Raw genomic sequence first — 60,948 nt, forward strand, 5'->3', positions numbered from 1 at the left:
CATTAACAGAAATGGATTTTTCTCTCCACACAGATGGACAGTGAATATTTTTAAACACAGTCTCAACAAGATGTGCTAATTGGTACCTCTGTAACCCCACAATCCTTTCTTGTAAGGAAGTGAAAGAACAGATGGATAGTATTATGAAACTCCAGGGATATGGATGGCTGCGTAGTGAATTGGACACACTTGGCCCTTCTCCAGTTCTCAGACAGGACCCCAACAAGGCAGTTACTTTTTGAAGCCCAGCATGCAGTCACAAGTAACCCTGAGATATGCCCGCAATCCAGGTTCAAAAGCATCAACCATGGTTGCATCAGCAGCCTAAGGAGAGAAGGGATATGTAGAGAAGACAGTAAGATCAAGTTGTGTTAAATGCTAACTGCTGAAAACAACAAAAAGCACAGATGCTCCCTGGGAGGGAGAAACGCAAAGCAAGTGTCTAAAGAGACGTGAGAGAAATAGCAGGCAGCAAATTGGCCTTGGCTACACACGCCACGTATGTCAGCCAGAAAACCAAACACAAGCAGTTTGTCCTGAATCAGTTACTGTTAGAGCCTTGAAAGGCAATTACCTACTATTTAGGTGACTCTGGCCAGACATCTTTTGTAATAAGGAGCTTGAGTGTGGGAGCTTACCAGAAACATACTGGAGAATGGTGGGGTGTCCTGTGGCTCCTTTCTTGGAGTCCAGCTTAGATCACTCTCGTCTCCCACATGGTCACATCTCCCTCTATTCTCAGTCACACCCTGCCACAATCCACAGCAGGAATCTGTAAAGGGAGAAACCTGCTTTTTGCATCCCCATTTTGCCCTGTTTAGAGCAGGGACCGAGCCCAAACCACTGGAAGTGTGACCTGACCATCACATCCCTGATGGTTCAAGAGATGAGGACCCCACATTTTGCTGGGACTACTCCTCTTTGAAAGTGAGTATGACTGTAACACTCTCCCATGGACCCTGGAACACTTCTTCCCTTTGGTCTCTTGAGATAGCTGTTGTTGATACAATGATACCTCAACAAATCATGGAATTATGCAACTTAATGTGTGAGATACCCATAAAACATTTCCTGTAGATAGCAGATAAACTCCTTTGTGAAATGAGTAACTAAAACAAGAGCATCTGCTACCTAAAGGTTTTTCTACCCAAATTAAAGGCAGATGAAAGGCTTTTGCCTATTACTGTTCCTGTGAAAATCAGGCAGCAACATTTGGAAAAGGAAATGCATGGGAGGATGGCCCTGAAGAGAGCCTGGAGAAAGGCCTCTGTGTTGTATGCTCTTTAAAAGATTTTAGGGCCCAAGAGGAAAAATGCTGCATGGAAGCAGGATTTCATAGCTCCTTGGTAAACATACAAGACCATGTAAAAAAATCTCCAATGGCATCAACACTTTCTTTGCCTGATGAAATTTACCATTTTTCTGAAAGAGATAGCATCCGTAGATCCATCCCTCCATAGGTGGAAAGGCCTTTGCATGTGGGAGAAGCTTTAAACAGGGATATTAATAGAGGAGATAACCATAGTCCACAAACACCCCAAGGATGCAGACATCAAGGAAAAGAGTGAACTGTTTGGCAGTCTTTGAGGAGCAGAACATTCTGTTCGATGTTATGACAGTCCTTGAATGCTGGGATCTGACTGGTTTTGGATTAATCTCCAGGGAAAGTGTTGAAAACAGCTTTGCTTTTTGTTGCTTGTATAAAGCTTAACAGACTCAGATGCTGGGAAGTGCCCTGTAGGGAGCAGTCCTCTTCTGGCAGGGATGTACCATCTTGGATACTCTTCCATCTCTAGAACTCTGCAAGAACACACCATTGCAACCAACGCCGGCTTTTCTTACCCCTAAATAATCCAAGCGGATGTTTTTCATGAACAACCCCATTCTTCATGAACAATTCTGTGACAAGAATCCCAGGAGTCCTTCAGAGTAGGCTGCAGCACATCTCAGCCTTCAGACACAGCACTCCAGGGAACTCTCACAAACAGAAATCCAGGTCTAGTCTGCCATTATGAAGAGGGCTGGGAGGCAATGCAGATAAATAAAAAAGGAATACACAACTTAAAATGGGAAGCTGTCCATCTGACTGTCTCTTGGAATAATTTTTTTTGCTTCTAAAATCTGACCCTGGGCAGTTCCCTCCTTGCCATGAGGTCTGGAGCTATTCTTGATGGTGCCACTGGATTAATATTGCAGGAAACCAAGAGGTGATGTATGGTGCTGTCAGATGTGGACAAAAGGGAGCATGCCCTTCTCCCAGGGAAGGAGACAACAGCGTAATGAGTGTGGGAAGATGTCAATCAACATTTGCCTCCCTCCACAAGGCTGGACTCATGCTCTTGCAGCAGCAGGACTGTTAATCATCTGGGTGAGCTGGTTGTTCCACTACTTGAAGTCTGATTGATAGCAGTAATTAAAACTTCATTTCTTTATGGGGCAGCTTGGTGTACTTGCTGTGTCTAAGGGCCTCAAGCACTTTGGAGGCAGAGTTCAGAGTGGTCTTTGTCATCTGTGGGAGACTGTAAAGGCCACACTGGCAATGAAGTCAACACTCATGACCGTCTCACCATGTTAACTTGATTAGCATATATGTTGTGGTTTTTTGCTGTGTTTTGTGTTTTCTTGATGCAGATCAACTAATTTTCTTGGTCCAATTAGAGTTACAGCTGTTAAAGCCTAGGGCATGACTAGCTGATTGGGTTTTGAAGAATGTGACATTTTGCAGCTAAAAGCTTTATCAAGAGTAAGCAGCATTAACCTCTTTTCTTGCTTCCTTTTTTTTTCTTTAACATAAGCAATAGATGTTTGCTGTCTCTAGCCAGACCCACTGCTCATGCCAGAATCTGGACAGCTCATGATAAATAACTGTGTCCCCAGAGATTTGCAGCCCAGTCCTCCCAGCTCAGCCGATGAGTGCCCCAGCCTATTGCAAGGCAAGGTAGATCCCTCTCATTAAACCATACACCTGATGTGAAACAGTTCCTGTGCAAACACAGATGTGGCAGAAACTACACTAAATGCCCTGTCTTGGGTGGGCTGGTGCTCCCATTTGCTTTAGTAGCAGTGCCCTCTCCTGCCTGCTCATCTCACCTCCCCTGACTGAGTTAGTGCCACATATGGATAAAACCTTCTCTGCTTCTCCCCTCATGGTCTTGCCATGCTGCACTTACACACACATCTATCTGCACACTTACAGGAAACTCTCAGCACACTGGGAATTTAGGGGACATTACCTTACTAAACAGGCAGATTTAGCTGAAGCCAACAATGCTGCCAGAATGGCCCCAAGCCCAGCTTCGATTCTGCAAAGGCCACAAGCACATGGCTGAACGAGCTGCGTCCTCTCTGGCTTCTTGAAAGCAGAGTGCCATAGTGCAGAGAAACAGGCATCCTTGTCACAGAGCTAATCCAGGCTGGGCAAGTGACACCTTGTCCTAGACCTTCCTCTGTGTGATTTATCTGAGAAATATTGGCTTGCAAAGCTTTCGGTTATGAGTCTGCTTCCAAAATGGCAACATCCCTTCACACTCCACCGCCCACTGAAGGGATTTCCTCCTCTCATCCCGCCCGGGTGGATTTTCATTTTGCTAGCAAGCCACAGATAAATGTTTGATATCAGGCTGCTATCAGTTGCCCACTGGATATGCAATTCCTCATGAACTCATGGGCTCATGCCTTTTCCATTTTTTTGCCATAACGACCAACAAGAGAGAACCTTATTACAACCTGCTGGTAAGTGTCTTTCCTTAGATGGAAGTGAATCTGGTTTATGATTACAACTAGTCCTGGGTACATGGTGTCAGAGACTGAAATGGTTAATGATTTATGCATTCCAGGAGTTTGCAGGCTTTTGACTTTTACCTTACATCTCTGATGGGCAGTTGGGCCCATCCCCCCCTACCAATCTTGAAAGGCGGGAACCAGGCCAGACTCAGAAGCTCTGCGCAGGCTCAGAGAGAGGTTGGAGGCTCGAGACATGGCCTGTGACACTGACCATGGGTAACTTCTTGGAGTGTGGGGGCTTCCCTCCTTCAGCCCCAGCAAATCAAGGCCACCACTTCAGTTGACGGACATGGAAGCGGCAACTGCCAGGTGTCATCGCTAGACCCCGTGGGCGGTGACTATATGCATTTCTCCCCTTCATATTTTCTTTCCCTTACTCTCCCTTATCCTTACCCTGTCTTTCCTTTCTCTCCCTTATGTGTTCCCCCCCCAAAGGTTATCTTTATGTTGCATCGTTATATGACAACACCCAAAACGCTGGCTTACCTGATGATGCAAAATTGTTAAAATAAATTTTGGCAATATATGTTTTCAGACACCGATTATCTAGTGTCATTTCGCTTTAATCCACCCCAAGGGAAGTATTGATAAAAACCTGAGTTACCCCCCTCCCCTTCTCCCGGGGCGGGTCGTAACACATGGGATGATAAAATTGCCCACCAAGCTCCTCCAAGTTTTCCCCACTCTTTATGAGGGTGTTGAAACAGAGGCTGCTCCTTACCTTAGCTGGTCTGGGTCATGGTAGTCCCTAAGCCAAAGGAAGAGCTAGTGGGTCCCCCCAAACAGTATCATTCTGTAGATACAGGCTCACAGAAACAGCTTGTCTTTTAGAAGGGAAAGAAAATCAAATCCTTCAAAATGTGTCTGATTTGAAGATTAAATCATATTCATTTCAGCCTATTTGTATATTTAGCTCATTTTTTTGGCACAGATATAGATGCAATTCTCATTTCGTTTACACAGCTGCAAATCCCCATCTGAGTTAAAAGAAGAGAGTAGAGTCAGAGCCTGTTAATGCACTCTGGAAGAGATATTCAATCTTGTAAATCACAGTTTACACTAGACCTTATCCACAAGAGACTAAGAGGTTGTATTTCTACTGTTAGAGTCAGGATGTAGGACTTATAGACAGACTAATGCAGTTTACCTATAGAAGTAATTTTTGCCCTCATCTGTAACTGCAAAGCATCTCTACATTGTGGGTAAGTAGCTGCTCAGTGGTGAAAGGATGTAGTGATTTCTGCTGGAATAAACCACATACACAGTGTAACCATTAAATGTCAGTCTGGCATCACTGTCAGAGTCTCACGAGTGGTCTATGCATTGGTACACTCAGCAATCCAGAAAAAATACAATTCCTATTCTTCTAAAGAGAGGTTTTAAGCAAAAAACTTGTGTGAAGAGGCATATAATGGATAAATGGAATAATCTGAGACTTTGGTTGGAGTCAATTTTGGAGAGTGCCTTTTCCACTTGCTCAGGGAGAATTTGGAGATGGTTCATACCTGCCACAAAGAGTCCAGTGCTAAATAAGCCATGGGGTTCAGCCAGTTCTCTCCAGTTTCCATCTCTTCCTTACTGATAAAGCCAATTTGGTGCAATTTCCCCTCTCTGTATTCATTGCTGGTAGACCAGATTATTCTTTCAATACTTTTTTTTAACTGAAATATGGCATTTTATTGATGCCATATTTTTACAGCAGGTCCAAAATATGGCATTTCCATATGGTTGCAAAACATATTAGCCAGCTTGAACATGAACATGGGTATAGAGTTGAACATTAAAGATACAGTAAAAATCTGCTATATAACTGATAATCCTGACTTTCTTCAAATATGTTCTGCATGCACAAAACCATACATGTTAGTATAAATATCTGTGACTTTTACTCCTATTTGAAACCTCGACCTGGACTCCAGGATCTTCCTGCAAGCCTTCAGGCTCAGATTTGGTTTTTGGCAGATGAAAATAAATACAAGAAGCTGATGAATGGAGTATCTCTGTTCAGTGCTGGCGTAGTTCAGAAAGATGTGTATGCGTACGGGGGAAGATGGGACTCGACATCTCCCAAACACTGTGCAACACGTCAGCTTTGTGCAGAGGATGCTTTAGCACACAGCTTACCTGGGAGAAGAACACAGTGGGGAAATAATGGGCTAGGGCAACGTTATGTTGCAGTTACCACTTAATGGTGGAATGATGCTTGCCCATCCAGTCTGCACTGGTATAAGTGCTAATAGCCATCCTGTGCTGGGAACAGACTGAGGCCCCTCCCTAACAGCACCAAAGGCAGCATAGGGCCATCAGGGGAGAAAAAAAAGTCAGTTTTTAATATTAGGAGGCAATTCAAGAGACTCTAGTATCTGAAGAGGGAAATAGTCTGCTGTTTTGGCCATGAACTCTGTGTGTCCTACACGCCGGCAGTAGGACAGGGCTGGTGTGATTCTGAGTCAGGTCCCTCACTGGAGAGCATGTCTGTACTGGAAATAATTTAGGTCCCAGCTTTTCTCAAGTCCTGGTCATGGGATCATCCACGCTACATGTATGTTAGCTCACTCCTAGCCTCTGTTGAAATGGATAACCCAGCTGCTACTGAGGCTGTGTATTCTTCTATGGACATTTAGCTTTGCCCTTCAGGCAGCATGAGTTGGAGTCCTCATCAGTCTTGGCTTCCTCAGCCCTATACAGCCCTTCAGTATTGTGCCCCCAGCCACTGACTGCTTACGTATCTTCTGCCAAGGGCGCTTTTCTCTCTCTTTCTCTGGCCCAGAGCACTGTCTGCCGTGAGCCTTGGGGCAATCCCTGGGCATCCTCCCCAGCAACCACAGGAGTTTTATGCACCTTCCAAATCTGTGGGAACTGCTTTTGAGATGATTTCCTCAGCAACTGCTAATCAGTGCTCCCCCAGGATCTGAGACTTGGTGGTGAGATGATATGTTACTTCCATCCAAGATTTTACAGAGCAAATTTCATAGATGGGGAGTTTCCAAGTCTAACTTGCTCCTTTAGGAGTCTAATAATACCTATAAAGGCATGAAACAGCCTTTGATTATGAACTCCTAACTACTACTTATTTCCCTGGAGAATTTCCCTGAAGAATTTGGCTGTTTACAGCTTTGCTCATTCTTCTGTATTCTCACTCCCAACCAAGTGGATGGGGCTGCATTCAAATACACCCATATGGGAAGAACATAAGCTGCTTTCAGAACAAAAATAAGTCATGGTTACGTACATGCTTCAAAAGGCAGTCAGTCCCTTGCAGTGGTATTCAAGCACCTTGATCTTTTGCAGTATTTACACCCAGCAACTCAGTCATCAAAGCATCTGAGAAGGATGGGACGCAGCCATAACTCTCCTTTCAGATGTGTATTGGCTAGTTTAGGCACTGTCTTACTCTACAAGGAAACCAGTTGCAAACCCTAATTCTCCCAGTGAATTGTTTAGGCATCTAACTCAGGGTGGGCCACCTGGGCAGCTATCTCCTCCTCTTCTATAACATCTGCCTGTAGCATCTTCTGCCTCTTTCACCTTCCCTCTCCCTGTGTAAGCAGTGCCAGCTATACCTAGCTGTACTCTAACCAAGCCAGATGCCTTCGCAGCCTCGGGGGGAACACAGATAGGCCGGGCTGCAGAGGCTGCAGTTAGCCTTAAGGATCTGGACAGTTTCCTCTGGGGGGTAAGAAAAGTGAAGGACCGAGGTTTAAAAATAACAGTTGTCAGGAGAGATGAACTGCTATAAATTTTAAAAACTGGCTGAACTGGCTAATTGCCAGGAGTAAAAGTTTACTGAACCAGTGGATCGTTTTGACAAGTGAGATCCCTTTTGCAGCTGAACAACATTTTCTCTGCTTTTGTTTCCAGTTTACATCAGTCCAACATTTAACCCAGTCAAAGCTGAGAAGCAGAATAGACAACAAAAAAGGGAAGACTGTTTTTCTCTTCAAAGCGTGGACTTACAATTAGGCTGAGATCTACTAGTTTGACAGACCTGGTGAACTCTAAGAGGAAAATAATTTCCATTAGCATGTTTTCTTTGGAGAACAAGCCATACATTTTAATGTAAAATGTTTTCATAAGTGAGTTCTCTCTGGCATGTGTAATGTGGTTTGACTTAGCTAACAATATCAGTCTAAATGCTAGTTTTCTGGATTCTCAGCTTTGTCCAAAATTATATTTACGTAGACTAGGAATTTTAGAAATGTAACTATTTAGAAAATTGTGAATGGTTGTTCTGCTATACTAAGGTGTTTAAGCATGTGCACAGGTTATTCTCTTGATCAGCAAAAAAAATACCTTATTTATTCTTCAGGTTGTAACTAGTTGCAAATCTGACTGTCGATTAGCTGGGGGAGGGGGATGGTGGGTGGGAGGGAAGCCACTTCTCTTTTTCCAGAAAAGTGATTTAAAAGCAAAAATGCAAAAAACCCACAACCCCATGAATAACAATAATAAATTAAACTTTCCCGTTTGCTAGCTTTAGTCACAGCTAAATGCAGTGATTTTGAAAACACATTCCTTTCAGTCAGCTGCCCTTGCAATGATGACCTGACATTTCTGAGGGGGGCAATCGAATATGATCCTGTTATTTGTTTGTCCACCTGTTACAAAGCACGGATAGACAGGTCCCTGTGCTGAAGTGAGATTGAGTTCCCATGTCCTCTGGCTCAGCTATTTCTAACCTTGCCTGCACCACGCTGTCTTTGTGCTCTGTGAGATTGTGTTCTTGCCAGAGACATTTAGATGTGCTTCATTTGCCTGGATCCTGGGGTCTGATTAAAGGAGGGGAAGAGCTGTATAGCTCATGTGCGTGATCTTTATGTGTGGTCCTTTCTTGCTATGCTGAGGAGTTAGTTGTCTCTGTAAGAATCAATCAATAACCTACCATCCAGCCTCGCTCAGTATGCTCCGGTTCAGTACACTGTGGACTTGAAATACCTTTCCAAGTACAGCAACCTTATGATGCAGTGCTTAATGTTCCTTGATCATGTAGCCAAGTAAGTTAGAAAGATTGATTGCCTTGTCTTTTCATGTTGCTGTAGCTCTGGGCTGAATGATGGGCAATTCCTGGCTCTCTTGGGCTAGCTTCACTCTTACAGCTTCTCCTTGCCAACCTCTCTGCCAGCCCCTTGATGCCTCCTCCAGCTTTTGACATTGATGGGTCTGCCTCCACGGTCAGTTCACAAGCTCCTAAAAAGGCTCTGACTACAAGTCCCTAGGTCTGTCCAGGATGTGGATCTTTTTCAATCTGGGAAAGTCACTGCTGAGTTGACTTCTGCTGTCCCTGAGGGCTTTGTAACCACGGCTCCTCATCTTGGATGTGAGCAGTGTTTTCTTCTAGCTCCCAGCAAATGTGTCTCAGCAGCAGTGCAGATATGGGGACCTCATGTCTCCTAGGTAAGGATGCTTCCTTAGAGCTACCTTGTGGATGAACACAGTGCCCTGAACTGGAATTACACTGGGGCACTGAAAAGGGGAATTTGAAGGGGAGCATTTACACCTACTCAAGAACTCTCTACTCCTCCCCTCCTACATACACTGCAGGAAAAAAGGAGGGTGCCTATTTTTTAACTAAGAATCAGATTCAGTTACGTCAAACTATTGTTTTAGGACATACAGTGAAAGCATACATCTGGGTGATGCTGTACCAGAGACACCAGATCTCCATCACCACAGATGCAGTTTTCCTGGGACATGTCCTTCACTTCAGCCCAGTCAGATGACACCAGGTCTTTGCTGCCCTTGAGAGACCCAGGAAAAGGGTTGGTATCATCGTGGCAAGCAGTGGCCAGAAGCCCTTGGGAGGCAGGTGTGGAAGGGGGAGGTCATCACGTTCCTATCTTGGAGGAGCACTAGGAGCAAAATGCCCAGCTGGTGTGAAGCCTTCAGATCCCGCAGGAAGGAGAGCTGCAGAAATTCCTCAAGAAGATGGATAAGTACTCTCCCAAATTTGTCAGCATCTAAATATAGTGGCTCAACCCTTGCTGAATGACATGTAATCAGAGATCTACCTTAATGCTGTGTTATATTGTTATGCTGCATTACCAAGAATTATCTTCATATATGTGTGATTAATATACCAATACCAACGCAATGTATTATAATTTTTTTTCCCACAGAGGCAACAGATATGGGTGTATGTGGTAGTGAAGAAATCCTTTAAAGGCAGGCTTCAAACTTTCTCAAAAATTAATCATCTTGGGTGGGGGGGGGAGGGTCAAAAGATTGCTATAAATATGTTTGTTACAAACTCCAGGATAACTGCAGTTCATGGATTTGCTTTTCAGGTGGGGAGAGTTTCTCTTTCAGTTTCCTGCATTTTGGGGGAACTTTTGGGATTTTTTTGGTCAACAGGATTCAGGTTTTAGAAGTATAATTTTTAAAAATGTGAAATGTCCAGCCGAAGAATAATAAAGACTAAATTACTCAATGATCACAAGAAACTCTTCAAGAAGCTATCAGATATCCCCATATTTATAAAATATTTCATGGTGTTACAATAGGAAAGAGACTTTACAAGATTTCTGTGGAACAAGGAGCTTTGTAAAAAATCCACTACTTTTTTTTTCTAGAAAAGTATCTTTTGAAGAACAGCAGTATCTTCTTAGAACAAAGGCCTTGGAGGACCAATTAACTCTATTCCTTTTTCCATAACAAAGCACATTGCAACAGCCAGTTCACAAACTCCACTGTAAAAGCAACACTAGTTTTTGCCTCACTAGTCCTATCAGCAGGGGTTGCTCTAAGGTTAAATGCATCTGTGGAAAACTTTTGCTCATTTGCCACTTTTTAACGTCATCCTATAACTTGAACAGCTGTTCTCCCAACCTGATATTTTCCTCCTGCTGAGCTTAGCTGAAGCCAGACTCAAGAGATAGGCTCTTCTGGTCTCTCCTCATATGACAGCATCTCTTTAATCTCCCCAAGAAACTCCTTTCTCTATCTGTTAGATTCACCTTTCCTGAACACAGCTCGACTAGGGTTGAGTGCAACCTGCCAGCCTGACTTTCACTGTTCTTCAGATGTCTGAGCATCTGTAGAACAATTTTTTAATTCCCTGAAAAGTGCCCACGTATCCTAGGAAGACCTGGACATAATTGGTGTTCCCTTAGGAAGGTCTCTTTCCAAAGGCTTCATTCCAAAGGCTTTTCAATTCAGAGGTGAAGGCAGAACAGGTGATTAACACGTTGGATTTACCTTATCACAGCTGCTGTCATTTGCCTCTGCATTGCCACAAGGATAAAGTTTCATTGAGATTGAGATTCCTTTAAAGTAAAATGAATTCTGCAGGAAGACAGCTTTAGCGGTGCTTGGCTGAAGTAAGTAGCAGACTAGGACCCCATATTGTATTTTTGGCTGTGATGCTGATATGATATTAAACATTTGACAGGTCATTTCTTCTCTGTATCCCCTGCAACCAATTTCTGTTTTGTATGTTTACACTTCTATGGTCCTTGGGGCAATGGCAATGTATTATAATGCATGGAATAAAGTCTAGCACAGTGTGGCTCGGAGTCAGCGACTCTAATTGCTGCTGTTTTAAATACTAATAATCGCAATTCAACAAAAAAAATTGTTTTTCAAGTAGGAATTCTACTCTCATCCCAGAGGCTGATTGCTCTGACGTTAACAGTGCACAGTTCTAGTTTAGCTTTACCATTTTGGTCCAAAGCTGAAATACTGCATCATGGGAGCTCAGGGCTTTAAGAATAGCATCTTTCCTATTCACATCAGATCATTCAGCATGTAATCTTTTTATCTCCTGCTGCAATTGCTTCTTGTGGTGAGAGCAATCTTCTATTGCAGCATTATTTGAAGTGATTAGCTCTGACAGATTCTTAAATTCTGACTCCTAAACTTGATTTTTGGAGGTATCAAGCCACGATGCTTCATGATACATTTCCCCCTAGATTACGATCAAAAATGGAGCAGTGATTGTTGTTTGTTTGAAGTTGAATCTTATTTCCCTTTAGGCATCTGAATAAGGCAGTTTTCTGGAGCTTGATACTCACAGAGGAAACACAAGATTAAGAGCTTAATCAAAGTAAGAAACAATGCCTGGCAGGAGCCAAATACCTCCCAGTCTCCTTCTCAGTAGCAGGTTGTGCTTAGAACTGTCTGTAAGAAAATTCCCAGTCAGAAACTTTCTAAAGGAGCTTTTTTTAATGATGTCATGCCCATCCACTGAAAGTGGGGATTTTTTTCGGGGATATACCATCTGGGATGAAACTTGTCCTTGGGGGATGTTGGTCATCATTCAGCACTTCGCTGTGTACTTTTTGCCAATGTTGAAACTGAAAAGAGAAGCCCCCCAGTAGATTCATATCGATTAAGGAATAGAGGAATATTTGTAATTCCAAAATCTTCTAAGGATGTAAAAATACATTTAGCATACATATTTCTCTGAAATATATCTCCCATTGCACACAGCAGGATGATTTCCATCCTAAATGAATCACAGACTCTTCTACTGGCCTGCAGTGATATTCTGCATCTATGTGGTATTCTTATCCCAAAGAACTTGCAAATATCTCTACACCTCATAGATATATGATCCAGAATCGATGGCAGGTTTTGTTATTTACTTCAAAGGCTTTATGTTAGTCCTCTCTATGTACAGCAAGAATTATTTTAGGAAATTCACATCTGGTATGAAATGTGGCATCTGTTTAACAGTCTGGGGAGAGCTTTAGGCTGAGAGTCAATAAAAATATTCCAGCCCAAACTTCAATTAAAGTTTGCCAAACTGGGATATGACCAGGATGTGAGCAATCTGACCACTGCTCTTCGAGAAGGTACTTGCAAATGAACACTAGTGATGGATAGCCTGGGTTTTTGTCTAATCCAAATTTAGAGGGTCTTTTGATACCTGAATGTCAGCCTCCTATTAAAGACATTATTACATTTCTGAGGAAAGAAAATGGTACAGTTATGCTAAGTAGCAGGAAAAGAAATGTCTATCCTATGAGTGAGAGCTGGTCACTAGCTTGCACTAACACTAAAAGGGGAGATCCAGGAAAAAGCCAAAACCCTAAAACAAAGTGCCAGTGGTCATACAAAAAAGGCAAGCTGATTCTTTAAATGGGAAACAAGAATTGTGGTAAATCAATACATATTTCCAACATTTTGAAAGTTATTCTGTTCCATATTTTGGACTTTAGGAGGTAGGAGAAGTCTTTATTCTCCTCTGGAATGACTGATAGTTCCTTTTGTAAAGCGCAGGACAAAAGGCTGCACTTAATGATCTCTCTGGCTCTAGCTGGTAGTGAAAGCCACCTAATTGGCAGCCCATAAGAGTGAAATCTTCCACTTACCCACAAAAAAACTACAGCTGTGATAGCAGTAAGGCAAGCTACTCACCACTAGGAGAGGACTGTGGAGGAAAATACTTAGGCCATGCGAAAAATGTGCTGTTCATAATCCATTTGAACCATTCAATTCCATTGAAAATTATATTGGGGGGCTGTGATGCTGGCATCTGGCCATTGTGTTAAGGAGCCTCTCCATTTCACCTCTATTTGTGTAGCTCAATGAAAATTCCAGCAGGCAGGAAATACTTCCAGTTACTAATGACCTAGGCTGTGTTTGAACGAGTGGCTGGCAGCAGAAAGTATTAGCACTCCTTAATTTCAGTCCTTTTTGTAAGGACTCTCTTAAACCTGTAATCTCTTGCTTTGTTCAGAGTTTGATTATTACTCTTCTCTAAAGACAAAACTTCAGTTTTAATATGACTATTTTTAGGAAAGAAAGATAAGCAGTTTTAGGCAAATGGAAGATACTAGTAATTCATCATCTATGAAAGCATTAAGGTCCTTGGGTAGTGTTCCTCATCTGCTGGACTGGGGCTCTACAGAGCAAAAAATAGAAACATCCCTTAAAGAATTGTATCATCAAATGGTACTGTGACCACGACAACGACTGCAAACTCCCTTCTTTCCTAACCTACTCCCACTCAGCATTCTTCTGATGTAGGAGATGGAAAACGCATAAGTGGATGCAATAAAGAAAATGAATAGATGTGTTTATAATGGATTAATTGTTACTGGATTGTGAATGAAAACCTCAATGAAGACACAGCATAGGATGCCCTTGGAGTCCTTTCAGGAAGGAAAGGTGGTTTTTGGATTTTAAAAGCTTGTGAAACTGCTCTAAGGCATTTCTGCTTAAGAAGTGTAGCTCCAGTAGAGCCATTCTAGTGGCTCTACACAATAAATTGGGGAGAACCATTTCTTTGTTACTCTGAGGAAAGTGAGACTGTCAAGGAGATGCTTGGGCAAGAGGAATGGGAAGCACCAGGTCAACAAAAGGCAATAAGTCTGTGTCTGACAGAAAAATCCCTTTAGTCTGCCATTGAAAATAGGGCTTAATACTCACTGATAACAGCAGAAATATCCCAGGGTGGCAGAGAATATATCTGGAGGGGATACAACCAATTCAGGCAGAATAGCTTGAAGTCATGTACTGTAGCCAGAGGGGGGAGGCATGTGAAGGACAGCAAAATCCTTGTGTGAAGATGGGAAAGGGGCCTTAAATGTTTGTCCTTCATATATATAGAAAGTTCTGGATAGAGGTGTTGAGTGGAATCGAAACCCTTGTACAACATGCTCTCTGGTGCATTAGACATCTGATCACTTATCCTCCTCCTAAACCTAATGTTCCAGAGGTCCCTGTGCTCTTTAGTGCCCTTGTCCCATTCTCTTCTGAACTGAATCAACCCATTCACAAGTTCTCGTCCTTCCCATGCTAGAGCTCAGATCAGCTCAGTAACTTAGTGTAGAATAACCATTTTTATTTTGTGATTGAACTGATTTTCCTCCAACTTTGTGAGTCAAATCAGCAAACCAAGGAGTCCAATGCATACCTGAAGTATCCATGAGAGGCTACTGGGGCATGTGAGTTTTCTCCTTCATTGAAGGGGATACCCTGGGTCTATGGCATAGCAGTGCTGGGTTTGTGAACCTGCAGCTGCTGGCATGACATACAGCGCTTTTTTGAATTTAAACTAAGGTATTAGACTAGGAATCAGCTAACCTAGAGTGCAGCATTGTTTTTTGAGAATTAAAACCTTTCTACCTTTTTCACCAGATCTTTATACTTCATTTAAAAACAATACATTGCTTAGATGTTTCGTTTTAACCTTAACGTGTTTCTGTTGGCTTTTTTTTTTGTTTATATTTCCCTGCTTGTAAAAACAGAATGGAGTGCTATTTAATCTTTCTTCTGTTCCACATTTCCAAGCAGTTGTTGATCAGGTTGGGACCTATACTGTCCCCTTCTTCTACTGAGGTGATGGTGTTCTGTGATCACCCTAAGTCAAGAGATGGCCAAGTGCTGCTTCCTCCTCATTAAGAGATCAGCCTTGTACAAAACCAATCACTGCACAGCTTGACCCCTTCTTCCAGGTGGTGCTTGAGAGAGCGTCCTTCATCTACCTGCACCATTCAGGCAGGGCAGAACCCCACTTAAATTCTTGTAGGATGAGATGGAAACTGCGTGAAAGTGTTAAGACTCTCCCACATTCCCTAGCATTGGACTTTTGTGCTTTCAGTTGATATTTTTACAGGAAATTATTTTCATGGGTTAAGAGCTAGAGGAGCTTACATGCTTATTTTATTAACCCTTTTTTTCATGGCTTAGAAGCCTGGGGAGCCTAGAACAAAGACTTGACTATGGTTCAGCCAAACTGTGGCCCCTCACTGTGGAGTCATTGTTCCTTTCTGAGCATACTCAAGAGCTCTTTACCTGTTTTGTTGTTTTCACTGGAGAAGCATTCATAAAATGAAAGGGGACCCATGAGAAACAGGGAGATAAAGACAGAGTATATAGGACATAGCCAAAGCCAGAGGCAGCTACTGGAGCAACAGCGCCATTGGGAATTTAAGGATTCTGATCTCATGTTGAACTGAGAAGGATGCTCTCAGTTTACTGGCTGAGGGATGCTCATTTGGCTATGCAGCAATGCTGATTTACTCTAGATGAAGATCTACACAATTATTCCTCTATGCAGAGAAGAAACAAGAGCTTACAACAACTCTCTTGAATTAACCTTGGAGACATGAGTACCATTTGTTCCCCCCCTCCTGTCTGTAAAAGGCCCTATATTCCTTGCCGAGATCTCCCAAGCATCCTCCTGTGTAACGCTTGAGGGATCAGGTTATATGATGACAGACATATCCAGCATACCAGGGAGGATGGGGAAGGGCTGCAGTGGGAAGCAGCAGCTGTGGAAGCTGGTATACTCCCTGTGGCAGTGTGGTACTGCAGTGCCTCTCCCACCCAGGCACCATGGACCAGAAGACACCTGGGACGTCCAGTTCCATCTGGCCTAGGAGAGTTGTGGAGAAGGAAACAGCCAGAGTATTATGTCCTATACACAAGTTATGGGATACCTGGTCTGCAGCAAGGGAGACTGAGGCAATCACAAGTTTCACATTTTAATCACCAGACTTTATTTTTGTGCCTCCCTCCACCACTGCTTGCACAAGTCCAAAGCTGCTGGGCTTCCTTTATCCTTGTATAACTTCTGTATCCTTGAGGAATACCAAAAATATGTGGGCTTCCCCCAGCCCTGTGGGTGAGTACTCTTTCCCATGGATGTCTCTCCTCCTTAAATATCATGGAAAAACAGAGATATGAAGAGAAACAGATCTATCATAGTTTACCATGGAAGCTAGCCCAAGATGTAAATAATAAGAGGGAGGACAGGTCCCCATGGGTCCAGAGGATCTGCTTGGCTCTAACTGCTGTGACATCTCAGTGCTGTGTAGTCCCAACCAAATGCTTCTGTCCCAGACTAGCACAGAGGGATGAATGGCCACTGAAAAAGGGAAGAGGAGAAAACTGACTGCAAGTTTTTAAGGTGCTCTTTCCTATATTCTTTATGTTTTAGTGTGCTCCTGTCTCTGTTTTCCTTTTCTACCTGCAGAGGCGGCCCCCATTGTCCTCCACAGTTCATCTCTGCTGCATGCCATGGGTCTGGCATTGCCATCTGACCACAGGGGCCTGGCTCAGACCCTGGGCCGTGAAGAAACCCAGCCAGTGTCTGAACACAGAGGCTTTACCTTCAAGAAGCCTGGTGTTATCCAAGGGCAGGAGTGGATTTGGGGGATACCGTCTGTGCTTTCAGTGCTTTGTTCACCTGGAACCACACAGGGTACACAGCATCTCACATCACCCACTCCAGGATGTGTCTGGGCAATGAGGGGCTTGGCTTCTGTAGCCACCTTAGGGATAGGGATGCAAATAGAGCCTGGCTTATTGCAAGTGAGACTGAGAGCTCACAGTCTTAATACTGGCAGTCTAATGGGCAAAAAATTTGAGCCTGTGACTGGGACTTCACCCTCTCCTCATTCCTTTTTAGGCCAGCTTAGGCAAAGATATATTGCTCAGCTGGCTGAGCTTAACCCTCTGCATGCCTGTCTTCATAGACTCGGAGTCTGCTTTAAATCACTTTTGTTGCATTCATTTGCTTACTGAGCTGTGATGAGTTAGTGTGGCTTTACTGTCATCAGAAAATATACTCATGGTTTATTTTGGTCGTTCCAGTTAACTCTTTCTCTGTTTCCTCTCAGTTCTTCTGGCATCGTCTGCGCTCCAGGTTTTCTGCCTGCTTTTTGTTCCCTGAGCATTGCCCTTGTTGTGACACCCCATTTGCTGAATTTAAGCATCTGCAATGAGGGCAGTGGCCAAGACCCTTAGCTGCTGTGGCACTGCTCAACCATTCACACCCCTGCCCCTTTTTTTAGTGTTTGTTTTTAACAAACACTAAACGGAACAACTTGCAAAACTGGGTCAAAATTAGCAAATAATTTTGGCTGGAGAAAAAAAAGTGTGAAGAAAAAGAGGAATTTTGAAAATGCCATGCAATGTCACTTAGACATGTGCAAAATGAGATGTTCCATTTTGGAAAAGCCTAAATTACATTGAAGATTTTAAGAGTCACTTCAGTCTTTGAAACGGTGTTCTAGTCACTGAATTTCAAAACAGTAGGTTTTGATAGCTGACTAGCAATTTTGTTTAAAAAAATAAAATAAAAACTAAGATTCCCAGAAGATTCACAAGACAATGGTGAAGTGTTTTCTCTTGGCCTGAGCAAAAAGACCGGAGGATGACCTGAAACATTTTTTTATATTGAGATAAATATATGTAAAGCTTTCTCCTTCAGTTTGACACAAACAACCCCCTCTACCTCTCCAGTATTTACTTCACTGGAAAGACACACTAAGAAGTACCCTCTTTCACTCAGTCCCAGCCAGGGCCTTGATTTCTACCATTTTAAACAGAATTTTGTACAACTTCTTTCACCTTTGACAACAGAAGCAGCTCCTTGAGAGAGATTGGCTTTGCTAGGCTAACAGTAGCCTTTGCAAATCCATCCAGTAGGCACACCTAGAGTTTAAATATAATGTGAAGAGATTTGAAGTTAATGTAATGCACTTAATGCAGCCAAGCCTAGAGATAACAGCTTTCAGCACATGATGCCTCATTCAGAGAATGAAGTGGGTGACCCACTCCATTGAAGTTTGAAATTAAAATGGAAATTAACTTCCCTGCTCATCCATCATGACACCCTCACCTTAAAATAGCTTAGGTCATCAAGAAAAAAGATGGGATGTGTTTTTTAATTCTGTTTTCATTATGCTGTGAGTTAATATTCATGGAAATTCTGAGAGCACACTTGGGAGGGAGCCCAGAAAAACCAAAAGGAAAAGAAGGATGGATTTTATGTGGTTTATAGGAATATGAAAGAGAAGACTGTGATTCGTTTCTGAAGTCAAGTGTCACTTCCTTCAGCCAGAAGCAGTCCTAGCAGCCTCCTGGCATTCCCGGAGTCAGGTTTCCAGCCAGGACCTCCTGTGCAGGGCATGTGCCTGGCCTGGCTTGACAAAGGACATCCTTGCTCCAAAGGGGCCTGACAAAGCCCAGTCAGCAGCACCCAGAGGCGCAGTGGCACAGCTGGGCTGCCGTATCCACAGCCAGTGCCTGCCTGCCACAGGGTTTGCAGGCTGTGTGCTGTTCTGTTCTGCCACAGGAATGATTTGTACTAGCCCATCTGCATCTGATTCTGCACACCAGGGATTGCAGTGTGGGCTCATCTTCAACACTCAAAGGTGTCAACAGAAAATGTGACTTCAAAGTCCAGAAATGTCACCCCACAAAGACAGGAGACTGACTGCAGGCTGAGTTTGGCTGAGAGTCACAACGCCCAATCCTATGAACCATTTGTGGCATTTTTTCCTCCAGCGTCTCTTTGGTGTCTCTCATCAGCGCCACTTGCTGATTAGCATGCTTATTGTGGATTGCTTGCTTCTTTTGAAATGTGCTAAGACACACAGTTCTGGAAAAAACACACCGACAAACTTGAAACACCTGTAATTATCTGCAGTAATAGCTACAACTTGGGTCCAGTGGCAGTGAGCCACGCTATTATATCGTGTCACATCCTCTGCTTATGAGCAGGCAGACATCCTCTGCCTCCTAAAGCACCTTCCACACAGCCAAGCTGTACCACTTGGGCCTCCACAGCCAGGGAGTGCTCATCCCAACCAGATAGCAGTGCTGTTTCCACACTGCATTCTGAAATGTGTCTATTGCTACAGGGGTCTATTGAGTACAGACGCCAAAAATCACCAGGAATCCACAAACTCCACAGTTAAGATAATTTCACTGCCTTCCCTGTCATTTCCTTTTTAGATCTAAGTCTGCTGTTCTTGTAGGACTTAGTCAGAACCCACCCCATCTCTTTTGCCTGGCACACAGTGCTGAAATCAAATGCGAACAATGTGAAACCTGATTCACTGCATGTCTCCTGAAGCAAACTTGAGGGCACACGCAGTATGAAACAGGGAAGCCACTGCTGGAGAAAACAAGTGTTTTGTTTTAACCAACGCATGCTTCTCTGCCTGATAAGGAGGACACCAGTTTGCAGGTTCTTCCACTTTCTTCCAACCTACGCATCAGCCCCTGCATCCTTGCTCAGATCACACAGCATTTGAATGATCTGAATCACACAGTCAGGGTTTATTCATTATCACATGGCTGGAGCAAACCCACACTTGTCACTTGACATATCTGCAGCTCTAAATGGGACAAGGGAGAGACCAACACGTTAGTCAGCAGTTGGAAGCTCCCTCCCCTGAAGCTCTCATGGGACATGGGGACCTGATGAAGATGCTCAGGCCTCTAGGAAACTCTGTACCAATGATTGAACCAGCCATGTCAGCACAAATTAAGTGCCTCAAAAAAAGCTTTATCTAAAACATAGAAGAGTAACAGCACAGTTGAACCCAAAGAGCAAAATATTTTCTGCCCAATTTTGGGCAGCAACACTATCTGATCCATCTAGAAAAAAGACCTCCATCTTTGCCTTAAAAGGGTAGCCAGCCTTCCAGCTCATCCCCAGAGGTGTGCCTCTAAGTCCTCTCTGCTCCTTTAGCTGGATTCCAGCTGTGGTGTTAGCTGGAGTTAGGCTCTCAGGCTGATTCTTGTCATCTGTACCTTGCCTCTTCACCAATTTAAAAATATTTATATGCTCCATTACTCTTTGTTAGGTGCAGCTTTCTGTGACCTCATGGAGTGGTTACACCATGGTGATGAATTGCAAAGGCCACACATCACGGCGTGGTGAAAGCGCAAGACGGAGGAGAAGATGAGGTGGGAGTTGTACACTTGGTATTTGCAGGTGCCCACTCATGAAGCACAGTGATCTGGAAAGAGATGGTGACATTTCTTCATCACCCCTGAGCTAATGTCTGTGCCTCTGGGCTTGCCTTGCTCATATCTGAATCACCCCATGATGATTGCTTGCGTTCCTCCCTCCTGCACTGTGCCACTTTCTCTCCTGGGCTTTTGAGCAAGTGAAGATGTCATCCTGCGTGGTTGCACACCAGTGGCCTACAATACTTCTGCACGTCCTTGCCAGTGCTGGTACAGCCTTTGTCTTACATGTGCACGACCGTGAAGGCTGGAGGCGGAGTGTGCCTATCAGAGGGTGGCATGATCTCTCTGCTCACCAGGGGCAGCCACCATGTCAGAGGGAGGAGAGGGGCAGAGGCAGGAAGGGATGGTCCTCACTGCAGGGATTAGGGCGGGAAGCTCAGAGGGTGGTTGGTCACACTGTACCTCTCTATCTTGAGTTTGAAGCCATGTGGCAGCAGATACTCTGCATGATCTGGGGGACCCTCATCTCAAAGAGGCAAGGGGGGCCAAGGAGGTCCCTTTCCTACAGATCTGGGGCTGAGCCAAGGACCCAGGCTAGGACCTCCTGCTTCTCTTCAACAGCTCCCTGCCACTTTCCTTGGTCCTGCTGGACACCAGTCCAAACCTCAACACTAGGTGTGTGACCACAGTGTAATATCCACCCTTTTAGCCAAAAGTATTTTGGAACATGTATCTTTAAGCATCTGGCTAAAATCTTCTTAAGAAAGGACCATATCCTGTCACCTGTCCTTTTAATATATATATGCTGTGCATATGTGCAAAGGTCCAAACTTACTCAGACTTACCAAAATAAACAGAGACAGCAGACATCTGACAGCTGTTTCTGCCGATGGTGTGACTAAATTTTGTTATCTTTTATTATTTGACTTTAATAGAGAAATGTGATTTAATCACATCTGTAGTTGCAAGGCAGCTTAAATTCATTTTATAAAATAAGCAGTGTAAAATTCCTTTACCTAAATTATGTGTAGATTACTTTTTATTCTTTGTTTCTGTTTCTCTTCAATTGCTCATTCTCTTTTTCCTTTCTCCTCTCACATTAGCTTAAAATGTAGTTTTTCCATTGTTCCTTATACTTTCTTTCCTTCCTTCTTTCTTCCTTCCTTCCTTCCTTCCTCCATCGCTCCCTTCCTCCCTCCTTTTTGTTTCTTTCCTTCCTTCCTCCCTCCTCATTTGTTTCTTTCATTCTTTAGTTCACTGAAATAAAATAATTTTAAAGAAAGGTGGATTTATTTATTGTTTTTCATTTGGCTGTCCTAAGGAAATGAGACACAAGATAATGCTGTCTGGCCATCAGCTTCCCTATTTTCTACAGTGAAAACCTCAAACATAACAATTTCTTACAAGTTGTATGAAAATCAATGACCAAGTGAAGATATTCAATCTAGGAACTTGCTGAGGGAAAGGCCATAGCATACATTTAACAGTTATTTTTCCAGTTTGATAAGCAGTCAAGCCAAACTGCAAATGGATATCAGCCACATGATCACTGTCTGTGTTGTTTGAGCTCTGAGTGGAAGTAGAGACAGGGACAGTGGGTACAAATTTATATGAACTCACATTGCATTCTTTCTGCTGTTCATTGGACAACTTGCTTTCTAAATTTCCTAGAAGACATTTTATTACAGTAAAAATAAACAAAACCTCTGCTACATCTGGTTTATGGGGTGGGGGGAAGCTAGCGCTGCAAAAGGAAAAACACAGGAATGAAAGAACATAGAGAAAAAGATTTTGGGACTAAATGCTGCCTCAGAGTTGTGAACAAAGAAACTGTTTCCTGCTGTTTCATTCCTGTTCTGCCCAAGTAAAGAGGGTTTCATGTACTGTCTGTGTAAATAAAGCAGGGCTGCAGAAAGAAAATATAGGGCTCCATTATGAGCTTTTTTCTCCTAAATGAAACAGTGCTCAGGACGTTTAAAATTGGCTAACCATGCAAGTCAAAAAGGAATAATAACTTTGTGAAGTGATCTAAAATGATCCCGACATTGCACAGACCTGGTTTGTGTGCATTATCTTAACGCTCCACTGCTGTTTATTTTATATGTGTTGTCACATCAGAGCTCTGACAAGGCTCGAGCTGAGATTCCATTCCACTGGAAAAGCTTAACCCTCCCAAGACTAACAGCCTTTTTCAAATGAACAGAGATGAGCCTAAACACCCTCCCATTCTCTTAACCTTTTCCCCACACTCACCGTCTCCGCCCATCCCTCAATACAACTTCTAAGCAATCCTGTCCTCCAGTGACATCCAAATTTCAGTACTGATGGCTCCAGAGCACTAAACTGGGGTCTAGGAAATTCCCAATTTTACTTTGAACTCCAAAATATTAGTAGCTGAGAAACCTCGCATTCACTTTCTTTCCTTCTGATTTTGAAGTTGCAAGTTATGTTGGCCTTTTTTGTCAAATTTGTCTCTTTTGACATAAAAAGTATGCCTCTTGTGTTTTTTTTCTTTTCTTTTTTTTTTTTTCAATTGAAGTTAAGATGGTCATCTAGTTCATGGTTTCTGGGGTCTAGGCTTTAGAAAAGCAGCATTCCAGATCACAGATAAGGGTTGTGATAAAGATTGAGTGGTACTGGCATCTGCTTTAGCACATCTAATCTGAAATTTCTGCTCTTTTGGCTTTCCTTTCCCTAGTTGTCAAAGAACTTTTTCAGCTCTCGACTTTGGGGTCTTTATCCCTCTTGGGATGAAGAGGGGTTTTGATGCCAAGAAAGAAAATCACATGGATCGAGTACTTTATAACTCAGTCCAAAAAGAAGTCACAGACTGTTTCACTTTCCAAGTTGTCTCAATAAGCTTACTCAAATTTCCAGCTCTAAAATGCTGATATTCCCATTTCTCAGATTTCAGACATCCTTTGCCTGATCAGTGCACTGGACACTGTCTGCTGACTAAAGCATCAAGGAAGTTTCCTTATTGAAATATATTTTCATTCTGTCTGTCTCTACTCTTCCACACCCCACACGCCCTCTGGATTTTCTAACCTCCCTGCTCTATTTTGACTAGTGATGTCAGAGGCAGAGCAGTTACCATGGAGAAGAAGGGGACAGCAGACTCCACTGAGATGGACAGAGGTATAGCCTAAATCTACAGCAAACTTGTGATTCATCAGCCAAATTGCATGTCCTCCCTCATTAACGGCTTGCAAAAGGGGTCATCAATAATTTTTCATTTTAATGTATGTGGTGGTGGACAAGTTTACTAAAACTTCACGAAAGCCTGGCTAATGTTTACATCAGAAAAAGCCACAACACATGTTATTAATGAATAAGTGGAACAATATAAGGCACCCTCTCAAGAATGGTTACAAGAACAAGGCCATAGAAACAAAGCTGGGGGCTGGAGATTTTCACTAAAAGAAAACACAATTACTCTTTGCACGCTAGGATCAATGTTGCAATGATGCACAGAAAATGCAAGGAGCTCCTTAAATGGTGAGGAGAGAGCAAATCCAGTGGCACTAGGTTCCATAACGGGCATCTCCATGAGGATGCACTGATGTATTTCAAAATATTTCTGCTTTTCTTTCTGTTGTTTTGCTATTTTCTAATGTTTCACTTACTTCTTAAACTTTACTTATCATGTGAAATATTTAACTCCTGCATAACCTTCTTTTCTCAACAGCTGTTTAAACCTTTTTCTCTTCCATCACTTTAGGAAAATTTTCATAAGGTGAATGCTCCACAGTAACCTTTGCTTGCATGGAGTATCAGACAAGGCTCTAGGAACATCATTTGGCTGGAGAACACTGTGATATCCCATGTGTTCACTGGCCAAAAACATGTCTAAGATCACTGGAAAATCCTATATGCTACCTGGATTTGGGAAAAGCATTTCAGAAACACCGAGAAACCCTTTTTTGGTCATAGAATTCAACACTGAGATGCTCTGTGAAAGTTTTCTAGGAAAATAGCTTTACACATTATTTCATAAGAATAGGAAATATTCTAATCTCATAAATAGTAATAACAGAGTTGAGAGTTATTTGTTTTCTCAGTTTCCTTTACGGTTGGAAGGCTTTTTTTGCTCATCACCAGGCTGCTGAAAGTATTATCTCTCTAGCAACAGAGGCCAAGCTGAAACACCAAATTCAGCTCCAGCTTACAATCCAACACAGGTAGAACTGCATTCAGTTCACTCTTCTATAGTTTTATAGTGTTTTGAAAACTGTCAAGTGTGAAAATGTAGTTAAAATGACAGCAGTAAGAACTCTTTGGATCTTGGCAAAAAATGCTCATTATTGCTCAGTGGAATTTCTTGATGAGGTGTTATGGTAGCTGTAACTGGCTTCTCCGGTGGTTATTAAGCATAGTTGCCCAGAAGCATCCCCTGGCTCAGGAATTCCTGTAACTACTGATTTTCAGAAGGGTTCTCCTGAGGCAAGACCACTTAAGTATGTTGTACTCTTCCTTACGCATGCAAAACTGCTTGCTGGAAGAGGCAAAGGAAATCTGTATCTTGGGTTTGCAGCACCATGGTTGTTTTTACCTTACGGTCCCCTTAGCTCCACTGACATGTATCACATGAACCTACTTTGGAAATTATGTGGTTGTAATAGTTGCCATGCCTTCAAGATCCAGGATCCCGGAGAACACTCTGGCTGTGCTGAGTCTAGGAGCAGCACTGTTCCTAGAGCTGGAACAAACATAACACACCAGTGAAAAGGGCTGAGAACCACTGTCTGGAGGCTGCTACAGCACCAGCATTAATCCTCTGACTGTGTTTTAAACAGTTTGACTCCATTTAAGAGTCAACACCAGCATCTTTTTAAATCTTGGAGATTTATATTTGAGGACATTCATTTGCAGGGTCAGTTGTGATGGTAATCATCCGCCTGCTAAATCCAGGTTTTCTGCAATGTGGTAACACTACACTTTTTGTAAAGGTCCTGATCCCTCTCAACTGAACTTGTTCTCTGCTGTGAAACAGGGAGTCCAGCTCAGGCAAGACAGAGGTATAGTACCTTTCAGAAATATATCCCACTGTGCTAGAGTAAGGAAATAAGAAAATATAATAGAAGAATCCCAACTGTGCTGCAGTACAAAAGAATATCTTGTTCTCTTTGAGATCCATATGGGAAACTTCAAATGAATTGTTTTGCTTTATGGATTTTAACTCTGAAGCCAAACAACCCCATGTATAAAAAAAAATGAGGAATGGGGGATCCTGACACAAATCTGCAGTTCCAAGAGAAGAAGAAATACATCTAATTTTTCCCTATTTGTTTCCTTTCCTCATCCCCCATCCCTCATCTCCCAGCTAAGGGACCACCCCTGCAGAGTGCTTTTAATTAAGCAAAATCCATTTATTTAATGTCTGGAACTCAGGGAAGCAGGAGTAAATATTCCCGTGAAACACTAGTGTAAATTTATTTAAGGATGGGAATTTGTAATGACCAAATCACATCTTGTACTCAAAAACCACTTAAATAATCAGACTCAGAGTGCCCAGAGACTGCCTGGGAGCTGTTTTTAGAAGAAGAAATGTTTTGCTCTGTTATCTGAGCTGTCCCAGGACGATCCTGCTGAGAGGATGTTGTTACCAAAGGATGTCCTAAGTGGGCACTCATGGAATGACCCTCTGTGCAAACTGAGAGAGACCTGGGACACAGCATGGCAAAATACTGTTATGGAAAGTCATCTGGCTTTTCCTTTAATGTGTTTAGAAATTATCCATTTTCTTCCTTCCCAAATAAATATTGGTTAGAGCATGGTGTATGGGCATCCCTTAAGAGTTGGAGTCAATGATTCTTGGGGGTCCCTTCCAACTCAGAATATTCTCTGATTCTGTGAATGCTATCTTCACCAATTTCCATTGCTGGCTATGGTGAAAAATGTAGTATTGAAAATTAAAAAAGGGCTTTTTTCTTCTGAAATCCCAGGATTTTTCTTTTCTCTGTGAAGTTTGGAAAAAAAAACCCTTATTTTTTTGATTTCACTAAAATTTCCCATTTGCTTACCAGGTTTGCCTATTAGCAATGCCAAGACCCCTACCTGTGCCTCCCTCCATCCCATTTTTGCTGAAATCCACCCTCCCCAGGGTTAGCCATCGCTTCCTGAAGGCTCTCAGGGCAATTGTTCCCAAGACCATAGATTCGCGGTGGCCTCAAAACAAATCATCTGAAAGTGGTCACTGCTGCATGTCACAGCTTGCACGCTCACCACAAATTGGCTTTGGCAAATCAAGTGTGACTGACCTTTTTCTGAGTGAGTAATTTATTTCTGTATACCTGTCGTTGCTTGTTCCACTCAGCAGTACTCCAGCTCCATCCTGATGGCCTCAGTACTTAGAGATAACGCTTCCCGCCTCCTTTCTGATTTCAGGTGTTCCTGAGTGTTAATCAACATGCTCTCATCTCTTTCTGCTGCCTTCTGCACATTCCCCTGGATGTGGGAGTTATGCTGCCACTGTCTCTGCACAGCAACAGTGCCTTCAGGCTTGGGGCTGGGTGCAAGTCAGTCCCAAGAGGAGATGCTGGCACTCCTGTCTTGAGGGATAAGAGCTCTTTTGAGGAAAGAGTTGCTGGAAACCCCATTTTGCCATTCCATCTCACTGGGTGATGGCAAATCATCACAGGTGAAGCCCAGTTCAGTGCATGACCAAACTAGAGGCCCCCAGGGACACATACAAGAAGGAATAGTGGAGCCTTGGCTCTCCTGGGGCATAAGAACGACTCTACTCTGGTGGCAAGGAGCTGGGCTGTATCTAGTCCTACTACCTCAGGGATATCACAACATGCCTTAATGGAGGACAATTAGCTTTTAGGTAGAGAGCAAATTTCCAAGAGAAGCTCCTGCTAACCAAAGTCCTTGTGTTTAAGGACTAAAGGTCCCTCTGATGTAGAGGAAATCAGGGAGAAAGCACGCTGTTCAGTGGCAGGGTGTGCTTATCTTGATGGGTGCTGGCACTTTTTCTGACTTGGCCAAGTGCATGGCTGGCCAACAGCTGGCATCTGTTTATTGTTGTGCGTGTGCAGCAGTACTTTTTGTAGTGGTTGCAAGCTGTGTTTGGCCCCAACCCAACCCTGCTCATTGCTGCTCTGTCACTGCTCATGTCTCCTGGTTTTCCTCCCAAGCCAGGGCACCAAGCCCCAGCAGCCACCTCCTGTTGTGCCAAGGTGGTCTGCGGCCCATAGCTCCAAAGCTGCTGGTACTGGCCCTGTGTCCTGCTGTCGCTCCTAGGACTGCTAAACTGTCCTCTGCTGGGACAACCCTGCATCCGTATAGGTGTAGGTAGCACAGTGGAGCAAGTTAATGATCCTTGCCTTGGTCTGATGGACCTGCCTTATCTCCATCGAGAACCTGCACTGGCTGCAGAGTCCCCAGTCCCTCATTAAGCATCTCCTTTCTGGTATCTTTTCTCCAGCCTCACTGGGGTCTCCTCTGCTCTCCACCACAACTAACACACTCTTGTCTCCTTAGTTACTGTCTTTTTCTGTCATCTCTTCAGTGTCACTTCCTTGATCTTTCTCCTTGTTGTATGTTCCCCTTGACCTTTCTCATATTTCCTTCTGCATAATCTGTGGCAACCACTAGCACCAAACAGCTAATCTCTCCTTCCTCGTCTGCCCTCATCAGTCAGCGATGCCACCCTCTCTCCTCTGTCCCACAGGTACCAAAATCCTGTGTGACCTTCAGCTCCCTCCTCCCCCTCTCCTCCTTCCCTGACTTCATAACAAATTCCTGCAGTTACAGTTCAGCAGTCTGGAGGTGGCAGGGCCCTATGGACTGTTCCAACCCTGGGACTGGGACTGGTTCTGCACATCTGTACACACACTGTAAACAGAGGTTTCTGCCAATTGTTGAGACAAGAAAGCAGGGATTTATGCAGTCATGAGCCCCCTTTAAAAAAAACCAAAACAATTAAGTATGGTGAGAAATTGCAGCCATTTTCCTATTTTGGGATGTGGGAAATTGCAGGTCTCCCTGGTTATTTATGCTCGTAGAGTTTTCAGCTGGCAGTTCTCAGGAGTTTTTGGGAACAAGGAGCTACAGCATCTTTTGGCTGAGGGGCATGGTAATTTATAAGTTACAGATGAGTGCGCGCATGCACATACACACAAACTCATGCATACATCAAAACTCAAGCAGTGCACCAAAACTGCAGGCACAGAGTCACCCTGCAGAAACCTTCCTGACAGGTCCTGTGAGGAACTGTCAGAGGTAATGGCATGTGGCCATCCTCATCATCCTGGAAAAATTCACGTCACCAGGCTCTGTCCTTCAAGACAGACTCTGCCAGTGCTGATCTGGTCCCCTCTGGACAGAGTGAGTCAACTTTGAGCAATAAAGTATTAGCAAAGCAACCACCATGGATCCACTGGGACTTCTCTAGGAAACCATTTCTGCTTCATTCCCACCAATTCAACTTTACTCATCCCTTCTAATACAAACTACAACACCAGGGAAAAATACTAATATAACATGAAGCAGACCTTCACTCCTTATCTGAACACCCTACAAAGATCCCACTGCCTCAAAGCCTCCACCACTGGGGCTGTGTGACTGGCTGAGGCTGGGTTACATGCCATCTACTTTCAATCCCCTGTTCCTCACATAGTGACTGTTATACCCTTAGACAGAAGGATACACAGACAGAAGACAGACCCATTCTGTGTAAAACAACAAAATGCGGTGGACAGGATTATGGGCAGGGCAATACTTTTATTTTGGTAAAAGATGCTTGTCTGAAATAGGCTTTTCCGTTTTTCTTCTATAGATTGAGAGGTTTCTGTCCCTCTAAGTCTGTAATGTATGGGACTCAGAAACATATTTAGCCCTCGTGGCAAAAAATAAGCCTCCTGAATGGGACTGCTGTAGGTTTGAGCACTTCTGGTAAACTGGAACAATCCCAAATGTACCGATGATTATAGATTTTATGCGGTTTCTTTATTGAGTAATTTTGGAAAGAGTCTCCAGCAAAACTGCCATGGACATCAACAGGCTCAGATTAAGGACTCCAACCCAAGTGAATATTTAAAATGAGGTCACATTCCTTCCATTTCTCTTCCAGATCTCATCTTCATCTGCCCGGTACGTACCATACCTTTCCATCTATTGTCATGGCTCTGTACAAACAGTAGATAAGGAACAGTAATTAGGTGGAATGGTGGAGAGCAGTTCCATGAGGGATGAAGCTCATAGCCCTGCAGTGCCAAATACCATGGGGAGGGCACTGCAAAGAGGAACCCGTCATGGGGCATGGGACCAATCCTGAGTCTGCTGCAGTCACCGAGGCCAAGAGAAGAAAAGGTAGGTTTTGGTACCGGAGGCTGGGGAGCTGGGACCGAGCAGAACGTGTCCTCATGAAACAGTCGGCATTTCTCTGCTTGCCTCCTCAGAGGCAGCTGTGTGTTTTGTCTGAAGCCAGTCTCTCATTGGAACTGCTTGAGAACAAGCACTGAGGAGCCCCTATTGTAAACGCCGCACAAAAACACAAAAGACAGAGTCCAAAGTAAAAAATATTTCCATAATAAAACTGTCAAGGGGAAGTGAGAGACTAGAAACCTTTGTACCGCCAAGTAATGAAGAACAGTGACGCCCTCTCCAAAGGACTTGAGATAAATCGTCTCCTTAATAGTCTAATTGGAGAAGAGCATTTGGGGTGGGATGCACAGATGGACCAGGGGATTAGATGACCCAGGGATGAGAGCCTGGGAGCTGCAGGGGATGGATACGTGGCTTGAGCTGCTGCCAAGGAGCACAGAAATCCCCACTCCCCTGCGGGCTTCCTGATGCTCCTTCTACAGTTTCTCCAAATTAGGTCACTCCCACACAATGTACAAGTAAGAGCAGACAGCACTGGACCACCCAGAGCAACGGGGAGGAGGCTAACAACGATGAAGCAGAACCACAGATGATATGATGCAAGGGTGGGTTGGGCAATTAGAAACATACGTTCCAGTGGATGAGGGGGAACAAAAGGTCTTCACAGAAGATGGTGGAATGTGATCCCTGAGCTGTGGCCTAGCCTAGGGTGGGAAGTCCTCACGTCATGGTGCTTAATGCATGCACCCAGCCCAAGCTGGCACATGGGGGTCCATCACTGGCCTCACTGCACCCATAGATAGTACTGTGGATCCTTGGCTGGGTGTGTTTCTCTGCCAACAGAGGAGAGTTGACTTTGCCAAAGGCATTGGTTGGCTCTGCCCAGTTGAGAGAGCTGTCCCCATGCTTAGCTTTCAGAAAGGGTTTACCAGCAAGGAACGAAATGTGGTGTCAGGACCCCAGGTAATTTCTCAGCTTAATACTGAGAATCTGCCTCCTTCCATGAACTGTCTGGGATTCAGTTTTCTCAGGACTAGACCAGTGGCTGTTTTTCTTCTGCATCTCACAGCCGTTTTCCTACCCACACTGCTTTTACCAGAGGGCTGGCTGCCTGAGACTGTGAAGAATAACAGCAACAGAGCACCATAATCCAGTTTCTTGCTCTCCTTCTGACCTTTTCACTTCGCAGGTCACAGGAAGCACTATCCAGAATATGACAAATGAGAATCAGGCCTTTCTAGGGGAAATGGTGATGAACTCCAGATCTGGATGGTCTTACAGACTCTCACAGGAGTTCAGTTCACCTTTGGGTTTGCAAAGTGAGTCTGTTCAACAGACACAGAAATACCCTTATGTGGGGTGAAGCCCCACAATTAAAGTTTGAGGCCGTGTTCCATGCAAGCAGTGGAGCTGGTTAGATGGTTTCCATGGACATGGCCTTGGGTTGCAGGGAGTACAGGGTTGAGATGGTTTGATAATGTGCAGGTGCTGGATTCCTGGATGTTGTTGTAGGAATATGTTTGTGTTGTGTGTGAAGTTAGTTAGCTCAATAAAAGGCTGCCTGCCACGCTGAGCAGGCAGACATCTCTTCGTCTCACTACCTTTACGTGTCGTGTGTCTTTCTTCCCCCATGGACCAAGACCCCACGACAGTTACCCCCTTGCGACACCCTTAGGCCAGTTATTCCTCTTCCTCACTGTAATTAGGAGAAAGCATCTACCTGATGAAGAAAAATCATATTTGGTTCAGCTCACAGAGCTGAATGAAGCAGACTGTGGCCCCTGAAAGCCACTCATGGACCTCATGGTTCAAAGGAAAGACAGGGATTATTGTGGGACTAGTAAGAGGACCCACAGTTTTGAAAAATTCACCTGCTGTTTTTAGCCCAGACACTGAGACATAGGAGTGCATCAAATGTAATAACAGATAAAACACAGATGTGGAAAGTACCAAGACAACCAAGTACTGATGGACATTAAATGACAGAAATAACCCTAACAGATCAATACCAGACCAAGCAACCTAGAAAAGCCTGTAGTCTCAAATACTCCTCTGTCAGACTGAGAGCTGAAGTTACTTCCATTTCAGAAGTGATGGAGTCATTCACACACCAGGTATAAAACACAAACACCAGACAGTTGGCATTGTGCAACTACCTGACAAAGGCATTAAGTTACTTGGACTCACTTGAAGCTCAGTCTTTTTATAATTTCAAAACACCACGTTCCGTGGAAATATTCAGGCTGCCATGGCAACGTGGTACATTTGTTCCTTAGTGTCATTTCCCATCACAATTGGGTTTTTTTTCAGAACTTTGCCCAACTTCAAAACTTTGGTTGCTGAGGCAACATCTCCCTTTCAAGGGAAGGGACTGGCTCTGCCTATCTGTGCCAAGGTAAGGGCTCTTCTTTGAAGACCTGTATGCTATGGCAAGGGAGGAGGTGTTAGGAAGGCTAAAAAGGTATCCAAGGAAGCAGGGGGAGAGGAAGAAACTGTGCTGAGAAGTGGCTGCGGAAGGGCAACACACGCCTTCGCATGAGGCAGGTGGGGTGGGCTTTAAGTGGGAGGCTCCAGGCTTAGCACTGGAGAGCTAATGTGCCACATGACATCACTGAGGATATTAAATGCAATCTCGGTGAAAAAACACTTTGCCTTCAATATATCATGTCAGGATCTCATGGAGATACATAGTCCTCACAAGACCTCTACAAGAAAGGAATTTGTCACTGGGCTTGTTTGACAAAAAAAGTGATCGAGACAGAGAGAGCTTCAATGAACTACTGAAGGTCACACAGTAAATTAGTGGTTGATGTAGGAATAAGCCCCTGAGGGTGTTGTGTTTCATTTTTAAGATCATCATTCCTCTGATATTTAACTTATGCTTAAACAGAAACCCATTTACCTTCTGCAGAGAAGCACTGCAATCACTTTTTCTCTCACTAACATATTACAGTCTTCACCTCTGCTATTTGTCAATGCATTTGGCTGAAATGCACTGAAGGAGGGATTCCTTTCTTTCCAGATAGTGAGACCTGGATCTGGACTCTTCCTAACATCCTGCTGTAATAAACATGATCACCACCAACAGTCATAACAGTTCTGGGTAGCTCTTTAAGTGGAGTCATTACCCCCTTCCTCTTGACTGGAAGCCTGTAAGGGACACAGCACCACCATCGTTTAGTTGCCTATGGGCTCTGGCTGACTCACCTCCAGAAGACAGTGAGCAGCTTCATGAGGCAGCAGGGTGCTGCATCCAGGAGAAAGAGGGAATGATTTGTGGAGGAGGCCCCAGAGGGGTGGCTGGGGGACCACTGGTGGCTCTCAGGAAATGCCCAGGATGAGGCCATACATCACCACAGGAATGGGCATGAGGCAAAGAGCACAAGACAGTACAAGAACAGGCAAGGGACAGTGATAGCATGATAACAGGGATGTAAGTATGGCACACCACAGCTGCTGACACAGGGACTGAGGGTGGAACCTGGGGAATCAGTGCTGGGAAGAGTATCCTGCCACAAATCAGTACGAATGACATGAGCAGGAAAATTAGTTTTTATTTCATTAAAGTTGCTGAGGAGATATTATTGAAGCAGCAGCAAGTATTGATCAGCCAGACAAAACTCTTCAGAGCAGATTTGTTCACTATGTCAGTAGCCTCTTGTAGAACAGTGTTGTTCCACACACAGGGCTGTCATTCAGCCCATGAGGGGAGGATGACTTGACATGGAAGAAAGGTGGGAAAGCTGCCTTTCTAAGGCTAACAACAAAAGAGGGGGACATTAGGGAGGTGAAGAGTCATGGCACATATTTCTCTGCCTCTTAAAGAGGAGGAGAGAGCTCAAGAGGAGTGGAAAAAACTGTGGATATGGCATCTGTAGGATGAAGAAAATCCCCATGAGCAGAGCCTGCAATTAAAGAAGCTGGATTTCATTCATACTTCTCTGCTGTTAATTCTTGTGCATCTTGGGCTAAGACATGCTGCTTTTCTGTGCCTCCACTCCCTCCTCTGCAGGAGGGATGACGAGACTTCTCTATCACCAAAGGGTTTGAAAGGATAGATATGTTACTGATTGAAAGGTGCCAAGTCACGGCTGGGAATCAGTTTAGGATTGAGGAGTGAGATTGCAGGGGCATGCTTAACACAAGATCTCCCCTCTCACCTCTCAATAGCTCCCATTAGCCTTGTATTTCCCTTGTCTCCACCAGGACCAAGTGATCTTCTCACATGCCCTGTCTGGGCAGCCTCCAACTGCACCAACAGCTCTTTGCTCTGCTATCACCTTCACATGAGGAAGTCCACAAAAGGAGCCAGAAAAACAAGAGAAGCTAGTTCATTTAGAGCCATTTGGGCTGTACAGATTTCACCTACCTCTTGCTGCTCACTGTAGGACCCAGAACAGAACCGTTCACATCCTTTTTAATGTAATAAGCAGGCGGATTACATGCTTAAAACAAATTATCACTTCAATAGGAGTTCTCCAAAGCCCTTGACTATTGCAATGCCTGTGAGCCAGCATCTTTTCCAGCTGGAAGGTGCACACGGGAGGTGCTGCTGAAGAGCAAAGCCAATGAGTAAATACGTGGGGTTGGTACCACATATTGCTTGACCAGAGGGCACAACTGATTCATTAGACTAGCTCTTGTCATGTTCTCACTTTTCAGCCTGTATCTGAGTGTTCCAGTTCCAGACTGATGGTGACTCTGACACCTGTGTACGGGTCACTGGAGATTATGCTTTGATTTCTTTCCATTTCAGCAATTCATAGCTGACTGCATAAGTAGAGTCAGATACAAACCCACTACCTAGATCACCACCTGCCTGTTCCAAATCTGGGTCAATGTAGCATTTAAAAACATAAACAGCCACCACAGCCCTGCCAGGCAGATGCAAAGAAGGAAAGTAAACAAGTAAAGTACTCTTGATATCAAAAGAGAAACATACAGAGGCAGCAGACTTTGTCTTTCTCCTGCATTTAATTGTCTTTGATGCTTCCTTCCCATGGGCATTCATGTTTAACTGCCTCTTTCTGGTTGATGGAGGAGACCAAAAATGGCCCCTGATAACTGTATGTTTGGCAGAGAACCTCCCGGGAACTGCATCCTCCACATCCTGGGACGTTTTCTTCTGTCCAACTCACCACCAAAGCAGCCTAAGGAGTGACTCCCATGGTGATAATGTTTCCATGATGATTTCCAGGGATTGTCTACATCCCAAGACTTCTCTTGTCTGGGCACTGACTCCAGGGATTTTCCCTGATTGGTCCTGGATATTTCATAGCTTTGGCACCCCCAACCCATGCCTAGTAGCATTAGCTGAGGTTATGAGACCCCAAGGCAGAGCACTGCCTCTGCTCTCCCAGGGGTAATACAGAACGTTCCTGGGGCACACATGAACCAGGCGGAGAAGTTGAAAGAGGACCTACAGCTCCTGATATACTTCAGCACATGTCAGAGGTTGAAGAAATCCTCAGGACCTCTTTCCTGCCTGCTGATCCCAGTGTGGGGGGAACAAGTCCTCTCCCATGCTCTAGCATCTGAGAATTGCCTGGGAGTATCCCATTCCAAAAGGCAGGACTTCCAGCAGCTGCTGGATGGCCCAGTAAACAAACAAGCAACTTCTGCAAAACATGTCTGGATATCAGCCACATTAGCCATGAGTGCTGCTCTCCCCTGTGGATACAACAGCTGCCCATTGGAACAAACAGGAAACCATTTTATCCTCTGAGGAGCAAGAAAGGTGAAGGGGTCATGACTGTAAATTGTGTGTCTCTGGAGTTGGGGCATGCAGTAGGAGCCACAAGCAAATAGATCTTCTATTTTTTCTCATAGAGAAGGAACTCCAATACTGGGCTTCGGCTTCTGAGCTCGTTCTCTGACCTAACGTTACCCTTCTCTCCAGTGCAAGAGACATAACAGCAGAAATCCTGGTTTCTCCTCTGAGGTTTTGGAAAGCAGTCAAGTAGCGTGGCATGGGGAGGCACTGAAGAAATACACCTGCCAGATCACATGAAATACAGATGAACATGTCAGATTCTGCATGACCACACATGATTGTTTTGTATGGTCTTGGCTATGGATACCTGTGCTTCTGCACTTTGCCTTCCTACCAGCTGGTGATGTTCATACGGGAAAACTTGAGTCCCTTTGGGATCATTTTTTCTTGGCAATTTTAGAGTCTTTACTTTTCCAGCCCCTTGGAAAGCAAACCACTTTCACATCAAATGAAGGCAGCCACCAAGAATTTGCTTTGTCTGTCGAGTTCTTTGATTGCTGGGCTCCTTGGCCAGACTGCTAAGGCTTGTGTCATGCAGGAGGTCAGGTGAGCTGGGCCAAAAGGGGTCTTCTGACCTCAACAACTCAAGTTTCAGTTCAACTCAAGACTGGGGAAGCTTCAGCCTCTTTCCACGTGACAAATCCATTACTGTAAGTTGCATTTCCAACTGAATAGGGTACAGTAAAGTGAGGTTGGTGCAGTATGGCAGTAGTGATGTTACTGTGGAAACCATGATATTTTAATTGTCTGCTCAGAACAAGCCAGGTAAATCAGTCATTGTAGTTGCTCCATTGCAGCAACTATGCTGCCAAAAGATCTGGACTGAGCATCAGGTATGTAGGGCTCTGGCACTGAGCAGTTTGTGAGAGCCATGTGGTGCTGGGAAAGCCATTTCTCTTTTTTGTCCTTCAATTTTCCCCAACTCAGGCCCTCACCCTTGACCTGCTGGACCCATATGAAAGGCAAACCTCTCAGATTGGTTACAGTCTCTGCACTCCTGGTCAGACCACCAAACACCTCCTCATTACAAAACACAAGTAGAAGATAACTAGTAATGTTGAATGTGTATCTTATTCTAGTGCAAAGATCTAGGACAGTAACATTACCTGTATGCAAGGTGAGTTGTCAACTGTCATTCTAAAAACTCTATAAATACCTCGGACATTGTGCATTTAGCTCCAGAGTCCTAGTGAAACACTGAAGGTCCTCTTTATGATCACTTGTGACAGAGTCCACAGAGTACCAGGTGCAGTTTGAAACCTGACAGATTCCATCAAGTGAAGGACTTCCAGAAAGGAAAGATGCCTATTTGTCTATTTATAGATGCCTATTTATACCGCAGAGGTGCTGGATGCTGACAAGCACACAGTGTGTGGCCAGCTGTGGACAGACCTGCTTTCCACTCAGCAAGCAGTTCAGCGGTACTGTGATCAAGGTAAGCAGGAAAGTGCTTCTGCTTTTGTTCTGAGGGCTCAAAACTGTGTGGTTCAAAGGGCTTATAAAGCAGTGTTGCCTGGCTTTCCTGGTCAGAAAAGGAAATACCACAGATTTCTGGGGATTTCTGGCCAAATTGCCCACACAAAAGTCTGAGAAAAAGAAAAAAAAATAGGAAAAAAAGTGAGGTGGGATAAGGTGAAGATAAATAATGGGGAGATGAGGTGGAGCATCTTGGCTGGATGAAAGCTGGAGCACAGGGAGAAGAGAAACAGCCAAGAAGCAGCAGATGGTCCAGGGGATGTTCTCTGATGCGTGTCCCTTGGTGTCCTGTTCCTAACAGGCAGTGCTGAGAGTTGATCCAGTATGTTACACCCCAGCGCCCTGCCTGCCTGTGAAGCCAGCAGGCTTGAAAACAGAAATGGAAGGCTTCTGCTAGGCATTCTGTAAGGTGGCCAGGGACAGACCACAATGGCCAGGAAGGGGGATAAGAGGGGATGGCCATGCAGAAAAGAAGAGACAGCAGGCATGAGGCATGCAGTGAAGGGTAGGAAGAGTAAATGCACTGCCTGGCACTGCTGGAAGAGATCTGGAGCAGAGGTATGCAGGAAGGAGAAAAGGATGTTGCAAAATGGGCAAAACAGGACGAAGAACAATAGCGAGGATATGGATGTCACTGCAATGGGAGAATGAGTGGTTTGGGATTTTGAAGGAACTTAGCCCAGAATTAGGGTGTATAGGCTGTTAGTCAAACTTCTTAGAGGATTGAGACTCAGCATGAGGTACCCCCACCCAGCAGAGCACAGGCACCCAGACCCATGACACATGTGCTGTTCCACAGTCTTCTTTTGTTTCTTCATCTTTTCTGACAGTCCAGAGCAAAGCACAGGAATTTCTTTTCCTCCAGGAGATCATTTCTCAGCCTGGCAAGGGCTGGAGAGGCCCTAGAATGTGTTAAGGTTATTTATGTCAGCAGGTAAACTCTGCCACTCAGATTGGGTTACTGTTGTGCCAGACACTACAAAAAGTCATGGTAAGAAGTGATCCATGCTTCAAAAAGGTTATTATCCAGAACAGGCAAGAAGATGAAGTCACTTGTTCAACTAGTCAAGCAAGTCAGCAGTAGAAAGGGGGAAGGAGTCCTAGCTTCCTTCATCTGAGTTCAGTGCTTGGTGGACCAGATCAGATTATTTCTCACATTGCCCACATCAGCATATTCCACCTGCCAGTGTTTATCTCACATCCTTGAGCAATAGCCCTCAGGACTCTGCAGTTCAATTTTGTTTTATTTGATGAAGGAAGTGACACTCACGATATGCTCAGAGGTTACATTGTTGCATTGCAACAGCTCTCATCCTACACAGAGATGGAAGAGATTCAAGTGGTGCAGATGTGATGACTCAGCTTTGCTGGATTTTACAGTAGTGTAGCTCCACTGACATTCCACAGAAATATTCTGATGAGCTTGATGTAAGAGGAAAATCAAATGTAGTGAAGCTGCCCCAAAATTAGCCACCCAAAGCAAGCCTTCTCGTAATCCTTTCTCCAATACAGCAGTGTAGCACACAGGGAGGAAGGACATGCACATCTCCCCATTTTGAGATGCCTATGATATACTAAAAAATACCTACTTGATCTAGTTACCTTGGTATTCAATAGAGAAAAAACAAATGCAATAGGGAACAGCTTCTCTGGTTTCTTTTAAACATTTACTTGCAATAAAACAACTTTCTGTCTGATAGCGCTCACTCCCCTGCACTGACACAGAGACCACCTTGCTCAGACACACCTCTTGATGCCTCGTGAGATGTCCAGCCCTCCCATGGACATCAAGAATGCTGACAAGAGCCAAGTGGACTGGATCTCTTTGGAGTGTCCTGTCCACTCACACTAACACATCTCATGCAGAATTACATGTAATCTGCAAGTTCTTCGGTTAATACTCCAGTGCGGCAAGAGGTCAGTGTCTTCTACAACAGCCCAAGCTTTGAATCAAAGGCACCTGAGCATCCTTGGTGGCTGCCTGGTTTGGGGTGGTTGCGCTCATCCAACTGTGCTTCCCAAGGAGACAAGACAAGGTTGGGGAAAGGGGGGGAAGGGGCTTCCTATGCCAATGGTATAGCACTGAGGTGAGGAAGGGACAAGGTCAGGTCAGCAGGCTAGGTAAGGGAACACTGTGCTGCCTGGTATAAGTGGCTAAGCCTGACTGGTTTTACTCTCTCTGTTAGCACTGGATTTGAGAACAGCATTTTTGGTCATCTAAGGACACCTGGACAGGAACTCTATGCCAAATCTCAGCACGTTAGTACTTCAGGGATGACCAAAAAGAGACACCTTCACCAGGAGGATGACAGTCCTTTATCAAGTAGCTAACATTTGAGGAAAAATCTGGTCATCTTCAGCAGGAGGACCACCAATCCCTTATCATGTAGATATCGCCAAGCATCTACCCAACTGAGAACTGCTGTTTCCATCTGCAGCACTATGTTCGAAACAAGTCATTACTAATCAACGATGTCAAGTTCCAAATAATACCAGTTGCGCACATCCTAGCTCCACTTCTTGTGATAACACTGCATACATTAGTTGCTAAACAATGTTGTTTCGAGTCGTACCTACACTTACATAACCTCATACCATATAATCAACACATTTCATAGCACGAAGAGATCAATCATTCTGATCCCCATCACAGAAATATACCTCTGCTCCTCACCATGTCATGAAAACAACATGAAAAAAGAGAAAAAAAGAATTTCCAACCTCCGCACCTGCCAACACCCAGCAGAGCTTGATGTACCTTGAGATGGTAGCTCGTTTAAAGCCTGTGAGCACCACATGACCACCCCTGGCAGTCAGCAGTCAAATCCAGCCATGTCCTGCTACTCTAGCACAGAGCAAAGATTATGGGGATGGGGGGATATCTGAGGGAGGGGAGGAGGGAAGGGGGAAAGGAGGGAAGGAAGGCAGGTGATGGAAACAGAGCCCCTTGCACTGTGTTCTCCTCCCCAGTCCCCTTCCTAGGACATCCTCTCCCCACCCAGCCCCATCGCTGGGTGTTCTTTCCAAGCCTGGGAACAGAGGTTCACAGCCTCCTCCAAAGATAGCAATAACAGCAGGCTATGGGTACTGATCCCATACTCAGTTCCCTGTTTGCTTTGCTCTTGCTGCACCTCTGAAAGAGGACCACAGACAGATAGGTACTGTCTGCACCGCCAAAGCAAGGAGCTTGTGTGGTGGGCAGGATGCTTTCAGACACTAGCAGTTTTGGGAAGTAGGTGAGGATGTGGTCCTTTTGTTGCAACATTCACTTATTCCTCCTCCATGGAAATGATCCTCTCCATGGAGCAGCAGCATCCTTTTCTTATTTTTTCTGACCAGGGAGCACTGCAGGGACAGGTGTCTCTCTTTTTATTTTTTTTTTTAAACAGAAAAGGGGCCCACTTTTGCCCCAGCATTGCTTGCTCCAAGAAGCACAATGAGGAGCTTGGCACACGCAAAAATACAGGGCAATAGAATCACTGGAGTGAGCTTTCTAGGGACCCATGCCTACCTATCCTTTGGGAGCCTTGGGATGAGCCTCCTCTTCCTTCCAGCCCTCCACAAAAGTTGTCCCCATCCAAAAAATGGAGAGTGAAGAGCAGAAGGCTGCTTCTCATATGTGCACCCAGTCTCTCCCAGCTCACCGCCACCTAAGCCCCTCCAGACTTCCGAGCCCATAACCACATAAGGAGTGCACTATGCACACCTCAAAATGTTCCCACAGAAGCAGAGAAAGATGTTGCTGAACCCCCGAGGGTTGCAGTGGGGCCCAGCCCTTGTGTGAGAGCTGCCAGGCTGGGTGCACCTCACACCCCAGCCCTTTGGGACCTCTCGGTTTCCCCTCTTGGAGGATGAGGCAGCACCAAGGCAGCGCCGCAGGCAGCTCCACAGCTCAGCATCCTCAAGGCTCTGGTACCCTCTGCTGGCCCTGAACATTTCTTTTGCTAATGAAACCTCTCCTGGGGTGTTTTTCAGCCTGAAGATCACTTGCAGACATGGCATCAGCCTCTCCAGCTCCCGCAGCAGCTTTGCTCGCCCAACGCTGTGCTGTCTTTCAAAGGCCCCCAGCAGTGCTCTCAGCCTCCAGCTGACCCCAAGCTGCCAAGGGCAGGGACTTATCTGCACCTTACACCTTTGGGAGGACGCTTAAGAGAACCAACTCTACTTTGCCAGAAATAATAAAAAACTGCCAAGTTTGTAAGTGCAAGGTTGTGCAGCAAATGCAGAAGGGTGAGCGGCTGCACTCCCCAGGGGAGAGTGCCCAGGTGAGGCTCCTGCTGAGCAGGACAATCATCCCCAAGGCCACTGGCATATACGAAGGAGGTAGCAGAGAAGACTTGGAGCAGGACACATAGCTCAAGGGCATCACCCTGCATCCTCATCCTCACTGGAGCAAGCAGAGAGCTCTGCCCGTGCCCCCAAGCAAGGCTTTCACACAGCCCTTTACACTGCAGGGTAACGTGTTTGGCTGCTGCAGCCCTGGGCAAGGGAAAGGAGGGATAAGCAAAGAGCAGCTTTGAAGCAGAGAGCAGGCTGTTTCCTTTGCTGCTGCTGGCAGACATGGAAGAAAGCATCAGACTGCACTAAGGGACTGCCTAAAGTGCCTCCTGCAGTGCTGAGCCCAACAGGACAGCCTGTCAACAGGATTTATGCCTTAATAGACGATTAAATCCTGAGTGAGAAACAAAATTTCTGCCTTCAGGGCTACTAGTGCTGCCCATGGGGCTGTGTCCTGACTAGGGGCAAGTGCATAACACAGGGCAAGCACAAGGGACAGCTTTCCAAGCAAAATCTTGCACCACCTCCAAAGGAGCAAGGGCATACATCCCCACTGTCCCCCAGGGCCAAAGATCCTGAGCTACCAATATCAGTTTTTATTTTAATACAGACTAAAAGCTTTTGGAGTTCAAAGAAACATTGACGTGACAGTGACAGAGCACACAAGGGAAACCCTGACCACCCCAAACCCTGGTTCAAGAGGGAGGCCTGGGGCTGTTTGGGTCCCCAGGGGAAAGCTTCTTTCATGTGACCCTCTTAGGGCACTCTGCCTGTAAGTGGGTGTCAAGCAGCAGCGGTTCCCTCCTGGAGCATGGCACAGGGAGGTCACTTGATGCGGTAGAGGACTTTGCGCTGCATACGGTGCTGGATCTCCCCCCGCCGCATCATCAGCTGCAGCACCTTGTAGATGGCATGTTCTGGGTATTTCTGCAAAAAGGAAGAGCAGGGGAAGATGAAAGCCTAACTATGCCCCTCCAGAGAGACGGACACCAGCAGTACCAGATGCTGATGCTCCCTTCCCCTTTCACTATTTCAGGTCTGACTGCAGCTAGTCTTATAAATCACATTATTCTGATTTCAAGAGTAGAACCCCAAACCACCCAAACCAGCCCCAAACCTCAGAGCTTTTGCAGATCAAATCCCCTTAAATGCTGCAATCACACTGCACACCATTTCTACAAACAACTTCAAAGGCAGGTATGACCAAAAGGCTCTTCAATCACCTCTCTGAGGAATAGGTTTCAGGCCCCAGCAGCTGCCTGGGGTCCCTGGTTTCACAGACCAACCTTCCATGGGGTCCCTGACCCACCTGCCGCATGAAGTCCTGGACGATGCTGTGCTCCGACACCTGAGAGCCAATGGCAAAGCGACGCTTGAGCTGCTTCTCAATGCGGGACAGCATCTCTTGGTCCTCCTGTGTTGTGAAGCCTTCTGCCCCTGGAGAGAGAGGCTGTGTGAGGTCTCGTGCCACCCATGTCACTCTCAAAGCCAGAGTGCCCATCTCCTGTGTCTCCCACCACACCGGCACAACTCAGAGACTATAGGGAACCCATGAGCAACTCCACCATCAAAGGTTGTGGAGCTCCACACAGCTGAATGCAGAACTGACTGCTGGAGCTTTTTCAAACCTTAATGCCATGCTGGTACCCAAGGAAATATTGCCTTCATCCCCATAGGAAAAGATGTTAGAGGACTAATAGGCCTGGGAATCACCTCCAGCACCAGACTCTGCTCTTGGGACCACAAGGGGACAGACCAGCCCTCCCTGGACCAGTATGGGTGGAGACCCTCAGCGTCATTTGCCATTGCTCTCCCTCTGAGGCACAGCCCCACAGCCATGATAACCCCTTGCTGCCACAAGCATTGCTTTGCCTCTGCTCGAGGAGGAGGTTCAGCACCTGCCCCTGACAGCCAAATCCTGGGAGGACAGTTTGTCTTTCCTTGCCCTGAGCAACCAGGCCCAGCATGTCTCTCCAACCCTCAGCACAGAGCACCTCCTCCTCACCTGACAGGTTGCCTGACATGGCAGCGTCAAGCGTGGACACATGGAAGAGTCGTAAGGCCTCCTCAACATCCACCTCAGTGGCGAAGGGCTGAAGCTTCATCTTCGCCAAGGACTCGGCAATGCGCACGATGGCCTCCAGCTGCCTGCAGCCAAAGGAGATGTTCCCTGTTTTCTACTGCAGCTCCAAGGTCCTTCTCCCTCCCTCCAACCCCTTCCATCCCCACCTTCCCCACTGCAGGCACCTCCTGCCTTCCCCTGCAGCATCTTCAGTGTTGCCTTGTTCACAGAGGGCTCCCCCCAAGCCCCAGCACCCCACTAACACCCTTCCTGGGCTACCCCAGTAATGCCACCCCAATCCCAAAGGCTGTGGTGCAGCGAGGAAGGGGTGTTGCTCACCGGATGGTGATGGGGATGCTGGAGCGGCGGTCGCTCTCCTGCTCGTGCTGGCGAGTGCCAGTCCGCATCAGGATGTAGCGGTTCTTCAGCTTCTCCGCCGCTGCTGCTGACAGCCGAGGGCCGCACTTCCTGCAAGAGGGAACGGGAGCTGCAGGCAGTGCGCCACCGGGGAGAATCCCTGGGGCAGGGGTGTCCCTGGGCACCTCTCACTCCCTTGGGCCATGCTGTGGCACCATTGTGAGCTCCTCTGGCATCCCTTTTTTCAAGGCAGTTTAAAAAAGGTCACTCAGATAGAGCACCGCGTTGTTCGCTTCTCACCACTGCCTCCCACCGTGCAGCCCAGGTGCTGCTAAAAAGTTATGTCTCTCACTCACGTCCGACAGAAGGAGATGAGCTTCTTCAGCTTGTTCAGCTCGATCTCACCCTCCACAGCCTGGGTCTGCGTCAAGGCACTCACGTGCAAGGACATCACGTGCTTGGCCAGTGTCTAGGAAAGCAGAAGGCTGTCAGGCAGCAGGAACCTCCCTGCCTCCTCCTCCTCCCAGAAAACAGGGCACTAGGAGTCCCAGCTGCACCCACATGCCTCAACCCACCATGTCTCGCTCCTCATTGTGCTCATCCTTGACGATGAAGATCATGTCAAATCGGGACAGAATGGTGGGCATAAAATCAATGTTCTCCTCGCCCTTGGTCTCATCCCAGCGCCCAAAGACAGAGTTGGCAGCTGCCAGCACTGAGCAGCGGGAGTTGAGTGTGGTTGTGATTCCTGCCTGCGGGGAGAAGGTGAAACGGATGGTGTCACATCACAGGAGGGCAAGAAGGACATTAACTCATAGCGAAAGGTCCAGAGCGGTTTGCAAGGACTCATCCTCAATCACTTGCATTCAAATAAACCCCCTTAAGTAGTACCCAATTGCTCTGTAACGGTTCCACGTGAGAAAGGCTCAGCACAGGAGCTATGTGGGGCTGGACCCACATCCTTCTGGAGGAGGACTGGCTTCAGCTGAGACTTAAGCACTGAGTGATTTCGTTTAAAACCTCATGTCAAGGGTGCAGATACACAAGACCCCACCACAGGTTTGCGATCTGAGCCAGAAGCTGGGCCCTCAGCCAGGGTTGAGTCCTCCTGGACAGCTCTGGCACAAAGCACGGGTTTGCAGGTAGCAGCATGACAGCAACCAGCAAGGTAAAGCCATAGTGAGTGCTCTTTCCAGGGACTAAACAGCTAAGGGGCAAGCCAGAGCAACCAGGAGGCAGCAGAGGTGCTACAGAAAAAGATTAAGCAGGAGAAATGAAGAGAAACTCTGACTTGAGAAAGGACCTGGCACCAGGATGTCAGGCAGTTTCTGTAGATCTTCTGAGGGGGTGAAGAGCAGTGAGAAGGAAGAAAAAGAAGTGACATCAGGCTGTGACGTAGGGACATCAACAGAAATAAAAAATATAGATGAGCAAAGGACTGGCAGAGCAGAGGGAGCTTACTGAAGTTCGGTCTGCCCAGGAAAAGACAACCCAAACCCTACAAGCAGGGCTGACTGGTCTCAGATCAGAGAAACCAGCAACCATCAACACCACTTGCCTGGACTCTAAAATGGGCAATTCTGGCAAAAGATGCGTGACCACTGGTTACTGGGGTCTCGGGCTCACACCCCAGAACATGCATCCCACACCTCACCTTTGCAATGGAGATGGTCTGCTGCTCCATCGCCTCATGGATGGCCACGCGGTCATCCTCCCGCATCTTCTCATCCAAGGTGGGAGAAACCAGACAAGCAGAAAAGAAATCACCATCAGTCACCTCTGCCAGACCTCAGCTACACATCCACTGATGTGACCCCCAATAAAGCTCTGTGAAGACCTCTGCAGGATGTAAGCAAATTTCCCTGCAGCCCCATCCCCTTGACCTCCCCCAAATGAAAGTGAGGCCACTCTCAGGAGAGTTGCCCTTTCTCCTGCAGCTCTGGGCTCTCCTGGGAGAAGCTGGCATCCCCAAGGGCTGTCTTTCCCAATCCTGCACAGGCAGCTCCAGGGGTACCTTGTCGAACTCATCGATGCACACCACTCCTCCGTCTGCCAGCACCATGGCTCCTCCCTCCATGAAGAAATTCCTAGAGGAAGGGTCGCGGACCACTGAGGCTGTCAAGCCAGCAGCACTGCTGCCTTTTCCAGAGGTGTACACCTAGTGGCATGTGGGGCAAGGAAAGGGACAGCACATCAGCTGCTGCAGCACCCAGGAGCCCACTGCTCCAGTTTAAAGACAAAGCACACCTGGCACTGCAAAATCTGGAGCTGCTGGAGGAAACACAAGAACCTCCGTGAAAAGCCCTCAGCACGTGCAGACGTGCTGGGTAAAGAGCAAGACTATTGCCTCATTCCAAGCCTCGGACTAAACAGCTGTGACGCACCAGAGGGTGTGCAGACACACAAATACAGATATTAAGAACAGAACAGGGAGTGATTCATTGTTTGGTGGTCTGCTGCATTAGCTTTGTTTTCCCACGGAGGGAACAATGCAGTCAGAGGCTGAGTTTAATAGAGACAAAAAAACACAGCTGAAAATATAATTCTATGCCTGGGCTAAGGCTAGAGGTCTGTGCCTGAGAGGCAGTCAGCTTAATTTGTTCTGACCAGCCAGCCCCTCTGCTGATCAAGTCTCAACAATAAACAGCAGCACCAGTCATATCTTTGGACATCTGCAAACAGCCTGGCTTACGGCATATAATGAAAGGCATTACCTGCTTCCCCTTCCCTCCCTCATTCCCCGTCCCTTCCAAGCTAGCACCAGAAATGGCAGTGCATGCCTCTGCCAGCTAGTCTACCTGTGGATGCAGTGACAAATGTCTGCTGTGACCACAGTCTGGTCTTTGGTGCTACACAAGGAGCAGAAAGGACAAAAGAAGTGTGCTACAAGTGGGCGCCTCAAACCACCTACCCCAATGGGCGAACACTTCTCAACAAACTTCAGCAGTTGGGATTTGGCTGTGCCAGGGTCACCCAGCATCAGCAAGTTGATGTCCCCCCTGCGGGTCAACCCATCTGGGAGCCTGGAGTGACAGAGTGGGGAGAAGAGAGGGAGGAGAGATGATGAGCCTTTATTTTGACAACCAAGCACTGCTGACTAGTGGCAGGCAGCTGGCAGCACTGCCAGAAGACACTATGAGGGCTCTGTGCCATGAATGACATCCCTGCCAGCACACTCTCTCCACCAGGCTGACTTTTCCCCACCTCTTGCGAGAGCCTCCAAATAAGAGGCAGGCGATGGCCTTCTTGATGTCAGTGCTGCCATAGATGGAGGGTGCGATGCTCTTGGCAATGGTCTCGTAGATGTTGGGCGTGGCAGTGAGGCGACGAAGTTCCTCCTCTTCTTGAGGGGTCACCGAGCCAGCAAAACTATGCCCTGTACAGTGATGAGGGGAATGATGCAACAGTGGATGTTTTAAAGTAAACTACATCACTCCCCCCTACACCTGGTACCACCAAAATCCCTTTTTCAAGATCATGCCAAGTGCAACCAGGTGGGAAGGGTGGAGAGGGCAAGCATCTGCTAACCAAAAAAAGGCAGGCTGTGTTCTTACAGACTGTCAAGAAAAAGCAAGCATCTTGGGCAAAGCAGCTCCGCAGGAACCAGGGGGAGAATTATAGTCAGGAGCATGTTTTAAATACATAGCTCAATTTGAACGATGGACTTCAGCCTGGATCCTCAGGGATGGCTTAGCAGATTTCCACTAAGATCAATACAACAAAAGCACTTAAATACCCTGGAGGACTCAGGCTGAAACCTCCTCATTTAACATTACTGAGAAAAAGTCCTACAGGACACGGCTAAAACATCCAGGGCAAGTCAGAGCCCCAGAATGGTCTGAACATTCTGCTATATAAGCAATAGAGAAGGACCAAGGCTGTGATTTCATACAGTCCTTCCTGAGGCATCATCTTGTTCAGGAAGGGGGGTTGTCTCCCAACACCAGGCTACCAAAACAGAAAAAACACACACCAAAAGCAGCCCTCACCTGAGCCCTCCACGTCCACCTGGATGCCCACAACGCGGATGTAAGCGCTTCGAATGCCCACTCCCACGTTGTCACGTCTTTTATTCTTGCTCTGGGCAGATTTCTTGATGGAGTAGATCCCCATGATAGTGACTCTGTTCCCTGGGACAACCTTGTCACACAGGTACCTAAGAGGAGAAAGGAGAAAGATGAGGATGCTAGCAGGGGAAAGGATGGCACCAGCGACATCAGGCGGGATCAGGGTGAGGAGGCTGTGCCAGTACCTGTCACAGTACAGCTGCAAGTGCCGGGGCATCTCCCCATGTGGTACGGCGTCCGGGGACTCCTGTAGCTTCAGGACCTGGAAGTCCACACACTTGCACTTATCTGGCATGATGAAATAGGGGTCCAGTGGACACCTTGGGCGGCCTGCTTGTTCCCTGTGCAGAGAGATCAATCAGGGAAGGCTGTTAGCACTCAAGAGCCACCCCCTAGAGCCCATCTGTGGAGGGGACAGCAGCAACAGTGCCCCACCAGCAGGTAAGAGCAGACACACAGGGTCAGAGCAAAGGCTCACCAAGCCCTCTGCCTTGTCTTCAACAGCTGCCAAAAGTGTGCATGAGAACAAGCCACAGGTAGGGTGATACTTGTTTGAGCACTCTCCCTGCCTTCCCCCTCTCCCTTGCTAGCTAGAAGCAGGGAGGAAGGTAATTCATTAATTACACAGAAGGTAACAGTACAGACTCAGTGACATGGCAGGGCATTTCTCTTTATAACCTCATACACGAAGCAAATGTTAAGTAGATTCTGGTGAGAAAGCAATTAGCAATGTGACAAGGCTGACATCCACCTCCCAGTCTCTTGAGATGTATCTGCCTTGCTGGACTACAAGCTCTCCAAGACAGAGAGCACCTCTACATCCTGTTGCCATCTCAGAACAGCACTACGGATGCCTGACTCCATGCAGGGCTTCTGGGAAGGGTAACATGAGGGTGCAGATGCACTCATGCAGTCAGGGATCGGGAGTGAGGTGCCGTACAGACCATACGCAGGAATGATCCCTAACCCAAACGCCCCTTAAGCCGCAGTAGAGTTAAGGTGCAGAAAATAAATACTAGTAGGTATGAGCCTGAAGACCCAACCCACCAGGACTGGTTGGCTCAAGAGCTGCAGCACAGTGGCAGCCTAATGCTCGTGGTTTGCACAGGCACCAAGAGCTGTAAAGCAGGATAAAAAAGGTTAGTAGCAAAGCACCCCTAAGGAAGGTAACACAAAACAGGTCCCTCAAGAAGGGGAATATGGAAGCAAGAAGTTTGTTTGGAAAAGATAAGAACTTAATAGGAAGTTAGGACGACGGCTTCACACAGCGTCATGGGACAGCTGGAGACAGGAATGAACCTTTAGGTACAAAAGGCAAAACACCCTATGGATAAAAAGAACTCCCTGGACATGGTCACTCAACACTGCATGCAGGCACAGGGGGAGTACGAAGGGTGGAGGCACAGAGCAGTGAAGATGCTTCTGCCTTGCGCAATTTAGAGATGACTCTGCAGCATGTGGGATAGAGGGGGATTAGGAGGGGGCAATGCAGCCTTTTTCCCCCACCAGCCTGCCACATGCATCCCTTTGTCAGTCCTTACGTGTTGCATTTCCTGGGGAGAGCATAGCCCTCCAGGCCCGGGCGCACCGCAATGTTGGTGATGGTGTTGCGGCAGCTGCGGCACTGGATGGTGATCCTGGTGGCTTTGGCTCTCACGGGGGTTGCTGCAATTACTATCCCAGGGATCTTCACAAGGTGGGACATCTGATCAGACTGAAAGGGAAAAGGTGAAGGGAAGGTTAGAAAGCCATCAGTGGAGGATGGATGGAAACCTAAAGAAATTAAAGAAACACAGTTCTTTCTTAGCTTGACTTCCCACTTTCCTGGGACTAAAGAACCACAACGAAAAAGCCTGCACAACATCACTCCTTCACTCTTCAGTAGTAACATAACATGACTTAAGCCATGCTGATTTAAAGCATGAGAGGAGAGGATAGAACACTCCATGTAGAACATCACTAACAGCAATAATGTCCGTGCAGCAGGAACCAGCAAAAACAGTCCTTTGCAGTCAGATTTAAGTTGCAGAGTACTGCTGCTTTAAATTAGTAAGTTAGTGTGCAACCCATGTCCTGAACTGTGTGATGAAGTACCAAAAGCTTCCCTGCAATCACCCACACAGATGCAAACCCTGCCACTCACTGCTCTGCGCAGCAGCCAATTCCTCTCACCTTCAGGCTGCGGATGGTGGCTGCGTTGGCATCTGATCTCAGCATCACCTGGATGTCTTGGAGAGCTTCCTCCCCTGAAGGACGAGGGCGAGTGACCTCATCTGCGACTTCTTTTGCCGCTTCTTCCAACTAGAAAGGCAACAATGAGGTTATTAATGGGCACGTTACAATATCATGTCAGGGCTGCTCTCAAGGTGTGGCGGTGTCAGTGCACCAGGTTGCCGACCTCCTCCATCCTTACCAGTTGCAGGTGCTCCGCTGGTTGCTTGTACAGATAGTCAGCGAGATCTTCATCAAAGCTGGCCAAGTCTTCCATTTCCACCTCCACCCAGTACTGACTCAGGTTATAGTGCCGTTTGAGCTCATCCCTGGAAGGCAGGAAGTGGTAAAGCTTTGCAGGGCAGAAAGCAAGAGTCCCCCACAGTAACCTTATAAAAACAGGGACTCAGTAACCTTATAAAAACCAGGGATCAGAGAAGGCAGGTTCTGCAGGGGGTCCTTGGTTTGGAAAGCAAACAGGGAAAATTAGGAGTGCCAAGAAGAAAAGTGCAGAGGGACTTGGGCAAATCTTGAACCCAAACCCACTTTGAAATGTGACATAAGACCAGGGACACCAGTGCTCGCAGTGACAATGCACTTACTAGAGTTACATGACCAGATAAGCAATTAGAAAACTTCCACATAGGATAATAACTATTGTACCTAAGATGTGGTTTAAAACAAACGAAGTAATAGCAGAGCAAGCACCACTCTTATTAAAAAGCCAGTGTCCATGAAATTCAGAGGTAAAAGATAGTTCTAGTCCTTGATTATGATATATCTTCATGTTCTCTCACAGTTGTGTCTCCAAGCTGTATAGGCAAAGGGATGGCCAATAGAACTTCATAGACTTGGAAGGCACACATGGACAGCGCTGCACTAATTTGAATGGATACAGACAAAACTCCAGACCAGAAAGTGGCAGAACTCGAAGACAGATCTTGAATTTCAGAACTAAGTGCAAGCCAGGCAGTGTAGATCCCTCTATTGCTACCTCTGCCACTGGCTGGCCGAGTTTGGCTAAAAGTTTGTGAGAACATCAGACCTACGTTTTTATATCAGGTTCTAGAGGAAAAACAACATCTCTTACACTGACAAAGAGCAGGGTTTATGGCCTTCTCTTTATAGCCTACAAGAACTGGGACGTGCTATCATATATCTGGGGTGTGCACTGCAGGAGAAAGGTTAAGAGCAGAGTGGACGTGCATAGAGCGGTGTATAAAGCTCAGAAGGAGAAAAGGGGCCACAGCAGCACCTGTATTTGAAGGTGAAGCCCGTCCGGTCCGTGCCCACCCGGTACTGCCGCAGGAACTCCTTGAACCGCTTCTGCAGCTGCGACTTCCGAACCTGCCCCTCGTCCACGGACGCATCTCCCCCAAAGCTGTCGCTGTAGTAAATGCCGGGGTCATCGAAGCCAGACATCACGATGGCTGGTCCGCTGCGGGGGCGAGAGCGCTCGGTCAGCCCCGACCGCCCCCTCCGCGCCTCCCGCGCCAATGGCCCCGCGGGATCCCCCCTCCCGGGCTGCACCACACGCACGTAGTGCCCCGTTCCCTGTTCTCGTTCCCAGTTCCCGTTCCCGTTCCCCGTTCCCCGTTCCGCACCTCACCGCCCTCAGGAACTAGACAACAACTTTTTCGCGGCAAAAGTGACGCGCAGCGGAAACTGAACGGGTGCAGGGCGCGCGCCGCCGCCGCGCGCTCTGATTGGCCCGTCCGCCGCGTGCCACCGCCGATTGGCCCCGGCCGCCCCCTCGCCCCGCCCCACGAGGGGGCGTGCGGCCCCGTCGCTGCCGCTGATTGGCTGGGTCGCTCCGCCTCGCGCGGTTTGGCGCGAAACCGGGGAGCGAAGGGAGGGGGGAAGCGAAATGGCGGGTGGGCGAGACCATTGTGGCGGAGGGGGAGCGGGCGAAACCATTGCGGGCGAGGGGAGCGCGCTGGTGGCCCCCGGGAATAAAGTGAATTAATTACGGCTCCTGGGGCAGCTCGGGCCTGTCACTGCAGAGCACCTCAGGGGTGCCTTTCTCCTGACTAGTAGTGAGTTTGGGGGGAAGGCCGGCAGGGCATTGGTGCGCATTTTGGCCCTTCAAACACGTGGTGGTGCGCATCCTAAATGATGAGGAAGCTGGGAGGGTAGTGCGTTGCAAGGGAGGTTTCAAATAAAGACCGTCTCGTTGTTACAGAGAAACCAGATGTATTCATAAAGATAATAGACGAGTATAAGAAAAGCTTCAGTCTTCACCTCTGAAGGTTTTAGGCTCAGCCTGGAGTCCTTCAATGTGTGATCTTGCAGTGGCTGTGAGATACCCAAAGGACTATCTTTCTCCTGTGATGAACAGGTGTCAGTGTCAATGGAAAGCCGTATTTTCTAACTTTGGGGTCACAGTCACGATCTCTGGGCAGCAGAGAGGGGCTGAGTGTGGTACAGTGTGTCTCTGAGCTCATGGGCATTTGTTTGCCTGTTTGGGATCTTAGTTACCTCAGCATGGTTGAATGAATGTAATGATCTGGGCTGGCTGGTTGGGGTGGCTAAGGGGGACTGAATTGGTAGAATTTAACATAAACTGGAATGAACAAGTTCTGGTATTTGAATAGCAATCAAGCCTCGTATCCCTGCTTTTCAATCATCTACCTTTTTCAGGAATTAACTATTTTTTTCTACCAGGATTGGCATGTGGGTCCAAAGAGAGAATTATTAAAGGGGATTGTGGAAGGGATATAGGGTAGATAAGAGCCCAAGAATAATGACAGTCTCTTTTTCCCACTGCTCGTTCTCAGCAGGACCTGCCTTCTGGTTCTTTTTCTTTTAGTAGGTTCAGTGCTGGTCGTTAAAACAGATCAGTAGGAACATGTGTCTTTGGGATTAAGGTCACAGCCAGAACAGGCAGCATCATGGAGACAGGTTGATCACAGAGACTTTCTGGTGGAAAGAGAAGAAGGGACTCTGAGGTGGTACATAACAGTTCGTTATCTGGCCACACCTGAACTGCAGCCTCTCCTATGTAGGAAGACCTTCTGAAGCAGATAGGGCCTATGGCTGGCAAAAAAGCTATCCCTCCAGATCTGCCACAGCAAAAGGCAGAGAAAGCAAGCTGTGTGCATAGTCTGCTCCAGCAGTGCTGTGGTTTGGAGTGTCTTTAGCAAAGTCATATGAGTGCCAAGTCCTGGGAGTAAGTTGAATTGGTTTGTTACTCAGGTGAGGGTATCCTCATGTCTCCCATTTAGCTGCCTTGATGAAAACCTAGGATACATCTAATTTTTGGGTGCTGAAAACATACTTGCTGTTCTGATTCATGCTGAAGCTCTCGTAAAGGCAGTCTGGTAACGGAGCTGTCCTGGTTTTGACCAGCTGAGGGTCCCATCACCTTTTGTTTGTAATAGAATAGCAGCTCTTATGTACTGCTTCCACCCCTTAAAAATACTTTGTACACTCCCAGAATTTTCTGCCATTTCTAGAAATAGAGAGCAATGTGTAGGAGCTGAAGAAACCTGCCCCAGCTTGTAACAGGTTATTGTTAGCACTGAGTGGGAGCAGAGTCTGGCTCTGATGATAGCTCCCACTTCCGTCTATTGTCATGTCTGTGGAGGCAACAGCTCCAAAATACAGAAAACTGGGTGGAAGAAAGACACCTCCTTTTTCCCTGGGTAAGGCTTTAACAATAGGAAACACCAGGCCTGAAGACTTTACATTGAAGTTTATTATGTGTATAAATTATATAACCAGACAAGAATGACACTGTATCTTCAACAACCATCTTCTGCTTTTCAAAAACCAAAAATGATTGGAAAAAGAATTAACAAAGACCTACTAGTGTCATATAAAACAGTCTAACCCACGGGAGCCATGCAGCTCCACAGAAAGTGATCACAGTATTATCTACCAGTATAAAAAAATTGAGCAAACAGAGCTCCAAGGACCTTCATATTTCTGAGGAAAGACAGACGTTGAAGCTGTGTTTCTGATCCTGTAGGATTTTTTGTAGGCACTCTATAAAGCAATGACAATTCTTGGCTGTCATTTTTAGCCTTTCTACCGTAGTTTTTGGTGATAAAGTTAGTCTCTGAGAAGAGCTCACACCAAGCACACGATAGACTTTGCCTGAACCCCCTTACAGCACTCTCTTTGATTTCTGGGGAGAAAAGTCTCCTAATATTAGTGGCAGAGCCAAGATCACAGTACCCAGTCAGGGGAAATTTCTCTCAAAAGGACTGGGGAAGGTGGATTAGTTCAGGGTGAGGGAAGGCACAAAGAGAAGGTGAAGGTCCTGCTCTTTCACATGGCAAATAAGCCCACGGCCACTGTCATGGCTAGGAAGCTGAGCGCCAGGATCCACCGCACCAGGGAAGTGGTGGGCGTCACGTTTGTGTTTTTCCTGTTTGTCCTCTCACTTTCTTTCCCGTGTGCTGGACCTAGATCAAATAGAGAGAAAAAGAAAATAAAGGCAAATGAGAAGAGGTTGAGGCAAGAAGCTGCTGGCATAGCACACATGCTCCCCACAGTGCCAGAGCAGAACTTGCTGGGGTTGTCAAGGGAAGAAAGAGTTCTTCCCTTGGGCCAGGAGAAACAGTGGCAGCAGCTCTCCTGGTGAAGAAGGGAAGAAACAGACTCGACGGGGGAATCACAAGGGCTCACAACCCCTCTGCCTGAATGTGAGTACTAGCCTCTTCCTTTGACTCCTTACAGGCTTATAAATGCACTGCCCAGATCCATCAAACTCCTGATGTGTGCAGAGGACAACCAAATACTTAAGCCAGAATTTTAAAAGGCATTTTGTCTCCTACTTCTCATTAATTAATTAGGTGTCTAATAACCTTAAAGAGTCCTCAGCACGCCAGACAATTTTCCCAGTACAATTTCAGGATGAGATTCCTCATTCAATACCAAACTTTTCTGAAAATTCTACTTTTATGACTGTACTGGGAAAAGAACAGAGAACTTTTAGTGCCTTTCCCAAAAAAGTTGCTTTAAGCTTCATTATCTGGAGATGTACAAGGTGAGGTTTGCTTTTCGTTCTTTGCTATGGGAAAACTGTGGTTCAATCCAGCGTGCACTGAAAAAAATCTCCCTCTTAGTTTCAGAATGGGTAGATAATAAGGGTTTTTATTATTTGACTCGCATGTCATCAGGGAAACCACTCTCCTCTGTAAACATCTGAGCTCACTCCTCACTCAGTTACAAGCCTGACTCACAAGCTGATTACATTTCACCATCCAGAACAATGCTCACTAGAAACCCAGCACATTCTCTGGAGTGTTTTCAGCAAATACTTCTGGAAGGCAGAAAAATGACCAGATGGAGATTTAGTCCAATGGGACAGGCCACTGGATAGGACTGTGTGTCTGGAAGAGCCTTCTGTGAGTATCACAGAACCACAGCTGATCTCCTGGGCCCAAAATTGATGCCTTTGCTTTTGTGAACTCAAGGACAGCTTTCCCTGTGGTGAATGAACCTTACATTTGTTAAAGTCTAAGAGGCAGAGAGGGGAGTCTCTTTTTCTCTTTTTGGAGAGCTCACATGTGTCATCCTTGCTCTGTTATGTCTAGCAGAAGCTTTGCACACACCAGTGCCTCTCCTTCCACTACCTGCTGATGGCTGGAGAAGACATGGGGCAAGCACCTCATGCTCTTTTATCAGTGGATTTTACAAACAAGAACAGAGGAAGGGAGCCAAAGGAAATGAAGGAGCAATGTTAAGCACCCGCCCTTAAGTGACTTACCGTGCTCATGTGATTTGTTGACATTCCTTGTGCGAAGAAGCTCTGCCTTTGGCTGCACAAGATGACCATTCTCCTGGCCCTTAGACACCAGCTCCTGCAGCGCCTCAAACACCTGAGAATAGGAAACACTGTCTCATTATGTGGCCTCCTCTTCTTCTTTCATGGACCCCTTGCCCCTTCCTCAGGCATTTTATGGACACAAGCCTTCGGTCCCAGTCTCCTGACACATTTTGCATAGAAAATAAGCTGCTTGTGGGGTCAAATCATGTCTTTCAAGCTCCTTGTTCGTATTACAGGTTCCCCCTGAAGCTTTCAGCTAAGGATAAGGTGATTGCCCATCTTCTGATGGGAAGGAAAGCAAGGTACCTGTGCGCCTGGTCAGCAGCCACAGGGGACCTGTGGAACTTTACTACACTGGTAGGACAGATAGGTGGTGATCCCTACTCCCACTATCAGCCCTCATTCATATCTGGATACTGGCACATGGAAGAGGCTGGATTCAAACACTAAGGGAGGGAGAAGAGCTTTTCAGAGACCATACTTTTACTTGGCTCCCAGTAAAGCATGGCCATCCAGCTCTGACTAGCTTGCCCTAATTCACAACTTCTCATAAGCTCTCCAGAAGAAATACTGGCTTTGCATTTCCCCTCTAGCTATTTTATTGTTTGAGAGAGGGTGTGGGCTGGCAGGGCTGGATGGTTGTGTACTCACCTGTATATTTAGCAGGAATGCTTTCTTGGCCTCCTCCATGACTCTTTTCTTAGTGGCAAGGTCCATCTCGAGAGCATTCATGCGGGAGCGATAGAGCTGCTTGAACTTGGTGGCATTGGAGACTCCATCGAAGGTAAAAAAAGCCAGCCCTTCTCCAGTGCTGGGCAACTGGAGGGCCTTTTGGGCAATTTTTTTCAGCACCTGCCCCCCAGACAGGTCTCCCAAATATCGGGTGTAGGCATGAGCCACCAGGAGCTCTGGGTGTTTCTTGCCTACGTAGTGGAGCCTCTCAACGTATTTCTGAGTAGCCTCTGGACATGGGATCTCTTCCCTCCAGTTGCTGCCGTAGAAGTACTCCAAGTCTTCCTCCAGAGCAGCTTTCCGGTGCAGCTCCGCCGGAAAATACACAGGGGCATAAACTGGATTGTTCTTGTTACGTTCAATCTCTTCCTCCAGAGCAGAGTAGATGAAGTACAAGGATGCTGTAACCAGCTGAAAGAGAAGAAAGAGGATTAGCTACAGGTGCATCTATCTGTCTCCTTCAAGTCTGTGGGACAAATCCTGCTAACAAAAAAGGTACTCATGGGCACACCCAATGTGAGTCATGCACATATGTGATGTTGCTGATTTCCCATTTGGAAAACAGAGTTGCAAGGTGCAGGAAGCCAATGTTTAGCCCTTCCCCTTCTCCTTAAGGCAGCAATCAGGTAAGCCCTTTCCGGCAGATATTGGTCTTACTTGCTCTCAAAGTCACTGCCTTTGCCTTCATGTTAAAGACCTTGCAACTTGATGTAATGTAAACTGAGCCCTGTTTAATCATTCCTGGTCTATTCTCAGTCCCTTAGTCAATAGAGAGGGTATTCCCAAAGGTACATTTTCTGGTGCATTGTTCAAATTTGAATGCTTCAAAATGTGGCTTCCCTTTGTGGGGCCTTGTGAGACGATGACACACACTGTTTATTTTTCACCATATTCATCCTGTTGGCATCCTACCATCCTGGGAACCAAGGCACCACCACTCTGCTCATTCAGGCATGCAAGTGGGGTTGCCTCCTCGGTTGTCCCAGGGAGACAAGATAAAAGGGAGCTGGAAACACGGCCTGTCTCTGAAAGATGCCTTTGTGAAGGAATGCTGTGAGCCTGTGTTCTCCCCTCTATTTTGAAACCATTGTTATTGTTGTTTTTCCCAGCTTATGTGATACTTTCTTCTATCTGCCAGCTTTTCCACGTGGTCTAAGACAATCTAGCTGTGTTCTTTCCTTCCCCAGGCATTCTGTTTTCAGAGGCTGTTACACCTACACCACCCCTTCCTTACACTGGGATCCCTTGCCAGCAGCAAAGGGTAAAAGATGAAGGTATTGCAGTACAAATGAGTCAGGTTGGGTAGGGGGGATTACACTGCTTACAGGAGGGAAAGCAGTTTACTCTCTCAGAAAGCAGTCAGTTCTGCAGGGAGTTTCTATTTCAACTTTTCCTCACTGTGCCAGCAAATAGGACTTTGATAAGCACACGGGCACTGACTTAGTTGTGGAAACAAATATTCACCATCTGCAGAGTCAGGTGGCAGGGCAGATATATAGGTTTGCCAAGAGAGTAAACAAAAATAGAGGTTTTTAAACAATAAGCTGCTACCCAGCTTACTGGAAAAGAAACAAAATATTAGAACATTGCCTAACAAAGTAGGCAAAAATATAGGTCAACTGGTTGTTTTCAGAGGCAGGTAGTGGTTTAATGAGAAACATGGTTTTTGAAAACTGTAGTTAATTTTTAAAACCCATGTCCTATCTCACTTCCTCAACAAGATATAAAACTCTTCTGAGAAACAAAGCTGTATTCCTGAAGGCCTGACTTTTTACACTCTTGCCAGTCTGTCTCAAAGTTCACTGCCTAACCAATGCCACATTTCTAACAGCAGGGAGTCAGCACCTGAGATCAAGTTTATGCTTGACTAAGTATTCTGAATGTCACCTGTCAGAAATAAGTAGTCTTTTTCCTACTCTTGTGGATTTATTTGCCAAGAAACAATTCAACAACAAAGTAATTAAGCCACAGGTTGGATCGCTAGCTGTTATTTGCAAGCCCATGCGTCACATCCCATAGCCTCTCAGGAATTTCTTGCCCAGGTGTTTGCTTTGGTTTTGCTCACGGCTTTGTTACGTGGCTCAGATCCCAGGAATCGTATCTAGCCAGGTTAGGCTAATATGTGGAAATGTTTCTCTTTTATCTTGAAAGAAGCAACAGGCTCCTGCCTGTTGGCAGACTTGGATTGCTCAAACTCAGTCTGCTTTTGAGTTATTGTTCATGATTTCAGCTCTGGTATAACTCAAGTGACAATGCAAAGTTCAGTGCCAGAGATGATCCCACATCTTCACTTTCTCACCATTCCCTCATTATTTCTAGGTCTGCCTACAGTGTTGCAAATATCATATGCTCTCTCTTTTTGGCATTTTGGCTGCTCAAGTATCTGCACAGTATCTCTATTAAACATCATTGTCAATAATTAACATTCAGGCATTTATGAAGAAAGAGAAAAGCAATTGCACTAATCCCATCAACCTCTTTGTCTTTTTTTCTCCTGCTTCAGTTTGGCTGCCCATCCTGATATGCACAGTCCTGCCCTGCCTTCTGTAAGAGAAGCCAGTAAGATCTTAGGGTACTGGAGTTTGATGAAAAGCATGTTTTGCACAGGAGATGCTGATACCAAACAGCTGTACTGTCCCCATTTTCCTTACCTATACAGTTCCCAACCTCCCCCCTTTAGTCCCCATTCAGCCCGTCTGATCTAACTGGTGAGGAAATCCCATCCCCAAGCAAATGCTGCTATGAAGTACCTTAAACTCATGGAGTGACACCTGCCCCTTCTGGAAATTCTTCATGAACGGTGTGTTCTCTGCCTGCTCATGCACCTCCTTGGTAGCTTCCTTCAACAGTTCTGACAGGTCCTTGGACATGCTGGGAAAGAACACCAAAACAGATATTAATGCTGGCTCTTTCCTCTGGCAAAATGGATCTTAGCTCGCTAGGAAAAACGGGGGAGCCTGGGATGACAGAAAACGGAGCAGAGCATTCCTGAGAGCTGCGTATGGGAACCAGGGAGCACCAGCTTTCCAAACGCAGTCCCGGGCGAGGAAGACTGACAAACTCCATCCAGAGGTGAAAGCAGCAGCATGTCGTTCCCTGCAGAGCAGGAAGAGGAACAGCATGCCTAAAAGCAACGGGAGAAACACAATATTCTTCTGGCAAAACATTTCCCTCTCGTTCCCGTCCCGCTCTCACCTTTCGGAGCTCTGTGTCTGGGAAGTTTCCATGCTTCTCCAGGTCGTTTCACTCCTCCCCTTCCCTGTTGTTGCTCGTGCTTCCCTCCTTCCCTTCTGCTCCCAGGACACTGAAGCTCTGAGCTGGGCAGCCCGGCTCCCGCATCCAGCTTTATACTGCCTGGCCACGTGAGCAGCTGAACGCTGACCTCAGTGTGAGTACAAACTTCTTGCAACACAACAGCACTTCCCTTCCCAGCCTGGCTGTCACCCTCTCCTGGCCTGCAGCCCCAAGAGACCAGAAGGAAGTCACCTGATGCATCCTGATAACTAAGCACAAAAGAAGGGGTTATCCAGCAACTTCCCCTTCAAGGGTGCCTGTAACCCTTTCAGTGCACTGCCCATGGCAGGCAGACCCTGGGTGCAGCAAAAGGTGTTCGTTTTCGTGGAGGCAGTGGGGTTGGAGAGGGAGGGTGGGTTTACAAGGCTGGGGCAGGGAGGGCAGCCTGCTCACCCTACACCCCAGTCTATGTCCTGGCTGCATCCTGCCTGGGGAGCTAAGCCAGCACCCACCCTCATCTGCTCTAGCACAACTCAGATATAAGCATCTTATTTCCTGTGGCTGTGCACATCTTCAGAGAGTCTTTCAGGTAACACAGTGGTTGTGGGCCATGGGTTGGGGAGCACAGCAGGGACTGTGGGGGTATGTACCAGTCATGGACACCTGGTGTAGTCTGGGTGCTGCGGCACATGCATGCACCAGCTCTGGTCTGCAGGTGCCAGAACTGCCCTTGTGCAGTGCTGGGCACTGGGGAATAAACCCTGTCACTTTGCACGGGGCCAGCACAGGTGTGCCAGCACTGACCCACAGCGAAATTGGTTCCATGCTCTCTTGCTCATGGAAACAATACCGTCTGTTTGTTTGACAACTGGGTCCTGTTGTTACCACAACAGTGTGCAGGGCAATTTAGGGGAATAGCACTCCATCTCCTAGATACCCAGAAGGCTGAGGTAGCTGGTGGGCTGAAAAGATATCATACAAGGCTTGGGAGAAACTGAGGAAGTCTGGTCTGCAGAGACTTTGAAAGGCAAATCATTTTCCCTGATTTGAAAAAAGAGAGTTGGACAAGGTGCTTCTGCCAGTAGCTGTCTGCTCTGCTGTTTTTTACTGATGGTCAGTAAAGCAGCCAACAGATAAAGCTGGGCTCTTCTTTTCCACCTGTAGCTATGCTGGAAGCAGGGCTAGCTGGGACAAGGCTAGCTGTAGTTTGGAA

The 60,948-nt window shown here is 46.3% G+C and overlaps 2 protein-coding genes across 3 annotated transcripts; both read right to left on the minus strand.

Annotated features, from left to right (window-relative positions):
• Positions 1 to 41,877: 41,877 nt before the first annotated feature.
• On the minus strand, positions 41,878 to 51,704 carry MCM5 (minichromosome maintenance complex component 5). Of its 2 annotated transcripts, none has more exons than XM_027680849.1 (17): positions 51,598 to 51,704; positions 51,249 to 51,431; positions 50,196 to 50,322; positions 49,955 to 50,083; positions 49,324 to 49,496; positions 47,968 to 48,123; positions 47,705 to 47,871; positions 46,920 to 47,091; positions 46,627 to 46,738; positions 45,730 to 45,873; positions 45,370 to 45,435; positions 44,291 to 44,467; positions 44,072 to 44,184; positions 43,698 to 43,826; positions 43,302 to 43,444; positions 42,606 to 42,733; positions 41,878 to 42,223 (listed from the first exon to the last, which is right to left on the minus strand). In XM_027680849.1, exons 2-17 carry the CDS (start codon positions 51,413 to 51,415, stop codon positions 42,122 to 42,124), a joined length of 2,205 nt encoding a protein of 734 aa, XP_027536650.1. In that variant the 5' UTR covers positions 51,416 to 51,431; positions 51,598 to 51,704; the 3' UTR covers positions 41,878 to 42,121. The 2 variants fall into 2 exon arrangements, with proteins under 2 accessions (XP_027536650.1, XP_027536651.1); XM_027680850.1 differs by lacking the exon at positions 51,598 to 51,704 and adding an exon at positions 51,533 to 51,555.
• A 1,964-nt stretch (positions 51,705 to 53,668) lies between these two features.
• HMOX1 (heme oxygenase 1) lies at positions 53,669 to 59,833 on the minus strand. The gene is made up of 5 exons (XM_027680357.1): positions 59,697 to 59,833; positions 59,252 to 59,372; positions 56,421 to 56,912; positions 55,710 to 55,821; positions 53,669 to 54,402 (listed from the first exon to the last, which is right to left on the minus strand). Exons 1-5 carry the CDS (start codon positions 59,726 to 59,728, stop codon positions 54,266 to 54,268), a joined length of 894 nt encoding a protein of 297 aa, XP_027536158.1. The 5' UTR covers positions 59,729 to 59,833; the 3' UTR covers positions 53,669 to 54,265.
• Positions 59,834 to 60,948: the final 1,115 nt, after the last annotated feature.

This window comes from Neopelma chrysocephalum, unplaced genomic scaffold (assembly GCF_003984885.1).
Source record: "Neopelma chrysocephalum unplaced genomic scaffold, ASM398488v2 Primary Assembly neopelma1_59, whole genome shotgun sequence".
Classification (NCBI taxonomy): Eukaryota; Metazoa; Chordata; class Aves; order Passeriformes; family Pipridae; genus Neopelma; species Neopelma chrysocephalum.

Bases quoted from the DNA above. Each gene is read 5' to 3' on its own strand.
- MCM5 (XM_027680849.1), bottom strand. From the start codon at position 51,415: ATGTCTGGCTTCGATGACCCCGGCATTTACTACAGCGACAGCTTTGGG. The intron at 48,124-49,323 runs GTAAGGACTGAC...CTCTCTGCACAG, and splicing joins CTCCCCAGGAAATGCAACAC to GGAACAAGCAGGCCGCCCAA. The intron at 44,185-44,290 runs GTGGGTTGAGGC...CTGCTTTCCTAG, and splicing joins ACAATGAGGAGCGAGACATG to ACACTGGCCAAGCACGTGAT.
- HMOX1 (XM_027680357.1), bottom strand. From the start codon at position 59,728: ATGGAAACTTCCCAGACACAGAGCTCCGAAAG. The intron at 59,373-59,696 runs GTGAGAGCGGGA...GTTCTTTCCCAG, and splicing joins CAGACACAGAGCTCCGAAAG to CATGTCCAAGGACCTGTCAG. The intron at 54,403-55,709 runs GTAAGTCACTTA...TATTTGATCTAG, and splicing joins CAACAAATCACATGAGCACG to GTCCAGCACACGGGAAAGAA.